This window comes from Sorex fumeus, unplaced genomic scaffold, assembly GCF_029834395.1.
Source record: "Sorex fumeus unplaced genomic scaffold, SorFum_2.1 ptg000007l, whole genome shotgun sequence".
Classification (NCBI taxonomy): Eukaryota; Metazoa; Chordata; class Mammalia; order Eulipotyphla; family Soricidae; genus Sorex; species Sorex fumeus.
Window position 1 is genome coordinate 2001083 of NW_026606064.1, and position 72089 is coordinate 2073171.

Here is a 72089-nt window from a genome sequence, read left to right on the forward strand (position 1 = left end):
GGGTTTTGATTATACAATGATCAAATACCCTTCCCTTCACCAGTGCCCATTTTCCACCACCATGGATAATATCCCTCCCACCCCCATCCCCACCAACCCACCCTGCCTCTGTGGCAGGGCATTCCCTTTTGTTCTCTCTCTCCTTTTGGGTGTTGTGGTCTGCAAAAGAGGCATTGAGTGGCAAACATGTTCAATCCATAGTCTACTTTCAACATGCATCTCCCCTCCTGGGAGGATCCTCCAAACACCCTTTATTTGGTGCTCCCTTCTCTATCTGAACTGCCCTTTCCCCTAGAATACCCAGCTGGCCTCTAAGCTATGGAGTAATACTCCTGGTGTTGATCTCAGCTATTCTTGAGTATTAATCTCATATTTTATTACTTTATATCCCCCAGGTGAATGTAATCTTTCTATGTCTATCCCTCTCTTTCTGACTCATATCGCTTAGCATGATACTTTCCACATTGTACCACTTGTATGTAAATTTCATGACTTCATCTTTTCTAACAGCTACAAAGTACTCCATTGTGTAGATGTACCAAAGTTTCTTTAACCAGTCATCTGTTCTTGGGCACTCAGGTTTCTTCCAGTTTCTGGCTATTGTAAAGAGTGCTGCATCGAACAAACAAGTGCAGATGTCACTTCGACTACACATTTTTGCCTCTCTGGGATATATTCCCAGGAGTGGTATTGCTGGGTCAAATGGGAGCTCAATTTCTAATTTTTTGAGAAATGCCCATACTGTTTTCCAAAAGGGCTGGACCAGTCGGTATTGCCACCAACAGTGAAGGAGTGTCCCTTTCTCGCCACATCTGCGCCAGCAATGGTTGCTTTTGTTCTTTTGAATGTGGGCCAGTCTCTGAGGTATGAGATGGTATCTCATTGTGGTTTTGATCTGCATCTCCCTGATGATTAATAATGTAGAGCATTTTCTCATGTGCTTTTTTGCCATTCGGATTTCTTCTTTGAGAAAGTTTCTGTTCATTTCATTGCCCCATTTTTTGATGGGGTTGAATGTTTTCTTGTGGAGTTCAACCAATACTTTGTATATCCTTGATATCAACCCCTTGTCAGATGTGTATTCGGCGAATATCCTTTCCCATTCTGTAGACTGTCTTTGTATTTTGGTCACTGTTTCTTTGGAGGTGCAGAAGCTTCTTAGTTTAAGATAGTCCCATTTATCTATCTCTGTTTTCACTTGCTCGGCCAGTGGCCGATCTTTGAAGATACCATTAGCTTCAATGTCATGGAGGGTTTTGCCAATTTTGTCTTCAATGTACCTTATGGTTTCTGGTCTGATGTTGAGGTCTTTAATCCATTTTGATCTTACTTTTGTACATGGTGTTAGGCAGAGTTCTGAGCCCATTTTTTTGCATGTAGCCGTCCAGTGATGCCAGCACAATTTGTTAAAGAGGCTTTCCTTACTCCACTTCACATTTCTTGCACCTTTATCAAAGATTAGATGATCATATGATTGAGGGAAGATGTCAGTTCCACACACATTTTTTAGGATTTTTTTTGCTTTATTTACAGAAGAATGCTCATAATTTAGATTTGGATTGCATTGAATATACTATTTTAGTTGTAGCAATCATTTTAACAATGTTAATTATACCAATTTATGAGCATTAAATGTCTTTTATTCCTTTGTGTATTTAATTTCTTTCAGCAGTGCAGGTATTCTACCTCCTCATTAAATTTTTCCCTCAGCCGAAGAGAAGGGCCACATGGAGGGCGGGATCCACAGCTCCCGGAGGAAAAAAAAAAAACAGGTTCCAAAAAGAGCCGAGATCATCGGGAAGTCCCAGATGGGGTAGGTACCGCATCCCGCCTCCCCCAGATGGAACCCCGGTGACCAGAAGCCTCTACAAGCACAGCTCGAGTATGCGGGAACTAGGACTTTTCCTCAAAACCGCGCGGCCACTTATGTGGCAGCGTGACATCTCTCTATATACAAAGTAATCAATGGGAAGTAAACCACCCAACGTTTCTCCCTGAAAATCAGAGTTAAGTTTGGAGCACGGCCACAGCCCCAGAAACACAAGGACTTAATGCAGAACCCAGCAGCTTGGAGCAGAAAAGTGAACAGACTATGCGTTAATCCAGGCCATCATGTCTGCCCGGAGGGGAAAGGGTGTTGCCCCATTTGCCCTCTCTTCTCTGGAAAGAAGGATGGCGGCCGCATGGGAGCCTTGTGGACAGCAGGTATGAGCCGGGGGTGTGGGGGCGACTAAAACCTCATGGGGAGGGGGTGTTCCAGTCCGTCCCTCACGCCCTACCGAGGCCACCAGTTGCCCCCCACGAGCAGCTCTCCAGCACGGCCACAGCCCCAAAAGCACAAGGACTTAATGCAGAACCCAGCAGCTTGGAGCAGAAAAGTGAACGGACTATGCGTTAATCCAGGCCATCATGTCTGTCCGGAGGGGAAAGGGTGTTGCTCCCCTCCGCCCTCCTCCCTCTGGAAAGAAAGATGGCGGCCACAAGGGAGCCTTGTGGACAGCAGGTATGAGCCGGCGGTGTGGGGATGACTAAAACCTCATGGGAAGGGGGGCTTTCCGGTCCGTCCTTCACGCCCTACCGAGGTCACCAGTTGCCCCCCGCGATCGGCTCTCCAGCACAGCCATGGCCCCAGAAGCACAAGGACTTAATGCAGAACCCAGCAGCTTGGAGCAGAAAAGTGAATGGACTATGTGTTAATCCAGGCCATCATGTCTGTCCGGAGGGGAAAGGGTGTTGCCCCATTCGCCCTCTCCTCTCTGGAAAGAAAGATGGCGGCTGCATGGGAGCCTTGTGGACAGCAGGTTTGAGCCGGGGGTGTGGGGGCGACTAAAACCTCACGGGAAGGGGGGCATTTCGGTCCGCCCTTCACACCCTACCGAGGCCACCAGTTGCCCCCCACGAGCGGCTCTCCAGCACGGCCACGACTCCAGGGCACAGAAACCAATTTCTTAACTATCTGACTTTCAGTAGAAATACTTCCAGGGTCAATAAGTAAAATAGCAGAAATCCAAAACCAACATTTAATCCTTGAACCCAGCTGTAGAAAGCAAATCACTTCACAATGCTTTTTCAGCATGTCTGATTTGGGGGGGGGGGGTAAACTCTAAATAATAGTGGTGAATCTTTTATTGAAACAATGAATCTAATCAAAGCAGATAGAGTGTTAACTAGAATTCATCTGCCTCACAGGGACTGGGAGGGGTGGGGGGTGGGGTTTTATTGGGGTTCTTCATGGTAAAAAATAAGTATTGGTAAAGGGAAATGTGTTTGTTATTTGCATGACTGAGACCTAAACCTGAAAGCTTTGTAACCTTTCCCACAGTGATTCAATAAATAAATAAATAAATAAATAAATAAAAATAAATTTGTCCCTACATCATTCTTTTTAATCTCATTATCAATGACATAATTTTCTTACTTTCTTTTGCTCTAATGCAAGAGATTTTGCATAGTAATTTTATCACTTGGTGATCTCTTCATATAGTAAACTCCATTAGCTTTTTATTGTATGTAAAGGACCTTTATTTCTCCATAATATTTGAATGATATTTTGTGAGTGAAATACTCTTCACTACACTGTATGTCTTTTCAGAGAGTTCATATGTTCAATGTACTCTCTTCCAGTCTGTTGAGTTTCTGCCGAGAAATCATAAGAACCCTTACAGAATTTATTTCATGCATTTTCCTAGAAGCCTTCAATTTCCTTTTTTTTGTTTGTTTCTTTTTTTTTCTTTTTTTATTAGTGAAAAACCATGAGGTACAGTTATAGGCTTACAAATTTTGTGCTTGGGTTTCAGTTATACAATGATCAAGTGCCCATCCCTCCACCAGTGCCCGTCATACATCCCCATGGGTCCCAGCATCCCCCCCCCCCACCCTCATCCCCCCCCCCGTCCCATCCTGCCTCTGTGGCAGGGTATTCCCCCTTGTTCTCTCTCTCTTCTTTTGGGTACTGTGTTTTGCAAGAGAGGCTTTGAGTGGCAATCATGTTTGGTCTATCGACTACTTTTAGCATGCTTCTCCCACCCTGGGAGGACCCTCACAACACCCTTCATTTGGTACTCTCTTCTCTATCTGAGCTTCCTTTTCACCTAGAGCCTGTGGCTGGCCTTCCATTCATGGAGCAAAATTCCTGGTACTAATCTCAGCCATTCCTGGGTGTTACTCTCCCTTTTTGTTGCTTTATGTTCCCCAGATGAATGCAATCTTTCTGTGTCTATCCCGCTCTTTCTGACTCATTTTGCTTAACATGATACTTTCCATGTAGTACCACTTGTATGTAAATTTCATAACTTCATCTTTTCTAACAGCTACATAGTACTCCATTGTGTAAATGTACCAAAGTTTCTTTAACCAGTCATCTGTTCTTGGGCACTCAGGTTTTTTCCAGATTCTGGCTATTGTAAAGAGTGCTGCAATGAACAAACAATTACAGATGTCACTTCGACTATACCTTTTTGCCTCTCTGGGATATATTCCCAGGAGTGCTATAGCTGGGTCAAATGGCAGATCAAATTCTAATTTTTTGAGAGTCGTCCATACTGTTTTCCAAAAGGGTTGGACCAGCCGGCATTCCCACCAGCAGTGAAGGAGGGTCCCTTTCTCGCCACATCCGCGCCAGCACCGGTTGCTTTTGTTCTTGTGGATGTGGGCCAGTCTCTGTGGTGTGAAATGATATCTCATTGTGGTTTTGATCTGCACCTCTCTGATGATTAGTGATGTAGAGCATTTTCTCATGTGCCTTTTTGCCATTCGAATTTCTTCTTTGCGAAAGTTTCTGTTCATTTCCTCACCCCATTTTTTGATGGGGTTGGGTGATTTCTTCTTGTGGAGTTTAACCAGTACCTTGTATATCCTTGATATCAACCCCTTGTCAGATGTGTACTTGGTGAATATCCTTTCCCATTCTGTAGGCTGTCTTTGTATTTTGGTCAATGTTTCTTTTGAGGTGCAGAAGCTTCTTAGTTTAAGATAGTCCCATTTGTCTATCTCTGTTTTCACTTGCTCGGCCAGTGGCGTGACATCTTTGAAGATACCATTAGCTTCAATATCATGGAGAGTTTTGCCGACTTTGTCTTCAATAAACATTATGGATTCTGGTCTGATGTTGAGGTCATAAATCCATTTTGATCTTACTTTTGTGCAGGGTGTTAGGCAGAGATCTGAGCCCACTTTTTTGCATGTAGCCGTCCAATTTTGCCAGCACAGTTTGTTGAAGAGGCTTTCCCTGCTCCATTTCACTTTTCTTGCCCCCTTATTAAAAATTAGATGATTATATGTTTGGGAGGAAATGTCAGTATATTCAACTCTGTTCCATTGGTCTGCAGCTCTGCTTTTGTTCCAGTACCATGCTGTTTTAATTATTACTGCCTTGTAGTAGAGTTTGAAGTTAGGGAGGTTGATTCCTCCCATTTTCTTTTTCCCAAGAATTGCTTTAGCTATTCGTGGGGGCTTATTGTTCCATATAAATTTCAGGAGTGTTTGCTCCATTTCTTTGAAGAATGTCATGGGTATCCTTATAGGGATTGCATTGAATTTGTACAGTGCTTTGGGAAGTATTGCCATTTTGATGATGTTGATTCTCCCCATCCATGAACAGGGGATATTTTTCCATTTCCTCATGTCCTCTTTTATTTCCTGAAGTAGCGTTTTGTAGTTTTCTTTGTACAGGTCCTTTACTTCCTTAGTTAAGCTGATTCCTAGATACTTGATTTTCTGGGGCACAATTGTGAATGGGATTGTTTTCTTGATGTCACTTGCTTCTCTTTCACTATTTGCGTATAGGAATGCCATGGATTTTTGGGTATTGATTTTATAGCCTGCCACTTTACTATACAAGCCTATTGTTTCTAGGAGTTTCTTGGTAGAGGTTTTAGGGTTCTCTAAATATAGTATCATGTCATCTGCGAACAGTGAGAGCTTAATTTCTTCTTTCCCTATCTGGATGCCCTTAATATCTTTTTCTTGCCTAATCGCTATTGCAAGTACTTCCAGTACTATATTGAACAGTAGTGGAGAGAGTGGGCATCCTTGTCTCGTCCCTGACCTTAGGGGGAAGGGTCTCAGTTTTTCCCCATTGAGGATGATGTTTGCTGTAGGTTTGTGGTAGATGGCTTTAACTATATTGAGGAAAGTCCCCTCTATCCCCATTTTGGCAAGGGTTTTCATCATGAATGGGTGCTGGATCTTGTCAAAAGCTTTCTCTGCGTCTATTGATATGATCATATGATTTTTATCTTTTCTTTTGTTGATATGATGGATTATGTTGATTGATTTCCGAATGTTGAACCATCCTTGCATCCCTGGAATGAATCCCACTTGGTCATGATGTATGATCTTTTTGATGAGTTGTTGTATTCTATTGGCTAGTATTTTGTTGAGAATCTTCGCATCCGTGTTCATCAGGGATATTGGCCTGTAGTTTTCTTTTCTTGTGGTGTCTTTGTTTCCTTTTGGTATTAGAGAGATATGGGCTTCATAGAAGCTGTTTGGGAGAGTTTCTGTTTTTTCAATTTCCTGGAAAAGCTTGAGAAGAATTGGCAATAGGTCCTCTTTAAATGTTTGGAAAAATTCGCTAGTAAATCCGTCTGGGCCTGGGCTTTTGTTTTTGGGAAGACTTTTGATTACAGTTTCAATTTCCTTGATGTGAATAGGTCTATTCAGGTACTCTATATCTTCTTGATTCAGCTTTGGGAGATGGTAGGAATCCAGGAATTTATCCATTTCTTCCAGGTTCTCGTGTTTCGTGGCATAGAGACTTTCAAAGTAGTCTCTGATGATCTCTTGAATTTCTTTAGTTTCTGTTGTGATATCCCCATTCTTATTTCTGATTCGATTTATTAGGGTTCTCTCTCTCTGTTTCTTTGTGAGTGTTGCTAGTGGTTTATCTATCTTATTTATTTTCTCGAAGAACCAGCTCTTGGTTTCATTGATCTTTCAGATTGTTTCTTTGTTTTCCATGTCGTTGATTTCTGCTCTAAGTTTTATGATCTCTTTCCTTCTGCCTGATTTAGGCTCTTTCTGTTGATCCTTTTCTAAGGTCTTGAGCTGTGAGGTCAAATTGTTTATGTGCATCGTTTCTATCGACTTAAGATAGGCTTGCAGAGCTATAAATTTTCCCCTTAATACAGCTTTCGCTGCATCCCATAAGTTCTGGTAGTTTGTATCTTCATTCTCATTTGTTTCCAGGTATCTTTTGATTTCATCCTTGACTTCGTTCCTGACCCACTCATTGTTCAGCATCGAGTTGTTTAATTTCCAGGTGTTTGATTTGGTTCTCCGTGTCTGTGTGTGATTCACTTCTATCCTCAGTGCATCATGGTCTGAAAAGATGGCTGATACTATTTCTATCTTCTTGATTCTGTTGAGGTATGTTTTGTGTCCTAGCACATGGTCTATTTTGGAAAATGTTCCGTGCGCGCTGGAGAAGAATGTGTATTCTTTCTTTTTGGGGTGTAAAGCCCTGTATAAGTCCATAAGCCCTTTCTCTTCTATTACTTCTTTCAAAGCCAGTAATTCCTTGCTGGGTTTTGTTCTTGTTGATCTATCCAGAAGTGATAAAGCGATGTTGAAGTCTCCAAGTACTATTGTGTTGGTAGTGATGTCCTCCTTAAAATCTGTTAGCAGTTGTTTTAAATATTTAGCTGTTCCCTCATTAGGTGCGTATACATTTAAGAGTGTGATTTCTTCCTGTTGTACGTATCCCTTGACGAAGAGAAAATAGCCTTCACTGTCCCTTCTAATCTTTTTCAAGGTGAAATTAATGTTGTCGGATACTAGTATGGCCACCCCAGCTTTTTTGAAGGGGCTGTTTGCTTGCAGGATTGTTTTCCATCCTTTGACTTTGAGTCTGTGTTTGTTCTGGCTGTTGAGATGAGTTTCTTGTAGGCAGCAGAATGTTGGGTTCTGTCTCTGTATCCATTTTGCCACTCTGTGTCTCTTAACTGGTGAATTTAGACCATTGACATTGAGAGAGAGAATGGTTATGGGGTTTTGTGTCATGTTTCTGTGCGGGTGTGTTGTGGTTGTAGGGTTTGTCTTTTCTTATAGTAGCCCCTTTAGGCCTTGCTTTAGGTTTGGTTTTGAGTCTATGAAGTTCCTGAGCTGCTGTTTATCTATAAAATAGTGTACTGTTCCTTCGATTTTGAGGGAGAGTTTAGCCGGGTAGAGTATTCTTGGGGAAGCATTCATTTCCGTGAGTTTTTTGACTATATCTCGCCACTGCCTTCGGGCTTGTAGGGTTTCCTCTGATAGGTCTGCTGTGAATCTAAGGGATGCTCCTTTGTATGTGATTTCCTTCTTTGCTCTTGCTGCTTGCAGTATTGTGTCTCTATCGGCAGTATCGATCATTCTAAGTATGATATGTCTTGGAGTGTTTTTGTTGGGGTCTCTTTTAGCTGGCACCCTTCGGGCTCCTTGAACCTGAATGGCTGCATTGTGCAGCTCTGGGAAGTTTTCAGCAATGATTTGTTTGACGGTGTTTTTTTCATTGGGATTGTTTCCCTGAGGTTCAGGTAGTCCCATGATTCTAATATTGTTCCTCTTGGAGTCATCTACTAGGACTCTGATTCTCTGTAGAGCCATTTTGAGGTCCCTTGCCACTGTTTGTTGTTGTGTGTTGGCTTGTTGCAGCTGATCTTCCAGGTCACTGATTCTCTCTTCAGCTGTGGTCATTCTATTTTTAAGAGAAGAAACTGAATTTCTCATTTCATCTATGGAATCTTTTAATCGTGACATTTCTGCTCTCATTTCTTCTCGTAATTTGTCGATTTTTTCTGTGGTGTTACTGGCTGTCTGTCTGACTGTTTCATTGAGTTGATTGAACATCTTGATGACTTCGTACCTGAATTCTATGTCAGAGAGCTCCCTTAGGTGAGCTGTATTGACAGAATGGTTTAGATTGTTTTCGTTGTTCTCCTCTTGTGTTGGAGATTTTCTTTGTTTCTTCATATTGCTGAGTAGGTTGGGTTACTAGATTCCCTGGGGACTAGGTTCCTTAGTATCCAATTTCCTTTTTTGAAATCACTTAATAATGACATGTTCTGGCGTACGTGATCTTGGATTCTAAAATATGGGTTTCCAACTCACAAATAACCCCAAAAGAGAGTTAACACATTGCAGAGATGCTTCCTCACCACATGCTAAGTTGACTTCATCAGTGTACCTCAGAGGTGGGTAGCTGCAAACTCCAGAATCCAGTCGCTGTCATGCTCATGACCTATTTTCACAAGCCTCTCAGAGACACATGAGAATTAATCCGCTAAAAAACCCAGGTATGGGGCTGGAGCGATAGCACAGCGGGTAAGGTGTTTGCCTTCCACCCGGCTGACCCAAGTTTGATTCCCAGCATCCGATATGGTCCCCTGAGCATCGCCAGGAGTAATTCCTGAGTGCAGAACCAGGAGTGACCCCTGTGCATTGCCGGGTGTGACCCAAAAAGGAAAAAAAAACCCACGTATGCAGATTTTGTGACTGAAGCCTCCAGGATACAGTGTTGCTTGAGTTAATCCCCACAAGAGAATTGTCTCCACCAAAAGCTTTACCTCTGTAAATGAACCATCACACCTACCTGCTGTCTTATACCTCAACCCCCTTCAGATGTTCTAAAGTATGTCCAATACACATCCGACAAGGGGTTGATATCAAGGATATACAAGGTACTGGTTGAACTCCACAAGAAGAAAACATCCAACCCCATCAAAAAATGGGGCGACAAAATGAACAGAAACTTCTCAAAGAAGAAATCCGAATGGCAAAAAGGCACATGAGAAAATGCTCTGCATCATTAATCATCAGGGAGATGCAGATCAAAAAACAATGAGATTAACATCTCACATCACAGAGACTGGCCCACATCCAAAAGAACAAAAGCAACTGGTGCTGGCGCGGATGTGGCGAGAAAGGAACCCTCTTTCACTGCTGGTGGGAATGCAGACTAGGTCAGCCCTTTTGGAAAACAGGCTGCATTAAACAGGCCGTTTTGACCATCAGTCTGGGGTCCTCAGCTCTTTGTTCCTCTGCTGGGGAGGCCTGGGGAGGTGGCTCTCCGCCCCCAACACATGCATTGCCCCCCCCCACTTTTTAACTCACACATGCCCACTTCTCCTTCTTTGGAGTCTTCTCACTGCTGTATTCCAGGGCCAAGGGTTTTCCATCGTTTGACACTTTCCGTTCGCCTGTCTTGTTAATTTATACACTACAGATACATGAGAACATCTGGAATTTGTCCTTCTTCTTAACAGCAGTTTTAACATTTCCTGTAGGTTTTTTTTTCCATTTTTCCTAAATCCTTTTCCTTCCTCTTTTTTCATTTGAATCACTGCTATGATTTTATCTTCCATTTTTTATAGTCTTTTTCCTGTGAATTTGCATCTTGTTCCACTTTTCATATTAGATTGAATTTCTTTCATGGTGGTTTTCATATGCAGCATTTTCAGTTGGTTTTTCTTAGCATCTCAATCTTTTTTGGTTTTGAGCTCTGGGTGCTCTGTAGCTCCTTTTTTCCTACATTGGACTGAAGTTTCTGTGTTTTTGTTATGATTATTTATTGTCAACCTCCTATAGGTCTATGTATTTAAGTTTGACCTCTGGCTACATCATTTGTGGGGCAGTGGGGCTGGAGGGGAGGAACTTTTAAAAATTTTGCCAACAAAATTTGTTTTACAATCCGGGTTAGCCTCTTCTGTTTTCCTGCAGGTGGCGCTGTGGTGCAGGTGATATCAGTGCTCAGATTCACTACTGTTGCCATGATAGTGGGGCGGGGTGGACCAAGTGGTAGAGGTGATGACAGTGAGATTGAAATTTGGGGTTGATTTCAGTGTTGCTCGAAGGGAAGGTGAGGATGGAGGGGAAGAGCCCAGAGGGAGAGCTCTATGCTGCCTCACTACCTCCACAGTCACTTCCAACGTCTTTCTGCATCCGAAGTGTGTTATATTTTTCTGTTCACCACCGAAACGGAATCTCTGGACTGTTTCCTAACGTGTAGCATAGCACTGCACTGTCCTCCTGTTGTTCATCAATTTGCTCAAGTAACGTCTCCATTATGAGACTTGTTGCCGTTTTTGGCATATTGAATACACCATGGGGAGCTCACCAGGCTCTGCCGTGGGGGTGGGATGCTCTCAGTAGCTTGCTGGGCTCTCTGAGAGGGACGGAGGAATTGAACCCGGATCAGTTGTGTGCAAGGCTACTTTAAAATTCCAAAACTGTGGGTTATTTCTTTATTTAATGTTTTTCTTGGCTCAGAGCTCAGTTTCTATCAACAGCCCAGTCCTCTCTTAAAGGTCATTGGTTTTATGGAATGTTCTTTAACGAGTCCTGGGCCTACCCTAAACTTGCCAAGCTGGCAAACAGCAAAGGAATCTGGCGTGTAACGTGCTGTGCTGTCATTTTCATGGGTCAATCCCTCCTCTGAACCCATGATGTGGTCACTCATCTAGAGATAATATAGCTCTCATGCAAACTAGACTCTTCACTGATAGGGTGCTTTTTCTGTGAAATGAATTGATTTCTTTTTGCAGTTATACATGATCACTACTGGTGTCTATCCTCTATCCTGCCATTTCTCTGGGAGTCAAAAAATTATAATTTGTAAATTATACTTTGTAAATATAATTTGTAAATTATACATGTAAATTATACTTTTAACTCAAATTAAGTTTGCCTATACAAATTCAATTTAAGTATGTAAATAGAAAACATTTATATCAATTATTAAAAGCCTCCCAAAAATTCATCTCTATGATGTATAAAAAAAACTGCTAAGACATAGAACACTCAATATAAATTAGACATTAATACATACCTTCTTTAATTGAATAGAGGCACCCATAAGCACCATGAGTGAGTGTCATACTCATTGCCACATCTGGGAAGTTTGTCCTGTCCTTTAAAAAAGCTCCTTTGAGGGCTGGAGCGATGGAACATCGGTAGATATTTGCCTTGCACATGGCCAACCCGGGTTCAATCCTGGCATCCCATATCGTCCTCCAAGCACTACCAGGAGCAATTCCTGAGTGCAGAGCCAGGAGTAACCCCTGTGCATCTCTGGGTGTGACCTCCCTCCCAAAAAAAAAAAAACTCCTTTGATGCTTTATGTAAAACTGGTTTCAAGGTCATGAATTTCCTGGAATTAAACTTGGGCCTCTTCATGCAAAGCAATTGAACTATCTCAGGCCCAATGCGAGGCAACAGGCCGGCTTATGAGTATAGAGGTGATTCTCCCTTTGCCCAATTTTTCCCTGTATAAGATATGCTTGGATTCATGAATAACATGCAAATTTGCCTGTCTATTGTTACAAGTATAAGTGTTGTCATCTGAACCTAAGTTTCTCTCCTTTCAATGACCAAAACCTCTTTTTATTTCCTGAATTTTGGGAATTGTTTTTTTTTATTGATTCACTGTGAGGTACAGTAACAAAGCTTTCATGTTTGAGTTTCAATCATACAGTCATCAAAAACCCATCCCTTCACCAGTGCACATTTTCCACCACCAAAATCCCCAGAATCCCCCTCCCCCCGTTCCACACCCCCTCCTGCCTGTGTGGCAGACATTTTGCACAATATTCTCTTTCTCTACTTTAGTTACCTTCAATATTTCGCGACCAGACTCACCACCACTCATACCTGATGAAATTGTCTAGGCAATGCTAGACAATTTGTTTTATATTGTTTGTTATTGTAGGATAACACTGTTTTGTCCTTTCTTAGGTAGCTTAGGTTTATCGGGTCACACCCACCCCAGGGCACTGAACTTGTATTTTAAGTTAATATTGCCTTTCTCTTCTACTTATGTCTTTTGAATAGTTTACCTTAAAGCAATGTCCTTTCTGTATGGACACAGGAAGACAGTTAATATTTTTCTGTGTAACTTGGGAGTTGATTGACTCTGAATAATATTTACTCCTGGGCGTCTGCTTTCTTGACTCAGTTTCCCTTAATTCCTAGCACCCCAAAAGCAGGGTCCCAACCAGGGACTGAATGGAGCCAGGGCAAGCTGTGAGCTACCATGGCATTGAAATGGGCCAGGCCAAAGAGCCACAATACTCAACTATAAGTTGAGGGCATGATCATGGACAAATGCTGTCATGATCCAAAAGTAAGTAACGATGAGACGAGGACTTTGCTGGGGCTAGGAAGACTAACCTGGCCTGAGGACTGTAAAATATATTGTGATATGTTCTCAGGAAGAACCAAACTGTAAGTTTATATCTCTTACTGTGCTCATACAGAATGACATTGCTAGAAATATTGGAAGTAGATTTACTACAACTATTTAAATAGATGACTAGCTGAGGGAAGAACACACCCTCATTGGGATCCCACCCTTGTGTGTATCTCCTAGTAATCTGGAACAATCTCTTTAGAAGAGATTTTATCCTTGAGTTAATCTCCTGGAGGAGTGGTCTTACCTCTCTTTGTTGATTTGTCAATGTTCAACCCACCTTTGTGTCACCACCCTATGTGATTGCTCTATAAATTAAGAATGAAAGCTCAAAGAGGGCAGAGTCAGAAGTGAGAGGGCTCGAGCTTCAGAGATCTAGAGTCAGAGCCAGAAGGAGAAAATGGTCCAGATTGGTGCCCATGAGAGAAGGAGGCAGAGGAGAGACAGGAGTGAAGAGGATTGGAATAAACTACAATTGATATCGACCATCCTGGCCCTCGTTTCTTCCTTCATCTACCCTTGGCCAACAGCCATCCTGATCCAGGCCACGCACAGAGGCTCAAGAGCATAGAACGTGAGCAGTGAGATACAGCCGTCCAGAGAGCCTGGGAACACACAACCTTCAGCATGCTAAGATTTTAAAGTTATGGCAGAAACTCCTGCCCTTGCACCAGCTGTCTTCACCAATACCCCCGGGGGGGGGGGGGTCGTGTTGAGTTTCCTTCCCCCTCCATAGCAGAGCTCCAGCAGCCAAAAACCTCCAGAACCCAACCACAACCATGCTCAAGGTCACTCTCCATATGCTCTCACGAGCCTCACATGAGGGAACCGACAGAGGAACCCAGTTATGCGGGACCTGTGGCTGAAATCTCCAAGCCTGCTCAGATTGGGACTGGGTCTCCTCCACCCTGATCCATTTTCCATTAGCTTGGCAGTCACACACACAAACTGCCCCAATGCCATGTAATCTCATCAACGGCCAAGATCCAGAGACTATAAACCAAAGCTCCTAGTAGAGAGCGACACATCCTAGAGCAATTAGAGGTCAGACCAAAAGCCTCTGTCTCTCTTGAAGAGCCCGGCAAGCTACCAAAAGTATCCCGCCCGCACAGCAGAGCCTGGCAAGCTACCCGTGGTGTATTCGATATGCCAAAAACAGTAACAATAACGAGCCTCATTCCCCTGACCCTGAAAAAACCTCCAATACGGCAGCATTGGGAAGGACAAGTAAAGAGAGGCTGCTAAAATCTCAGGACTAGGACAAATGGACACATTACTGGCACCCACTCTAGCAAATCAATGAACAACGGGACAACAGTGACACAGTGATACAGTGATTGTTATGGATGCGATATAATGTTGGGTGGCCGTGAGAGAAGCCACGCAGTCTAGAAATTCTAAAATTTTAATAATACAAGTCTAAAGAAGTCGTTGCAGCAGAAAGTTGCTCGGGTCCGAGATTCGTTTGTGTGTCTCTGGATCCTGGCTGTGTGGGAGCTTAAGTAGCTTAAGTGGCCACTGGGTATCATCTCAGAGTCTCATTGGAGCGAGGGGAAAGGAGGAGTGCCCACTCCTCCCTTGTCCCGTGAGGTCTGGTATTTGGCGCCACCATTCTTAATTCAGGTGATCATCTTATTCTGAAGCTCTCATTGCTATCAAAGTTGTGTGTGTGAAAACTGTGTGTGTGTATATGTGTGTATGTGTGTGTGTTTTGGTAGCTGTCTTCAAGTGCTAATAGATCACTCTCCCGACAAATTTGTTCACATCTGAGGTGTATTCCACCACACCAGCAACTAGATTCTCAATAAGATTTTCTGAATTGCGTAGGATTTCAATTGATTTGCTCAAGTGGGCCCAGTAACATCTCCATCGTGAGACTTCTTGTTACTGTGTTTGGCATATTGAATACGTCACGAGGAGCTTGCCTGGCTTTGCCGTGCAGGCGAGATACTCTCAGCAGCTTGCCAGGCTCTCCGAGAGTGGCGGAAGAATCAAACTCAGGTCAGTCATGTTGGCTGCGTGCAAGGCAAATGCCCTACCCGCTGTGGATTTAGATATCATTTTTTATAATTTTTATTAGTGAAACACCATGAGGTACAGTTGTAGACTTACAAATTTTTGTGCTTGGGTTTCAATTATACAATGATTGAGTACCCATCCCTCCATCAGTGCCGATTTTCCACCATCACTAATACCAGTAGGGATACTCCCCACTCCCCATCACCCCACCCCCACTCCACCTCTTTGGCAGAGCATTCCCTTTTGTTCTCTCTCTCCTTTGGGATGCTGTGATTTGCAAAAGAGGCATTGAGTGGCAATCATGTTCGGTCTATGGTCTACTTTCAGCATGCATCTCCCATCCTGGGAGGATCATCCCAACACCCTTTATTTGGTGCTCCCTTCTCTATCTGAGCTGTCTTTTCCCCTAGCATGTGCAGCTGGCCTCCAAGCCATGGACTGAACCTGGAACTTATCTTGGCTATTCTTGAGTATTAGTCTCCTATTTTGTTGCTTTATGTTCTCCAGAGACTATATTGATGCAATTGAATGCAACGAAAGATTGAATGCAGTCTTTCTATGACTGTCCCTCTCATTCTGACTCAATTCACTTAGCATGATACTTCCCATGTAGTAGCACTTGTATGTAAATTTCATGACTTCATCTTTTCTAACAGCTACATAGTACCCCATTGTATAGATGTACCAAAGTTTCTTTAACCAGTCATGTGTTCTCAGGCACTCAGGTTTTTTCCAGAATATGGCTATTGTACACAGTGCTGCAATGAACAAACAAGTGCAGATGTCACTTCAGCTACACTTTTTTTGCCTCTCTGGGATATATTCCCAGGAGTGGTATTGTTGGGTCAAATGGGAGCTCAATTTCTAATCTTTTGAGAATCGTCCATACTGTTTTCCAAAAGGGCTGAACCAGTCGGCATTCCCACCAGCAGTGAAGAAAGGTCTCTTTTTTGCCACATCTGCATCAACACTGGTTGCTTTTGTTCTTTTAGATGTGGGCCCCATTTTTTGATGGGTTTGGATGTTTTCTTCTCGTGGAGTTCAACCAGTACTTTGTATATCCTTGATATCAACCCCTTGTTGGATGTGTATTAGGCAAATATACTTTCCCATTCTGTAGACTGTCTTTGATTTTGGTCACTGTTTCTTTTGAGGTGCAGAAGCTTCTTAGTTTAAGATAGTCCCATTTGTCTATATCTGTTTTCACTTGTGTGGCCAGTGGTGTGACATCTTTGAAGATACTATTACCTTCAATGTCATGGAGGGTTTTTGCCAATTTTGTCTTTAGTGTACCTTATGGATTCCAGTCTGTTCATGAGGTCTTTAATCCATTTTGATCTTACTTTTGTACATGGTGTTAGGCAGAGATCTGAGCCATTTTTTTGCATGTAACCGTCCAGTTTTGCCAGCACAATTTTTTAAAGAGCCTTTCCTTGCTCAACTTCACATTTCTTACTCCCTTGTCACAGATTACATGAACGTATGTTTGGGGGAAGATGTCAGTATATTCAACCCTGTTCCATTTGGTCTGCAGCTCTGCCTTGTTCCAGTACCATGCTGTTTTAATTATTACTGCTTTGTAGTAGAGTTTGAAGTTAGGGAGGTTGATTCCTCCCATTTTCTTTTTCCCAAGAATTGCTTTAGCTATTCGTGGGGGCTTATTGTTCCATATGAATTTCAGGAGTGTTTACTCCATTTCTTTGAAGAATGTCATGGGCATCGTTATAGGGATTGCATTGAATTTGTACAATTCTTTGGGAAGTATAGCTATTTTGACCATGTTAATTCTCCTGATCCATAAGCAGGAGATATCTTTCCATTTTCTCGTGTCCTCTTTTATTTCCTGAAGTAGTGTTTTGTAGTTTTCTTTGTACAGGTTTTTTACTTCCTTAGTTAAGCTGATTCCTAGGTACTTGATTTTCTGGGGCACAGTTGTGAACGGGATTTTTTTTTCATATCTCACTTTCTTCTCTCTCACTATTTGTGTATAGGAAAACCTTGGACTTTTGAGTATTGGTTTTATAGCCTGAAACTTTACTATACAAGTCTATTGTTTCTAGGAGTTTCTTGGTAGAGGTTTTAGGTTTCTCTAAGTATCATATCATCTGCGAATAGTGAGAGCTTGATTTCTTCCTTTTCTACCTGGATGCACTTAATATTTTTTCTTCCCTAATCACTATTGCAAGTACTTCCAGTACTATCTTGAACAGTAGTGGAGAGAATGGGTATCCTTGTCTCATCCCTAATCTTAGAGGGAAGGCTCTCAGTTTTTCCCCATTGAGGATGATGCTTGCTGTAGGCTTGTGGTAGATGGTTTTAACTATATTGAGGAAAGTCCCCTCTATACCCATTTTGGTGAGGGTTTTCATCATAAAGGGGTAATGAATCTTGTCAAATGCTTTCTCTGCATCTATTGATATGATCATATGTTTTTTATCTTTTCTTTTGTTGATATGATGAATTATATTGATTTATTTCCAAACGTTAAACCATCCTTGCATCCCCAGGATGAATTTCACTTGGTCATTGTGTATAATCTTTTTGATGAGTTGTTGTACTCTATTTGCTAATAGTTTGTTGAGGATCTTTGCGTCTGTGTTTATCAGGGATATCGGCCTATAATCCTCTTTCTTTCTGGTATCTCTGTCTGCTTTTGGTATCAGGGTGATATTTGCTTAATAGAAACTGTTAGGAAGTGTTTTTGATATTTCAAAATCGTGGACAAGCTTAAAGAGGATTGGGAGTAAGTCCTCTTTAAAGATTTGGGGGGTATGGTGCCACCAGCAGGTCAATCTGTACCTGTGAGGCGAGTGCATCAGCAGTCTGATGGCGCCTTCAAAATTGCTGCTGTGCCTTTGGCCAGACCCCAAAAACTTGGGGCAAAGTTTACCAAAAAAGTAAACGTCCAAAAGTTCGGTATGTGGCAAACACACCCACAAACCACCTCTGGCTCAGCTTTATACTTGGAGGCAGGGCCTCTCTGGTTCCTGATTGAACTGCTTACTAGTCATGATCTCAGAGACTCAGAAACAAATCTCAAAACCCAGCGGCTTTTGGCAGAAATGCTTCCGGACCCTGCAGTAGGTTACTGTCTCCAGGCCACCCCAGGGGGGGAAAGAGTGTTGTCCCTCCACCTGCTTCCCCCTGGCGGCTCGGTGGCCATCATCCTCCAGAGGCCATTGGACAGTTAGGTTTGGGCCCCCAGTGATGAGACACACAGGGCCTCATGGGATGGGGGTGGAGCCAGTCCTGTCCTCTCCACCCCAACGAGACCCCAAGTCATCGCCCACAAACGGCCTTTCTGGCTCCTGATCAAACTGCTTAATGGCCATGATCTTAGAGACTCAGGAGCAAATCTTGGATCCCAGCAGGTTTTGGCAGAAATCCCTCCAGATTTAAGTGTATAATCTCGGAATTTCAAAATTGCGTGGTCACTACTGCAGCCATGCAACATCATATGTTATTCATAACCAGCAATAGAACACAAATTGTCTACTGTTGCCTTTTCAGAAGATCTAAGTGTTGGGGTAAAATCTCAAATAATAATGGTGGGTCTGGTGTCAAAATATTGAATGTGATCAAACTAGAGAGAGAGTAATGTGGAAATCATCTGTCCCACAGGTAGGGGGAGGGTGTGGGATGGAGGTATATGGGGTTGTTGGGGGTGGAGAATGGGCACTGGTGAAGGTATGGGTGTTTCATTGTATGACCGAGACTTAGATCTGAAAGCTTTGTAACTGCTCTCACGGTGATTCAATAAATAAAATTATAAAAATAAAATAAATGTAAGGTGGAGTTCATGCACACTTCAATCAGCTAATCAGTGGCTGAATAAATAGCAGTAGTCCTACATGAAAAAAAAAAGATTTGGAAGAATTCACTAGTGAATTCATCTGGGCCAGGACTTTTGTGCTTGGGGAGACTTTTTTTTTTTTTACAGTTGTAGATTTACAATGTTTTGTGCTTGGGTTTCAATTATACAATGATCAGATACCCATCCCTCCACCAGTGCCCGTTTTTCACCACCATGGATAATATCCCTCCCATCCCCATCCCCCCATCCTCCCCTGCCTCTGTGGCAGGGCAATCCCCTGTGTTCTCTCTCTCCGTTTGGGTGTTGTGGTCTGCAAAAGAGGCATAGAGTGGCAAACATGTTCAGTCCATAGTCTACTTTCGACATGCATCTCTTGGGGAAACTTTTTATTACCGTTTCAATTTCCTTGATGGTGATAGGTCTGTTCAGGTATTCCAGGGCTTGTTGGTTCAGCCTTGGGAGGCTATAGGAATCTAGGAATTGATCCATTTCCTGGAGGTTTTTGTGTTCTGTGGCATAAGGCTTCTCAAAGTACTCCCTGAGGATCCTTTGAATTTCTGTAGTGTCTGTTACAATGACCCCGTTTTCATTTCTGATTCGGTTTATTAAGGTTTTCTCTCTCCCTTCTTTGTGACTTTTGCTAGAGGTTTATCGATCTTGTTTATTTCCTCGAAGAACCAGCTCTTGGTTTCATTGATCTTTCGGATTGTTTTTTTTTTTTGGGTTTCCACCTTGTTAATCTCTGCTCTGAGTTTTATTATTTCCTTTTTCCTGTTTGGATTGGGCTCCTTTTGTTGGTCATTCTCCAAGCTATTAAGCAATAAGGTTAGGTTACTTATGTGGGCTGGTTCCTCCTTTCTGAGGAATGCTTGTAGAGCTATAAACTTTCCTCTTAGCACAGCTTTTGCCGTGTCCCGTAAGTTTTGGTAACTCGTGTCCTCATTTTTGTTCGTTTCCAGGAATCTTTTATTTCCTCTTTGATTTCCTTTCTAAGCCACTCGTTGTTCAAAAGTGAACGGTTCAATTTCCAGGTGTTTGATTTAGTTTTCTGTTTTTGTGTGTGATTTACTTCTAATTTCAGTGCATTATGGTCTGAGAAGATTGTTGGTACAATCTCTATCTTCTTAATTTTATGGAGGTATGTTTTGTGACTCAGCATGTGGTCTATCTTGGAGAATGTTTCATACATGCTTGAGAAGAATGTGTATTCAGCTTTTTGAGGATGAAGTGTCCTGTATATATCTACTAAGTCCCTTTCTTCCATTTTTTCCCTCAGATGAAGTATGTCCTTGCTAAGCTTGAGTCTGGTTGATCTATCAAGAGGTGATAAAGTGGTGCTGAAGTCTCCCACTAGTATTGTGTTGCTATCAATGTCTTTCTCCAAGTCTATGAGTAGCTGTTTTAAGTACTTTGCTAGTCCTCATTAGGTGCATATACATTTAGTATTGTAAGTTCTTCCTGTTGTACAGATCCCTTGATCAATAAGAAATGGCCTTCACTGTCTCTTGTGACATTCTTCTGTCTGAAATTAATGTGGTATGATACTAGGATGGCTACCCCAGCATTTTTATGGGAGCTGTTTGCCTGTAGAATTGTTTTCCAACCTTTGACTCTGAGCCTGTGTTTTTGACTATTGAGATGTGTTTCTTGCAGGCAGCAGAGTGTTGGGTTCAATTTTCTAATCCATCCTGCCACTCTATGTCTTTTAATTGGTGTGTTTAGGCCATTGACATTGAGAGAGATTATTGTTATGCGGTTTTGTCCCATTTTTTGTTGAAATTTGGTGTATTTGAGGGGTCTGTCTTGTCTTAAAGTCGCCCAGTTAGTTGTTCTTATAAACATGGTTTTGAGTCTATGAAGTTCCTGAGCTGCTGTTTGTCTGTGAAACTGTGTGTTGTTCCTTCTGTTATGAATGAGAGTCTCACTGGGTAAAGTATTTTTGGTGAGGCATTTATTTCATAGAGTTTTTTCACTGTATCCCACCACTGTTTTCAGGCCATGAGGGTTTCATCAGACAAATCAACTGTGAATCTTAAGGATGCTCCTTTGCAGGAATTTTTTTTCCTTGATCTTGCTGCTTTCAGAATTATGTCTCTATCTAAGGTTTTGGTCATTTTGCTCAGGATGTGTCTTGGGGAATTTTTATTCGGATTTCTTCTAGCTTGTACCCTTTGGGCCTCCTGAATGTGGTCGCATGTTTTCTTCAGCTCTGGAAACGTCATAGCAGTGATGTCTTTGACAGTTTTTTCTTCATCAGGGTTTTCTTCCTATCCCTCTGGGACTCCAGTAATTCTTGTTACCTCTCTTGGCTTCATCACAATCTTCTCTTGCCATCTGTTCCCGAATTGTGAGTCTCCTTTCCACTTTCTGCTCTTTTCTGGAGAGTCTCTGGACTTCATCTTAGAGCTCACTGATTCTGTCCTCAGCAGCTTTTACTCTGCTGCTGAGGCCTTCCACTGAGTTTTCAATTCGCCTACCAGGTTTTTCAAGTCTAACATTTTCATTTGTAATTTTGTTTGCATTTTCCTGATTTCTACCTTCAAATCCTCTTGTCTTTTATTGTCATTGCTTTCCGTTCTCTCTGTTAACTTCCTAAGCATCCTCAGTAGCTCCCTTCTAAATTCCTTGCCAGAGAGGTTGTCTACCACTTCATTACTGTTGGTGTCTTCTGGACTAGCCTCTTCATAAGTAAGCTTGGTGGGCTTCTGCATTGTTTTACCATTGTGACCGGTGTGGTTTTGACCTTCACACTCACTCTTACTATTCTGCTTGAGATGCAGAATGAATTGAGATGGGCTTAATGAATTACTGGCTAATGTGTTTCTGGTGGTTAAGCTAACCTAGTGAAAGTCCCATCTAAGAGGGTAACTTATGGTTCTTATGGGATATGTAGGGGGAGAATAACTCGCAGTCACATTAGCGGCTGCAGCACTGGGAAGGGGCCCTGCCGCCAAGCGGGTACCTGGATGAATGAGGAGATGGTTCCCAGAATGGTTCAGCTTTGGTTTCGTGTGGTGTGCCTCAATTCCCGTCCCCCGCAGATCAAGGGTGAAAACCAGTTGTTCTCAAGGGATCAAGTTAGATGCACAGGCCCAGGAAGGGGACATGCCACCGGGCGGATACCTGATGAATGAGGAGAGGGTGCCCGGAACGGTTCAGCTTTAGTTTCACACTGTGTGCCTCAATTCCCACCCCCTGCAGACCAGGGGTGAAAACCAGCCATTCTCGGGGGATCAGCTTAGACACACAGCCCTCAGAAGGGGCCCTGCTGCTGGGCGGGTACCTGGATGAATCAGATTTAGATATCTTGAAGGAATTAGCCACATGTTCTTCTTGCACTGCTGGGAGAAATCCCCAAGCCCAGGATACAGAGTAGCTCTCATCTTTCCAACTCCACCAGGTAGGGCCAAAAATGAAAAGAGAAAGAATATATATTTAAGACTTTAAAAACAAAAATGCACCACGTTAAGAAGTATCTACAATATAAGAATTGAAAGAAAAATTAAGTGTCATCCTTCAGTTTGGCAAAACATTTTTCTTTTAAAATTTACTAACAAGTCATTCTACTTTGCTTTTTCATTTTATGGTGACTGATTTGCTCATTAAATTTCTCCTTTGTGGAGCTGAAAACTATAATTTATTATTCACTAAGCTGCAAATATACTTCCTGGGAATTGCCTTGTTTAACATTTCTGCAGGGAGTCTTGAGGGAAGTAGACCCTCACAGGAGCTCACAGAAGCTTCTGATGTTCCTATTCACTTGATCACTTGACTTCCCGTTAATCACTGATTTGCTCGAGCGGGCGCCACTAACGTCTCCATTCGTCCCTGTCACCTGCTAGTGTAGCCCAATGATGTCTGTTCATTCTAGGAATGTGAAGAGCCTCAAACCGATTGTTCAGAGTCTTGACAAAGAAGTCTGACCATCTTGTAGGTGGGCAGCCACACAGTCTTTTGACGTCCCTTGGAATCCAGTCGGTAAAGGCTCTAGTCCAGGGGTCGTCTCCAAATCTCATTACATGTCCAGCCCATCTGATTTTCGACACCTTAGCAAACAAGACAGCGTCCCTGATTCTTGACTGTCGACGGAGGTCAGAACTCTGGATTCTTTCTCTCATTTGAGTGAAACGTGATACTCCAAGCACAGCTCTTTCAATTCCTCTTTGGGAGACCCGAATAGCGTTCTCATAGGGCCCAGGTCTCTGAGGCATATGTTAATGCAGGAAGAACAGTGCAATCGAAGAGATGTGCCCGGAGCCAGAGGTTCTTCGTCCTCTTAGTTATTTCTTCCACACTCTTAAAGGCATTCCAAGCCACCTATTATGCTACCACAAACCCTGAAGCTGTTGATTCTATTCAGCAGTTAGGTTTCTTTGAGATCTACATGGATCTTTTATAAATGATATAAAAATAATTACTTCTACTTGGAGCCTATTTGAGAAGGGAAGTTGGAAAATGATAACTTGTATCTCTGCTACCTTGTAGTTGGTAAATTCTCTTATTCTAACAGCAAATCATAAAATTTACATCTCTGATGAGGTAGAAAGAAATTTATCAATATTCTTGTATTCTGTACATATGGGAGAGAATCAATCAAATTGGGTACCTCAACTACATGGTCTTAGCCTCCATCTTTAAATAGCTTGGCTTAATGCAGCTGACATCAGGATGACATAAAAGAGAAGCTTGCTAAGGTTACCAAAAAGGGCACAGTAGAACCATTTAAATTTATTCCATCCTCTTTATTGCTTAGATCTTCATAGATAGATGTTTTTGAGGAAGATGTTTATACATGCCAATATCTCTTCCAAGGTCCCCACCCAACCTTCCTGGTTCTTCCCAGGAAATCAACCTTTTCTTCCAAAGACCTCTTTGGAGTAAATTTTTGCTTCCCTGTAATCTTGCTTCGGGACATCTTGAGAAGTTCCACAACCCATACATTGATTTGTTTAATTATTTCATTTCTCTTTAACCTGATAAAAAAACCTAAACAAGTTGAGTCCAAATCCTTGATGCAATATAGTAGAGGTACCTAAGTTAAGAACTGAAAGAGCTATGCTTAGAATATCACGTTTCACTCAAATGAGAGAAAGAATCCGGAGTTCCGACATCCGTCGACGATCAAGAATCAGGGACGCTGTCTCATTTGCCAAGGTGTCAAAAATCAGATGGGCTGATCACATAATGAGATTTAAAGACGACCGCTGGACTAGAGCTGTTACCGACTGGATTCCACGGGATGTCAAAAGACCGCGTGACCGCCCACCTACCAGATGGTCAAACTTCTTCGTCAAGATCATGAACGATCGGTTTGAGGCTCTTCATGTTCCCAGAGCGAACAGATGCCGTTGGGCTACACTAGCACGTGACAGGGACAAATGGAGATGTTACTGGTGCCCGCTCGAGCAAATCGACAACTAACGGGAAGTTAAGTGATTAAGTGACCTAAGTTAAGTTCATATGATTCAAGTAACACATATCTCATATAGTTCCTTGGAGAAAAAGATAACTTTTTAAAAAAATTAAAATTATAGGGGCTGGAAAGATAGTGCAGTAGGTAAGGTGCTTGTTTGCACATAGTCTATTCAGATTAGGTTCCCAGCACCCTTTGTGGTTTGGTCAATCCCACCAGGAATGATCCCTGAGAATGGAACTAGGAATTCAGCACTGAGCACAACTGGGTGTGGTATCAAACTAAAATGATAATAAATAATAATAATAATAATAAAGGAAACCAAAACTTCAATCAGGATCTCTGAGGATATTCAGTGTGGAAAATTCCTAGATATTATTCAAAACATCTTCAAATGACAGGTTCTTCCAGACTTCATAACTCATATATATTTGAAATAGATACCTTGAGGTTTATTCTGGCTCAAACTGATGATTGGTCTGATTAATATCAAACTCTCTGTATTCGTGCTGTGTGGTTTTATTTATTTATTTATTTAAATGTTTTCTATTTTCATGAATCATTCTGAGATATAGTTACAGACTTACAAATTTTTGTGATGACATTTCAATCAAACAATTTTTGAGTGCCCATCCCTTCACCAATGCCCATTCTCCACCACCAATGTTCCCAGTGTTTCTCCCACCACTCCCCAATCCCTTCCCATCCCCTGCCTCTATGGCAGACACATTCCCTCTTACTCTCTCTCTCCTTTTGGGTATTATGGTTTGCAACATAGGCACTAAGCAGCCATCATGTTTGGTCTATAGCTTACTTTCAGATCCTGTGTAGTTTTAGAAAAAGGACAGTCCAGGTTCTTAAACGATACAAGTCTAAATCTGGAAGCAGTTTGACAAGCTAGCCATATATTAGATCATTCAGACTCCATTCCAGTTCACAGGTAAAAAAGCAAAAGCCTCAAAAGTGATTAAGGGCCAGAGAGATAGAACAGTGGATAAGGCACTTGCCTTGCACATAGCCAACCCAATTTTGGTCCCCTGCACCACATATGGCCCCCTTGAGCACTGCCAGGAATAATCCCTGAGCACAGAGCCAACATGATTCCCTGAGCACAGCCAGGTACGCCCCCAAACAAAAATGATTGCGAGAACTAGATTCTGATGTCCACAGATATGTTACTGAAATACAGCTTTTTTTCTCCACCTTTACCCCCAGATAATCAAAGTTAACTTGCTTCACATTACTGTGTGAAAACTGGGTATCTCAACAGTTTTTAATTAAATAAGTTGACCAATGAATTTACAGAAAAACATGAAGAACAAAGATGACCATAAAAATTCTTTAAATTTTATGTGCCAGAACTTTTCATTTAGGAAATGAAAAATTCCTAAATTTTTTTCCATGGCCTCTTGCGTTCAGGAGTCACACCAGACCTTTCTCAGATGTGACCTGCACATTCCACTTGGAAGACCTGTATGTGAGTGTCAGTTCCTCTTTTCAGACTTCCGAAAATGTCTTGAGAAGTTAGATCTTACCAAGGAGCTACTTTCGTTGCCCTCTTATTTAACTGGAACCCTGTAAAGAAGGTATGGGCTGTTTTCTTTTTGGTTCTACGACTCATCTTAATTTCTAAGGTAGTATTATCCCTGGTTTTCCAGTCAGTGCCTCAATAGTACAACAACCAGTTTCCAAATTATCTACCTGATGGTGTTCAAATCTTTCCATTTTTCTCGCATACAAAAAAGGGACCTATTGGATTGCTGCATGTTACAGATTTTTTGTTTTTGTTTTGTTGTTTGGGGGCCACACCTGATGATTCTCAGGGGATTCTTCTGGCTCTGCACTCAGGAATTACTCCTGGGAGTGCTCAGGGTACCATATGGGATTGAACCCGGGTCAGTGCAAGGCAAGCAAGCTCCTTGCCTGAGGCTCTGGCTCCCAGTTTACAGCCTTTTATAAAAAATATCGTAAATTGAGAAAAAAGATGTTATTTCAAACAAAAGACAATAAAAAAATCTTTTGTTCTCAGGAATTCACACTATCCCATAGACAAAAATCTCTCTTATATTGTATATCAGTTTATTGTTTTCTCTATAGGTTCTGTTTTTATTCTCATTTCCATTATAATTATAATTATAATTCATGAAGTTCTTGTTAAAGCCTGTTCCCATTAAATCCTTGGAAAATTAAGTAATAATTTCTGTAAATATCAAAAGTCTTTGAAATAACAAAGTTCTTATAATAATTAGTCTATAATAAGATTCTTAGATAACATCATTTGATCACTTGACATCCCATTACTCATCGAATTTCTCAAGTGGGCACCAGTGATTTCTCCATTCCTCCCTGTCGGGTGCTAATGTAGCCCAGTGGTGTCTGCTCGCTCCAGGAACACGAAGACCCTCAAACTGATCATTCAGGTTCTTGATGAAGAAGTCTGACCATCTCGTAGGTGGGTGGCCACCCGATCCTTTGACATCTCGTGGAATCCAGTCAGTAATGGCTCAAGTCCAGTGGTCATCTCCAAATGCATTGCGTGTCGAGCCCATCTGATTTTCAACTCCTTGGCAAATAAGACCCTGATTCTCAATCGTTGACAGAGGTCTGAACTTCAGGTTCCTTCTCTCACTTGAGTGAAGCTTGATACTCCAAGAATAGCTCTTTCGATTCCTCTTTGGGAGACCCAAATAGCGTTCTCATCCTGTTTTCGTAGGGCCCAAGTCTCTGAGTCATATGGTAATGCAGGAAGAAGAGTGGAATCAAAGAGATCTGCCTGGAGCTGGAGGTTCTTCATCATCTTAGCTATTACTCCTGAAGGCATTCCATGCCACTCTCTTCCTCCTGCACAACTCAGGTGCCAGGTCATTCATCATGTTGGCTTCTCAACCTAGGTACACATAATTGCTGGATTCAGAGATGTTCATTCCGTTCAGCAAATGGAACGTCAGGAATGAGTCCGTTTCTCGTAAACATTGTCTTCGTGAAATTCAGCTGCAGTCTGACCTTTCCACACTCATGGTTTAAGTTATCATAGACGGTATTTATATAATATATAACATATCACGGTCCTTTTGTTGTTCATCGATTTGCTTGAGCGGGCCCAGTAATGTCTCCATCGTGAGACTTGTTATTACTGTGTTTGGCATATCGAATACATCATGGGTAGCTTGCCAGGCTCTGCCGTGCGGGCGAGATACTCTCGGTAGCTTGCCGGGCTCTTCGAGAGGGTTGGAGGAATTGAACTCGGGTCGGCCATGTTGACCACTTGTAAGGCAAACGCCCTACCGCTGTGCTATCACTCCAGCCCATATAACATATAATATTATAATATAATGTATCATATTTATAATTATTATAAATTATAATATGCACTGTAGCACTGTCCTCCCATTGTTCATCGATTTGCTCGAGCGGGCCCAGTAACATCTCCATTGTGAGACTTGTTGTTACTGTGTTTGGCATATCGAATACCTCACGGGTAGTTTTCCAGGCTTTGCTTGCGGGCGAGTACTCTCACTAGCTTGCCAGGTTTTCTGAGAGGGGCAGAGGAATTGAATGTAGGCCAACAGGATCAGCCATGTGCAAGGCAAACCCCCTACCTGCTGTACTATTGCTCCAGCCCATAAATTATTAAGGTAAAGGTAAAGGTAAAGGCCCTCCCGTTGATCGTCGATTTGCTCGAGCGGGCCCAGTAACGTCTCCATTGGAGACTTTTGTTGTTACTCTCGGTAGCTTGCCGGGCTCTCCAAGAGGGGCGAAGGAATCGAACTCGGGTCGGCCATGTTGGCTGCTTGTAAGGCGAATGCCCTACCCGCTGTGCTATCGCTCCAGCTATAATTATAATAATATATAATAGTATATATTATATAATATATATATATAATTCCACACTCATGGTATTAGATAACATAGAAGGTATTTATATAAAACAATTGCACTGTAGCACTGTCATCCCATTGTTCATCAATTTGCTTGAGAGGGCACCAGTAATGTCTCCATTGTGAGAGTTGTTGTTACTGTTTTTGGCATATCCAATACTACACGGGAGCTTACCAGGTTCTGCCATGCAGGTACCATACTCTTGGTAAGTTGCTAGGCTCTCCGAGAGGGGTGGAGGAATCGAAGCCAGGGTCGGCCATGTGCAAGACAAACACCCTACCTGCTGTGCTATAATTTCCTTTCTTGTTCTTCTCCTTTTGTTGTGATGAGCAAAGGTTGTATATACTTGGCAGCAGTACTTATGCACTATAATTATGCTTTTGGGAGGTGCTGTCTTTGGTCGCACTGCTTTCTAGGTGCCAAGCTCAGTTACAGTGATCACACACTTTAATTGCGATGTGCCAAAGACGGAAAATTTTTGATGTGCCACTAGAGATCAAAAATGGCAGTGCTTTGTTTGTTCATTGCAGCACTGTTTACAATAGCCAGAATCTGGAAAAAACCTGAGTGTCCAAGAACAAATGCCTGGTTAAAGAAACTTTGGTACATCTACACAATGAAGTACTATGTAGCTGTTAGAAAAGATGGTAAAGGTAAAGGTAAAGGCCCTCCCGTTGATCGTCGATTTGCTCGAGCGGGCCCAGTAACGTCTCCATTGGAGACTTTGTTGTTACTGTGTCTGGCATATCAAATACTCTCGGTAGCTTGCCGGGCTCTCCGAGAGGGGCAGAGGAATCGAACTCGGGTCGGCCATGTTGGCCGCTTGTAAGGCGAACACTCTACCCGCTGTGCTATTGCTCCAGAAAAGATGAAGTCATAAGAGAAAGAACACATGGAGGGTGCGGGATCCCGGAGGAAAAAAAAAAAGAAAAAACAGGTTCCAAAAAGAGCCGAGTTCACCCGCAAGTTCCAGATGGAGTAGGTGCCGCATCCCGCCTCCCCCAGATGGAACCCCGGTGACCAGAAGCCTCTACAAACACAGCTCGAGTATGCGGGAACGAGGACTTTTTCTCAAATCTGCCGGACTACACCTCCCAGGTAACCTCTGATTCCGGAAGTCACGCCCACAGCCCGCCCCCCAGCGCCATCTTTGAAGCCTTAAGCATAAGAGAAAGAACACATGGAGGGTGCGGGATCCCGGAGGAAAAAAAAAAGAAAAAACAGGTTCCAAAAAGAGCCGAGTTCACCCGCAAGTTCCAGATGGAGTAGGTTCCGCATCCCGCCTCCCCCAGATGGAACCCCGGTGACTAGAAGCCTCTGCAAACACAGCTCGAGTATGCGGGAACGAGGACTTTTTCTCAAAACCGCGCGGCCGCTTACGCGGCCGCGCGACATCTCTCTATATACAAAGTGATCAATGAGAAGTAAACCACCCAATCTTTCTCCCTGAAAGTCAGAGTTAAGTTTGGAGCACGGCCACAGCCCCAGAAACACAAGGACTTAATGCAGAACCCAGCAGCTTGGAGCAGAAAAGTGAACGGACTATGCGTTGATCCAGCCCATCAAGTCTGCCGGAGGGGAAAGGGTGTTGCCCCATTCGCCCTCTCCTCTCTGGAAAGAAAGATGGCGGCCACATGGGAGCCTTGTGGACAGCAGGTATGAGCCGGGAGTGTGGGGGCGACTAAAACCTCATGGGAAGGGGGGCGTCTCGCTCCGCCCTTCACGCCCTACCGAGGCCACCAGTTGCCCCCCACGAGCGACTCTCCAGCACGGCCACGACTCCAGAACACAGAAACCAATTTCTTAACTATCTGACTTTCAGTAGAAATACTTCCAGGGTCAATAGGTAAAATAGCAGAAATCCAAAACCAACATTTAATTCTTGAACCCAGCTGTAGAAAGCAAATCACTTCACAATGCTTTTTCAGCATGTCTGATTTGGGGGGGGGGGTAAACTCTAAATAATAGTGGTGAATCTTTTATTGAAACAATCTAATCAAAGCGGATAGAGTGTTAACTAGAATTCATCTGCCTCACAGGGACGGGGAAGGGTGGGGGGTGGGGTTTTATTGGGGTTCTTCATGGGAAAAAATAAGTATTGGTAAAGGGAAATGTGTTTGATATTTGCATGACTGAGACATAAACCTGAAAGCTTTGTAACCTTTCCCACAGTGATTCAATAAATAAATAAAAAAAAAATAGAAAAAAAAAAAGATGAAGTCATGAAATTTACATACAAGTGGTACTACATGGAAAGTATCATGCTAAGCGAAATGAGTCAGAAAGAGAAGGATAGACATAAAAAGATTGCATTCATCTGGGGGACATAAAGTAGCAAAATAGGAGATTAATACCCAAGATAGCTGAGATCAGTACCAGAAGGATTATTCCATGGCTTAGAGGCCAGCAGGGCATTCTAGGGGAAAGGGCAGCTCAGATAGAGAAGGGAGCCCAAATAAAGGGTCTTTGGAGGATCCTCCCAGGAGGGGAGATGCATGTTGAAAGTAAACTATGGACCGAACATGATTGCCACTCAATGCCTCTTTTGCAGATCACAACACCCAAACGGAGAGAGAGAACAAAAGGGAATGCCCTGCCACAGAGGCAGGGTGGGATGGGGAGGAATAGGGGTGGGAGGGATACTGGGATCCATGGTGGTGGAAAATGGGCACTGGTGGAGGGATGGGTATTTGATCATTGTATAATCAAAACCCAAGCACAAAAATTTGTAAGTCTACAACTGTACCTCATGGTGTTTCACTAATAAAAATTTTTTTTAAAAAATCTAAAAATGGCAATACTTCAGGAATTTCACTCAGTATACGAAGTGAAACTGGGAACTGAACTCTTGGTTTCATGCCACAAGGTAGGGACCCTATTGCTGAACCACATTCTTTGACCCATGGTGTACGGTATTTTATAACAGCGACCAAAATTAGCTAGATCATCTCAGACTCTTAGGGTATTTCAAGCAATGGAGGTATAAGTAATTTTAGAATGTAACTGACACTGGAGCCAAAACTCACAGAAAGTAAACTTGCCACTCCAACCAAGATCATTCTCAGTAGGGTGCCTGATTTCTTTATCCCTGTGCAAATATGTCTCTTAAATGCCAATTAAGGATAAGGATGATTTGTTTTCTCAGAATCTCAGACCATTTTATGTTTGACCACTATCCTTAGTGAACAAATAGTCCACTAAGGAATTCCACTGAGGAATTTTAAGAGAAGGACAAAAAATACAAAACTCTTCCTGGGGGTTACATTATAAGCAGTGGAATGAATCCAATAGTTGAAAATTTTACCCAGAATGAAGAAGTACATAGGTCATATTTGAATTATCTTTCATTCTAGCTGAAACAATAAAGAATTCAAATGGTAACCTGTGTTGGCACCAAAAGAATCAATTAGAATTACATGGTGCAACTAGTTAGTTATAGTAGAACAGTCTTGAAATGTTTTGCATTCAATTCTCGCCCTTGTATATTTCTAGATTAAAAGTAAGGCCCCAAAATCAGTTTCAGAGGGCAGGGAGCTTGCTTTGCACACAGCCAACCCAGGTTTGATTTATGGCATCACATATAGTCCCTTGAGTACTGCCAGGAGTGATCCCTGAGCACAGAGCCAGAAATAAGTCCTGAGCACCACTGGGTGTGCTTCACCTCAAAAAAAAAAAAGTAAGTGAAATGATACATATCTACATTATGGAAGAATAATCTTAGCTCTGCTTCTATCTGGGAGTTAAAAAATCTTAAAAGAGAAACTTTGGTACATCTACACAATGGAGTACTATGTAGCTGTTAGAAAAGATGAAGTGATGAAATTTACATACAAGTGGTACTACATGGAAAGTATCATGCTAAGCAAAATGAGTCAGAAAGAGAGGGATAGACATAGAAAGATTGGATTCACCTGGGGGATATAAAGTAACAAAATATGAGATTAATACCCAAGAATAGCTGAGATCAGCACCAGGAGGCCTACTCCATGGCTTAGAGGCCAGCCAGGTATTCTAGGGGAAAGGGCAGTTCAGATAGAGAAGGGAGCACCAAATAAAGAGCATTTGGAGGATCCTCCCAGGAGGGGAGATGCATGTTGAAAGTAGACTATCGACTGAACATGTTTGCCACTCAATGCCTCTTTTGCAGACCACAACACCGAAAAAGAGAGAGAGAGAACAAAAGGGAATGCTCTGCCACAGAGGCAGGGTGGGATGGGGGGGATGGTGGGGGGGGGATATTATCCATGGTTGTGGAAAGTGGGCACTGGTGGAGGGATGTGTATTTGATCATTGTATAATCGAAACCCAAGCACAAAAATTTGTAAATCTACAACTGTACCTCATGGTGTTTCACTAATAAAAATTTTTTAAAAAAATCTTAAAAGAGCATTGATCCCACATCAATATTGAAAGCAGAATCTGTATAAAGCTACAAAATCATAAAGGATTTCCAAGAAAGAACACATCTAAGACAAAAATGACAAAGCAAAGCAAAAGTAATACATGGACTGTTTCACCTGTTTACACAGGGGAACCAAGTGGATTCTATATTGTCTGGCAAGAGGAAAACTTTTTCATCTGTTATCAAGTGCCCCATCCAGAAGTTCCAGTTACCTGGTGTGAGGAGCCAATTCTGATGCAATCTGACTGATAATCAATACACGTGGACTAAAGTCTGATGACCAATGAACAAGTTTATTCAAGGTAAGTAGCAATTATATAGAGGAAGGCAGAAGGGAAAATTAAGGGGACACAAACTCAGTCTTGAAGTTACTCTAAATGAAGCAAAACTTATTCTCCTTAAAGAGTTTAAAGGCAACCCACATTCTCAAATCATAGACTGTGTCAGCTGCATCCCAAGCCCAGCCACTGACAATTTGGGAGGGGGGGTTGGGGGCATATTTGGATTTTGTTGAATCACTGTGAGATATACGGTCCAAAGATTGTTTAGTCATACAAAGTCCAATATCTATCCCTTCACCAGTGTACATTTCCCATAATCAATGGCCCCAGTTTCCCTCCCACTATCCTCCATACCTGCCTCCCATCCCACCCCAGCCTGCCTCTATGGCAGACACTTTTCTTCTCTCTCTCTCTCTCTCTCTCTCTCTCTCTCTCTCTCTCTCTCTCTCTCTCTCTCTCTCTCTCTCTCCCCCTCTCCTCTCTTTCCTTCTAGGCATTATGGTTTGCAATGTAGGTACTGAGAGGTTATCATGCATATCCCTTTACCAACTATCAGCATTCAGTTCTTGTCCAGCATGATCATTTCCAATCCAATTATCATTGTAATGGCCAATTATTAATCTATCATCTATCTATATTGTTTCTGGAGCGATAGCATAGTGGGTAGGGCATTTGCCTTGCATACGGCCAACCCGGGTTTGATTCCTCCGCCCCTCTCGAAGAGCCCGGCAAGCTACTGAAAGTATCTCACCCGCACGGCAAAGCCTGGCAAGCTCCCCATGATGTATTCGATATGCCAAACACAGTAACAACAAGTCTCACAATGAAGACATTACTGGGCCCACTCAAACAAATCAATAAACAACGGGAGGACAGTGACAGTGTTTTTTGAAAAATATTAGGTCCCCTGGCAATAGTCCTTTGCCTTTGTCTGAACTCAGTATCCTAAGCTATTGCCTCTAGAAACCAACCCTGGAGTGTTCTCACAGGTTATTCAGTCCAGTTGCCTCCGGAACTGCATCAGCAGGAATTTCAACAATCTAGGTATATCTGATGTCAAGTTTTATTTTGATATACTTTTGCCTTGCTATAGCAAGTATATTGAAAGTAGAATCTGTATAAAACTACAAAATCATAAAGGATTTCCAAGAAAGAACACATCTAAGACAAAAATGACAAAACAAAGACAAAACGAAACATGGACTGTCTCACCTGTTTACACAGGGGAACCAAGTGGATTCTATATTGTCTGGCAAGAGGAAAACCTTTTCATCTGTTATCAAGTGACCCATCCAGAAGTGCTCACATTGCAATATAAATATGTAAGCAAGGTATGTATGATAAGTTAACCCTAAATGTCCAAAATAAATTATTTTAATATAATAAATAAAAGGATTCAATGAATTTGGGTAGTGAAGTAGTAATTTACACAGGTTTTCTCAGGAAAACAACTTGGAACCATTTAAGGGAATTATTTTTTCTATGCTCCCAAGTCATAGTATTATGGAAAGGAGCTAGACCCAGAACCCTAAAGAAATAATTAGTTCCACTAAATGTTATATGAACACTTTTACATGGATAATAGTACTTAATAATCTTTATTTTATAAGTTTTTTCTTTGTTTACTGTATGTTGGAATTTGTCACTTAAATCACTTAAATCACTTAACTTCCCATTAGTCGTCGATTTGCTCGAGCGGGCGCCAGTAACGTCTCCATTTGTCCCTGTCGCGTGCTAGTGTAGCCCAATGGCATCTGTTCGCTCCGGGAACATGAAGGGCCTCAAACCGATCGTTCATGATCTTGACGAAGAAGTCTGATCATCTGGTAGGTGGGCGGCCACGCGGTCTTTTGACATCCCGTGGAATCCAATCAGTAACAGCTCTAGTCCAAAGGTCGTCTTTAAATCTCATTACGTGACCAGCCCATCTGATTTTCGACACCTTGGCAAATGAGACAGCGTCCCTGATCCTTGATCGTCAACGGATGTCAGAACTCCGGATTCGTTCTCTCATTTGAGTGAAACGTGATATTCCAAGCATAGCTCTTTCTATTCTTCTTTGGGAGACCTGAATAGCGTTCTCATCTTGTTTGCGTAGGGCCCAGGTCTCTGAGGCATATGTTAATGCAGGAAGAACAGTGGAATCAAAGAGATGTGCCCGGAGCCGGAGGTTCTTCGTCTTCTTAGCTATTTCTTCGACGTTCTTGAAGGCGTTCCAAGCCGCTCTCTTCCTCCTGCGCAGCTCGGGTGCCAGGTCATTTGTCATGTTGACCTCTCGACCTAGGTAGACATAGCTGTTGCATTCGGAGATGGTCATTCCATTGAGAGCGAATGGGGCGTCAGGAACAAGGCTGTTTCTCATAAACATTGTCTTCGTAAGATTCAGCTGTAGTCCTACCTTTCCACACTCACGGTCAAAGTCGGCCAGCATTTGTGCCGCTTGGCTGATAGTTTGGTGTTATTAAAACAATGTCATCAGCAAAGCGGAGGTGGTGTAATTGCCGACCATCTATCTTCAGTCCCATTCCTTCCCATTCCAGTCGTCGCATGATGTTCTCGAGGGTGGCACTGAAGAGTTTCGGTGAAATGGTATCACCCTGCCGCACCCCTCTCTTGACATCAACGAATTTGTAGAAGAAATTATTGTTTGCATTGTACTGTTAAGAAAATTTATTTTCTTATTCTGTTTATAAATAGGAATGATAAAGATAAAGCATTTACCACCACTAATGATGCGGAAAGGCTAGGTAAACTATAGAAAATCATAACTTTCTGCAGAGATGGAGCAATCCACTCTGCTGAAATCCAATTTAGGGTAAGCTAACAAAGAAAAGATAACTTTTTTAACAAAGAAAAGATAACTTTTCACCCACAGCAGAGCACAGAAAAGTTATTTTTTTCTTAAAACCCCACAGAAATGTAATCATTTACTCCTTTTTCTAGATATATAAGGAGATGTGGAATTATAAAATAAGTTGTGCAAGTTCATTAAGTGATGAGTGAAATAAGTTGTCTAAGGTCACACAGTAGCTAAGTGGTGCAGGGTCGGGCTCACACTTCTTCCTTTACCACCCAGATCCAGAACCTACCAGAAAACACTTTATGAAAACTGATACCAATCTTTGAACCCTTCCCTTTAGATCTGACCCCCAAAGTCTAAGAAGATTTACATCCATTATCTCATATCACACAGCACAAATATTTGCGAAAGTCAAAAAAAGTTCACCAAAGTTCTTGATTATTAAATATAACAGCACTCTTTGATAGTTGGAGAAATTTCCCAGGGAAATTAAGACACAAACTAAAGCCATTATAGAAGCAGAAATATTGAATCTTCTGAGGGAGTGATTGAGGGCTGAAAAACAGAGGACTAAGGGTCTGGTTCCTGGTTTTAGGTCCCTGGAGAACCCTGTTTTTTTTGTGAGTCTGCCTTCATGAGATATGAATCCCATGAGATATATCCTATTATGGACAAAGAACCCATTATGATGATAATGAGAAACAATTTTAGTGACCTTTGGACTTGGAGAAAGTGTAATGAAGTATAATAGTGATTCCATCCCCAGGAAATGAGATTAAGTATTAATGTGCTAAGGATAAGAGCACTAGAGAAGACCAACTATGTGCAGACTGACTCTGATTATGAACTAAAAGAATGCACAATCTTATTTTTACTTTCTTTATAGACTAGGCACCCTTATATTGAATAATATACTCTATATACACTATGACTTAGTGACTCTTCATCCTTCCCAATGAAACTATCAACTAATAAGGTAAATAAGAATAAAGTAATGTGGACGTGCACTTGTGATGGGTGTGGTGCTAGAATTGTGTCCTTGCGAAACCATTAATAGTATTGTAAACAAAAATTAAATTAAAAAATTTTAAAGGCGATGAGGACAAGGATTCAGTAGGCCATCAACATTTGTTCTTCAATTGTTTCAGACTGTAGAATGTGTACTCAAAGTATATTTTTTATGAAACTTCCTTTCTTTTCTGAGATAAATAGAGCAATTAGCAATAGAAAGGTTCAGGGTATAGATTTCAACTAATTCACCACTCTGGGCTTTGGTTTCCTTCCACCTTTGTTGGGATGTTTCAGAGTAGCCTCCAAAGGAATCAGGAAGAGAACACAGCTTATCCTAACAGCTTTTACCATTCCATGCAAATTTTTCTCTGATATGCACTTGTGTAGGAAAAGAGATCAGATTCTGCAAATCACACCTCCTCTTCTCTGATTGCAAGAATTCAAGAATGGAAAGTGAAAGATGAGAGTGTTGCTTCACACTTATTTGAGGTTTGCAGAGGAAAGGTAGGACTTCAAAGGACAAATAGCATCCTGGTGCTTTGAAAAGAACTCAGATGGCATACTGCCAGCCTCTCAACCTTGCAGAGTGAGATTCCTCAACTGGACACCCAAAAAGGGAAAGGGCTGGATTTCACCAGAGCTGACACCAGGATCTACAGTTAAGGACAAGGTCCAAATTATGAGCCTTAGCTCAGTAATTTCTGGGAGAAAAAGAAAAATACAGTCAGTCTACACGAGTTTACTGAACTGACTAGAAATACTTGCAAATATTGGTGTGGAGACAACTTTTCAGGTGAGAACTTTGGATCAAAAACAAGATAAGTTATTGGGTAAGCAGAGTTTCCTTCCAAAGAAAAGGTCATTGCTATGCGGCATTTTATCTACTTAAGTGAGACAAATCAACGTGTCTATATTTTGTTATGCACAGAATATTATGGTAATTGTACTTGATAAGAAATAACTTCAATTTAAGAAACATACGTGGAATCTACTCTGTAGAGAACAATTTGTTATGTAATATAAAAATTCTCGGTGGTTTCTTCTCTGAACTCTTGCATAAATGAGAAAAGAATTGGTCACTCTCTGGCACAAGTTGATACGGAAACACTTCAACAGTGCCATGCATAATTTTCTCATTTCAAGGTATATATTTTTCTTTCACTGAAAATATGTATGTTATAGCTAAAATAAAAGAGGACTGGAATATTTGAAGGATAAATATAGATCTGTTTTTATTTTTAATTTATCTTCTAATTTAAATTATGTAATGTAGCACTGCATTGTAGCACTGTCCTCCCATTGTTCATCAACTTGCTCAAGCGGGCCCAGTAACATTTACATTATGAGACATGTTGTTACTGTGTTTGGCATATCGAATACATCACGGGTAGCTTTCCAGGCTTTGCCGTTCTGGAAAAATACTCTCGGTAGCTTGCCGGGCTTTTCGAGAGGGGCGGAGGAATCAAACCCAGCTCGGCTGGGTGGGTAGCTTGCAAGGCAAAGGCCCTACCCCTGTGCTATGTATTTAAAACATGTTACTTTTTTGCTACTACTAATCTACTTTTTAACTTGGGTTGTTTTTTTCTAGTTTATGTTTTACTAAGTGGGATATGAACTGTTTCTACCCTACACTTTTTCATTTTAGCAGTCTCCTCTGTGTCCATATTTATGGGACTTATCTTAGAATTATACCATTCAATAAACCATGTTTCACCTTACCTTTCCCTTATTGGAATTTGCAATTTTAATACTGTCCTTGTATATAGTTAGGTGACTTCGATTCTTTCTGAAACTTTTTTTCCTTGACACATTTTCGTTGGCTTGATTTCTATTTCACAACTGACTGGTTCAGAGGTTTTAAAGTCCACTCACAGGAATGTTACCAAATGCCCAGTCCTGCCAGGTCACAGTGACTGTCAGATTTTCTGAAGAATCGTCTAACCAGCTTTCAATCTACCCTGCATATGAGGTGTCAGGCTGCTTGTTAGTATATGCGTGTCCATTCTTCATGTGTAGTTCCAAATTCTACAGATTTCAGGAAACAGAATAACGTTACAGCCCGCAGACTTGACATCAACAAATATTGCATAATCAAACATTGTGTCTTATACTCAAGTTGCATTCTTATGAGCTTCCTCTCCATAACAGATGCTTATAGTTTTCTAAGAACAATCAAGAAAAGATTGTCTCTATCCTGCCTTGGACTTTCCTTGAAGATATACCTCAATATAAGGTAGGTGAAAACATTTCTGATATTCAACATGTGGTGAACTCAAAATTCAATATTTTCACTTTGATTGAATAACTAAACCAGTCTATAGCATTGCTAGGTAGCGAAATTAGATAAATTAATTCAAATAAGCATTGTGTACATTCAAAGATTGACTGTACCTTAATTGAAAACATTCTCTTAGCCAGATACTGTGTGGATATAAACATAAATGGACAAGACAAAAAGAAGAGTGTCTTGCCCAGAAAAGTTTACTCTCTAGAAAAGAACATTTCTCTCTAAAGTTACAAGTTGTGAAGGTGAGATATGTGAGCACACTTATAACAGCACAGGAAAGGGGGTGGTTTGTTCTACTGCAAGTAAGACAATAGGGGCTCACAGGCCTATATTCTTGGAATTCCAAGCAGGCAATAAAATGGTGAAAGAATAGAGTGACTAGCTTTTGCAGCCATGCGACATCTTATAATTTATGCCATTGATATGCCAACAGTAGCACACCACATTTAGTGGGGTGTAAAGTAGAAGGCAACAGATCTTGATAATACACACACACACACACACACACACACACACACACACACACACATATAGCACACAAGGCTCAACCTATACCAATATGCTAGTGATCTCTTATACAGGGCCTTAATGACTCCAAGGCTAGATACAACAATCTTCACATACTTTCCTCCAAGGAAATCTTTTTGGATCACTTTTAGTCTATTATTCATAAGAAATAATATAAAATAAATTATTTAGCATCTGCCTTTGGGGCAGGCTTGAGTGGTGGTGGGAAAATTTGAAATAATGGTGGTGGGAAGGTGTAATGGTGTTGAAATATTGAATGCAATAAATTATTGTGAACAACTTTATAATAATACAACTTTTTGAAAGACTAATGTAGCTAAAGCCAATTCTGGCTGAAACAATGTTCTGTGGTACTATGTAGTAGAGAAAATTCAGAGAAAGTCTAGGAGGTTATAATAGAGCCAAATGGCAAAATGTTCATTTGGTACACCATAACCGTCTCCTCTAGCCAGATCTCTTCTCACACAATAAGAAGATGAAGGGGAAATTATACCTTTTGTGTTTTCTTTAAATTATTGACAGGGGTATAGACATGGGGACATAGAACAAACACTATGAAATCATCATTCTGGACAAGAACTGAGTGCTGAAAGTAGGGAAAGAAACAAGTGGAAAAGTCAGTAACAGATTCAATAGTCCATACACTACACTACAGATTAAAACTCCACAATCCAAAAATATAGTCAAATCTCTGTAATCTGGATGTTTTTTCCATAGAAACAGATTTATCCTTGTTCAGCTGAAACTTTTCATGGGCATTCAGAAGTGCCGACTTTCTAAGAAGATGCACTAGAAAGAGAAGGCCTGGAAGTGTAGGGAAAAGTCAATAATAACTGATGCCTGGAAGATTAAAACAAGTATAAATTGTACAAATGAACACAAACTATGATCAAAAAACAAACATTTCATTAACTTCTAGTCAATAACCACCCATAAGGGAGTACATCTGGGTGCGCCAACAAAGTTTTGCCTGATGCAAAGAGAAAGAACACAAGCAGTGAAAATGCAATGCAGTTCAATAATAGTGCATCAAAAAGAATTTAGTTGATTGAAGGGAGGTTGCAAGAAATCATAGTTTTGCTCTGACTTGAACACTGTCAGAAAGTTTTGCAACTACTTGAAAGGAGGAGAGGATGTGGGAGGCTGGGTAGCAACCCATTCTTCAGTGGGGAGATAAATATTTGATCATTTGTAGATACAACTGACTTTCTCTTTGTTCATGCCTGGTCTTGATTTTAGCACAAGCTTGCTTTTGTCTCGTTTTATTATTCCCACACAAAGACCTTACCTGATAGTACTATGCTATAAAAATACAGTACAAGGCCAGGAGGAATGGTTGATTGTTAGAAGCTTGCCACAAGTGGTGGCAGGGGGAGGTCAGTTATTATAGAGAAGGGACAACTATGCCAAAGATAACTGGAAATGATCATTCTGGACAAGAACTGAGTGCTGAAAGTAGGGAAATGGACAAACATGATAACTTTTCAGTTACCTGTACTGCAAACCATAATACCCAAAAGAAGAAGGAGAGAGAGACAGACGGACAGACAGACAGAGACAGAGAAAAAAAGCACCTACCACAGAGGCAAGCTGGGGGGTGGAGGGGGAGGGAAACTGGGGACATTGGTGGTAGGAAATGTACACTGGTGAAGCGACAGGTGATGGACCATTGTATGACTGAAATCCACTCATGAGTTTTGTAACTATATTTCACAGTGATTCAATCTGTAGCACTGTAGCACTGTCCTCCCGTTGTTTATCGATTTGCTGGAGCAGGCCCAGTAACGACTCCATTGTGAGACTTGTTGTTAATGTGTTTGGCATATTGAATACGTCACGGGTAGCCTGCCAGGCTTTGCTGTGCGGCAAGATATACTCTTGATAGCTTGCCAGGCTCTCCGAGAGGGATGGAGGAATTGAACCCGGCTCGGCAGGGCCGGCTGCACGTAAGGCAAACGCCCTACCACTGTGCTATCGCTCCAGACCAGTGATTCAACAGTATATATAATACGGTACTTTAGAAACTTCTTTTTCTTCTGAAATTAATAAAATTCCCCATGTGAAATAAGAAATTGTTTCAGAAAAATAATGCTGGGGCAGAAATATCAGAGGAGTACCTAAATACATGAGCATTCAGAAATTGACTCTTTAAAAACTTTAACATTTAAAAATGTAAGTTAGAACCATTTGCTGAAAAGACTATCTTAGCTCCATTCAGTTGTTCAGATATCTATGTAGAAAGTCAATGACCAATGGTATCCATTTATTTCTGCTCTCTCTTTCATTGATCTATTTGTCTCTCATGATGGCAAGACTACACTCTCATGATTTCTGTAGGTTTCTCGTAATCCTTTAAAACATGTAAATTTTGAATTCAGTTTGTCACTTCATAATAATAAAATGGCATATTTTATGATGAATTTTAATCTATAAATCAATTTGGGGAGAAATGATGATGTAGTCACAGAATGAATCACTTACATCCTTTTCCTCCTCTGTGTATTATTATGAACAATTATAATTGCTATGTCTTCAAATTCACTAAGCTTATCTTCCATAATCTACTAATGTCTAATCTACTAATAGTGACATCTAATGCATATTTTTATTTTGGAAGTTGTATCTTTCATGCTGTAAACTCCATTAATATTTTTATAGCTTGCTTTTATCCTCCTTAATCCTGTCTTTCTCTACTTAAACATGAAGAACAATATTATTATGAAAATGTAATGTCCTAATTTGCTAAATTCTGTGATTCTGTGTTTTCTTTCTTTGTATAAAGAAAAACCTTATTTTCAATAATTTTTAAAAAATGTTGGTATAAAGAAACTTTATAATAGGAGAATCCCTATTGCTGTAGGATAAAAATTTTGACCATAGGGTTTGAAAGTGTCTCCAATGTTTTAATTTTTATTCATTTTTGGTTTCCCCCCCATTATAGTTTTCTTTTCTTTGCTTTTCTGAATGTAGATCTATTTTATATTCACATATTGTGTGAATTATACAGTTAATGATGAACTTTTGTTATATCCACTTATAGAATTAAACCTTTTTCAATTGCATGGTTAAATTTTAGAATCATTTCACTTTTTTTTTTCTTTTGGGTCACACCCAGCAATGCACAGGGGTTACTCCTGGCTCATGCACTCAGGAATTACTTCTGTCGGTGCTTGGGGGACCATATGGGATGCCGGGAATCAGACCCAGGTCAGCTGCATGCAAGGCAAATGCCTTACCCACTATGCTATCACTCCAGCCCCGAATCATTTCACTCTTGCTTCTCACTAATATTGAAAGAATATCGAAGAGACAAAGCTAAATTTAACTCTCCTACTGAAATCTCATAACATAATGCCCTTATGATATGAGATATTTTTACTCCATCCTGGATAACACACACTATCTTGGGCTTATTGTGAATCCTAAGGAATTTTTCTACCTTCTTTTTCCAGTAATTTCTTCCCATGATAAAGCCCTAAGCTGATTTCTTCTTTTCATACCCAAATAAATAATAAACCAAATATGAAGCATTGTTTTTCCCCTGGAGATCTTCAGCTCTCTCACTTTCTGAGCTTCATGTAGGCCTCTGCCAAACTCCATCTCCATATGCCCAAATCAGTGAGACATCTATAATCTGGACAGATTCCATTTCTAAACCTGAAAACTCTTCAAATAGTAAAATGGGTCTGTCACAAGGTTCACCTTTAGGGTACCTTTTCCCAAGGATCAGACTCCAGAGTTGCCTGTGTGTAAACTCAAAAAGGACACAGCAGCGGTGACTCTGTCTCTCCCGCTGCCCGCGTTCGGTAGTCTCCTGCCACTTCTCCAACCCCGGGGAGGTCGATGGCGATGGGCAGGTAAAGGAAGGAAGAGGGCCTGGCTGGTTGATGTCAGTTGCAGTTTATTCCAATCCTCTTTCCGTCCACTCCTATCTCTGTCCTCTGCCTCCTCCTGCCCATTCTTAACAGTCTCATTATATCCCCCAGCATGAGGGATTGAGGTAACAATTACACATAGGTGCGATCACAATCAATAGGGGTTGAATTCTCTGCCCCCCCCCCACATATGCTCCTAGGACAGATCCTCATTATCAGATCAATCTAGAGCAGGTTCCCCTGGGTGTGTTTCTCCTCTCCTTGTCTAACAAACATATAAGCATATATAATATAAATCATTTTGTATGGATACAGTAAGAAATACCTTAAACTTATAGAATTGCCCTCCGAGGGCCATCTTGATCTCAGACTAGAGTGCTCAGGTCAGATAGTCTTTCCTATCCCTAGCAGGGTCCTAGTCTTGTCGTTACTTTTGGATCATGACAGCATTTGTCTGTGATCAAACTCTTAACTTATATAGTTAAAAATCATGGCACTTTGGCCTGGCCCATTTCGATGCCAGGGTAGCTCATCGCTTGCCCTGGGTCCATTCAGTCCCTTATTGGGACCCTGCTTTGGGGGTATTAGGAACCAAGGGCAACTGAGGCTTAAGTCGAGAAAGCAGATGCCCGGGAGTGAATAATATTCAAAGCCAATTAAATCCTAAGTTACAAAAGCATAATATTAACTGTCTTTCTGTATCTATACAAAAAGGATATTACATTAAAGTAAGGTAAGGTAAGGTAAGGTAAAGGCCCTCCCGTTGTTCATCGATTTGCTCAAGCGGGCCCAGTAACGTCTCCATTGGAGACTTTGTTGTAACTGTGTCTGGCATATCGAATACGTCACGGGGAGCTTGCCAGGCTCTGCCGTGCGGGCAAGATACTCTCGGTAGCTTGCCAGGCTCTCCGAGAGGGGCGGAGGAATCGAACTCGGGTCGGCTATGTTGGCTGCATGCAAGGCAAATGCCCTACCGCTGTGCTATCACTCCATTAAAGTGAACTATTCAAAAGACATAAGGCGAGGAGAAAGGCAATATTTCACTCATACATATAAAATCATAGATTTCTGAGGAATCTAACCTTACAAGTTCACTTAATCACTTAATCATTTAACTTCCCGTTAGTCATTGATTTGCTCGAGTGGGTGCCAGTAACGTCTCCATTTATCCCTGTCACGTGCTAGTGTAGCCCAGTGTCATCTGTTCGCTCTGGGAACATGAAGAGCCTCAAACCGATCGTTCATGATCTTGACGAAGAAGTCTGACCATCTGGTAGGTGGGCGGCCACGAGGTCTTTTGACATCCCGTGGAATCCAGTCGGTAACAGCTCTAGTCCAGCGGTCTTCTTTAAATCTCATTACGTGACCAGCCCATCTGATTTTTGACACCTTGGCAAATGATACGGCGTCCCTGATTCTTGATCGTCGACGGATGTCAGAACTCCGGATTCTTTCTCTCATTTGAGTGAAACGTGTTATTCCAAGCATAGCTCTTTCAATTCCTCTTTGGGAGACCCGAATAGCGTTCTCATCCTGCTTGCATAGGGCCCAGGTTTCTGAGGCGTATGTTAATGCAGGAAGAACAGTGGAATCAAAGAGATGTGCCCGGAGCCAGAGGTTCTTCATCCTCTTAGCTATTTCTTCGACGTTCTTGAAGGCGTTCCAAGCCGCTCTCTTCCTCCTGCGCAGCTCGGGTGCCAGGTCATTTGTCATGTTGACTTCTCGACCTAGGTACACATATGTGTACCTAGGTCGAGAACCTTACAAGTTAACAGAGTCTAATTAGGGGAAAAGCTGATTTAACTGGTTGAGGAGGAGAGCATAGGGAAGACTTTACAGATAAACACAATGGAATGGAAGTGCCTCAGGAGCACTGTAATAAACCTGAGTTCCTCGTGGCAAGGGGGGAAGGGCAAATCAATGTTAAGCCTAAAATATTTGAAGCTACATTCCAACAGCCTGACCTCAGAACAACTGATGAAAACTGTTGTTTCATCTAATAGTTCAGAGTTGTTGTTTTTCAGGTAGGGAGATAATCTTGTTCCCCAATCTTGGCAAGAAGCACAAATCTCCTGTTTTTCTATAATTGATTACCAAGTTCTGGCTTAGAGCATGATGTCTCATGCATTGACAGCTTTATTGCAACATTTTTTCAAAACATTTCAGTACCCTCATTAAAAGAAGCATTACAGGGCCAGAGTGGTAGTACAGTTGACCTTGGCATCCCTTATGATCCCCTGAGCACTGCCAGGAGTAATTTCTGAGGGCGCAGCTAGTAGTATCCTGAGTATTGCCAGGTGTGATCCCTCCCCCCCAAAAAAGCAAAAGCAAAAGAAAGAAACTTTTTCCCTCCTCCAAAGATCACACTGTTACATATCTCTTTTCTTCATTTTTTAAATGTATATGTTATGTTCAGAAAAGTTTCATTAATCCAAATTTTGTGTAATAAACTGAGGATTAGGAGAACGATTGGATTTTGGAGTTGTGTTGTGTTTGGGCATTTTTTGAATGGGGATTTGTGGGTTGTACCCAGTGGTATTTAGGGAGGGACCATATGGGGACCTGGAGATAGACCCCTGAACTTCTACATACAAAACTTGTGTCCAGCCCATTGAGCTGGCTTTCTGATTGTATACGTGATGCTTCTACTGCCTAGAAATTTGTAAAGTGTTTCATCATTGTATGATTGAAACCCAAGCACAAAAATGTGTAAGTCTGCAACCTGTACCTCATGATGTTTCACTATTAAAAAATGTTTTTAATTAAAAAAAAGAAGAAATTTGTAAAGTATGTGTCATAATGCAATAAAGATTCAGGAATGGAGTAAAATTCAAAAGTTGGCTGAGGCTCAGTGATGCAGTGAGAGAAACAACTTTGAATATGGCTTGGTAATTTGAGAATGTAAAAGATGGCTAGTTTAGACCATGCCAAAAGCACTGCATTAAAAGGCAGAGAAGTGCAGAAAAAGCAGATGGATGAAATTGGAGGATATCGTGCTAAATAAAGTGAATCAGAAAGCAAAAAGTAAGTATGAGATGATAATGCTCATAAGAGAAGTAAAAAGATACAAAGAGAGGGGTTAGACAATCCCCAGCAGAAACAAATTCTGAGACATGATCAATAAAACCTTGAGCTGAGGTGAAGGGAGTAGAAGGGATGATGGGATAATGATGGAAGGATCTGGAATCACTGATGGTGCGATTGGTATAGTGCTCTGCAATTATAAATAACATCTTTTATAAACCATAAGCTATAATACCATAATACAAAGATAAAAAATAACATGTGCAATGCTATTGTATGAAATACATGCCTATATATACCCAAATTTGCTCATTCAATTTTAACCTGTTTTATCTTCACACAAATTCTATTATATATGCTGTTATCCTATGTACCTTTGAGGAGAATAAGGCACTAAATTATTTTTTCAGTGTTACACCACATATTACTGAGAGAGTTACGAGAACCACTAATAGCAAATAATTCCCAAAATATGTTATACAGACTGGGGCGATGGCTCAAAGAGTTGGAGCACATGCTTTGCATATGGAAAACCCAGGTTTGAGCCCCAACACCACACGTACCCCAGAACTCCAGGAGGGGAAGTGATGCCATGCTGTTACTGCACCAGGAGTGGCCTCGAAGTGGGCCATCTTCGAGCGTGACCCAATAATAAACAAAATACTTGATATGTTGGGGAGGGAGGCACACCTGACTTACAGCCCTTTGAGTTCTTTTTCAGGTCACATTTTACATATATGTCATCGTGCGGGTTCATCTAGTGCTTTAAGAAAATGTTTCAATATTTTAAGAAAAGATGAAAAATTTGGAAAGAACCTCCTGAACTTTCTACCATCTTGGCTCCTTCTTTGGCTAGAGCTTTCCTGAAAGTGAACAAAGAGGGTTCGGAACTACAGTGTCGCCAGGAGGGTGTTTGCCTTGCAGGCGGCCGACCAGGGTTCCATCCCCAAGAAGAGACACTGAAGAGGTCCTACCATCAGCACAGAACTTTTGCACATTTCTGTGTTTGCTTTTCAAGCCCGTGTTCTCCCTTGACCATGGAGCCCCCTTGTTGATCAATACGTTTCTTTGCTGTCCATGTTCTCTCTTGAAGACATTTCCCCTTTTCTCCTTCTCTCATATTTTTATAAAAACATTTCAGTAAAAACATCTGCACATTTCTGCATCTCCTCCCTGACTGGTTTTTTTTTTTTTGGTTCTCTCTTTTAGCTAAAGAAATCCTCACAATGTTCCAGTTGCAAGGCGCTCAGATGCTACAGACCCTGCAGAAATCCTTGAGGAAGAGCCTTCCTGAATCTGTAAAGGTGAGCATGGGAAACTCTTGTGGAAAAAGAGACAAATACTTGTTGTACACCTCTGCTGTGCCAGGCACTATTATTTTGTTTTCTCACATTTAATTTGCTTTACTGCTCTGTCGGATATATGCTAGTGTTTCTTTGTCATTGTTAGAAATACAAATTCAATTATGTGATTTATGTGATCTTGCATAAATAGTGAATTACACTGTAACTTACTAAATGAAACACATTTATTTTTAATATGTTTAAATATTCATGCCTGGGTGAATAAATTCATGCCTGAGATCTAACACTGACATTTACTACCCTTGTAATTCAAAATGTATTCCACTGGTCCTTCCAAAAAAATGACGATAAAACTGTCCACCAGAAATTTGCCCCAAGTTTTCCTGCAAAGTTGCTGAAGACTACTTGTGTTAATATTCCATTTGTTCTCCCTAAATGAACACTTGTCAGGTGAATGGTTATTCATTATAAGTTGCCTTTGAAAATAATGAGATCAAAAGTACATCAATTGCTATTTTGCATAGAAAAAGATCAAAAGTACATCAACTACTATTTTGCTTACAAAATCCCAGTTAGTGTGACTTGCAATTCAGATTATTTTGAGGCTGACTCTTCATAACCTCATTAACCTGAGTGGTTATTTTTTCTAGGTCAACCTAGAAAAAGTAGTGAAAATTGCAGCATTAAATAACACAATTAATTAATTACACAACCAGGGCTGGAAAAATGACTGGGACACATGTCTAGCTGTATGAGGACCTCAGTGCTGAATGTCAATAAGCCCTTGCGACCCCCATCCCAGCACCTCCAGAGTTGTCCTGGTGGTCTCTACATCCAGAGGCTAGAGCAGCACCGTACTGCAGGCCTGAACATAGAACCATCCAGCCTGGTATTACTGGGAGGGGGCCCTCGGATCCCCTGAGCACCACTTTGAAGAACCACTACAAAAAGAAAAAAGAAAAAAGAAATTACACATCAGGGTCCATAAAGAACTGAACAAGAGCAATCCTAAATCTATGCTTGGTCCTTACTTGCTATTTTTTTAATAATTAAAGAAATAAGTTCCTGGGGCTGGAGCAATAGCTCAGTGGGTAGGGCATTTGCCTTGCATGCAGCTGACCAAGGTTAGATTCCCAGCATTCCATATGGTTCCCCGAGCACCTTCAGGAGTAATTTCTGAGTGCATGAGTCAGGAGTAACCCCTGTGCATTGCCAGGTGTGACCCCCCCCAAAAGAAAAGAAGAAAAGAAAAGAAACACGCTTCTTTCCCATGAGACCAAAGTACATTTGCTTGCCTGTGCACATATGTGTACATAAATTGCATATATATTATATAGACTTTTGCTGCAGATTGAAGTGATGCATTTTTCTTTATCTAAAATAGTCTGTGCCTTATATATATTAGCAGGAAAGTGAGTCTTGGTTCTGCTCTGGAGCCTGGGGCCATTCCAGCAATGTTGGGTCTTACAAGTACCATAGGGCTCCTGAGACCCACACATGGTGCTAGGGGTGGGAAGGTGGAGGTAGGTGACCATGCAGTTCTTCTAAGTGATAGATATGAATAGTTTATCATATGTCTCAACACCAGTTGATTCTTAAACTAGCTGCCTGGCCCACAGCATTATGACCTCAGCAGGTGAAAAGTTCTTTAAGCATGATATTTGCCCATTTTATATCATGAAAGTATTTGATTTTATAGACATACTCCTTGAGGCCAGAGTTACAGTACAGGGGTAGGGTGTTTGCTTTGAAAGCATTCAGCCTGGATTCTAGGTTTGCACCCATATGGTCTCCTGAGCACCACCACAAATAATCCCTGAGTGCAGAGTCGGGAGTAAGCCCCGAACACAAAAACCAAAGGGAAAAAAGCAATATTCCTTGTCCTGATCCAGCACAAAGGACTTGGCCAATCCTTCCTTATAAGTTCACCTTTTTGCTTCCTCCAAATGCTACAGGTTTATGGAACTGTCTTCCACATGATCCAGGGAAATCCATTCAACCTAAAGGCCCTAGTGGACACCTGGCCTGATTTTAAGACAGTGGTTATCCGCCCTCAGGAGCAGGTAAGGTGCTGGATGCAGAATCAAACTACTTCAGCGTCACTATCTGCTTCCCAGGCAATATGGCTTTGTGGGGATGTAGAAATAAATCACAGTGATGGCAATGGCAAAGGCGAACAAGTCTCTGTCTTCAAGAATCTCCCAGCCTGCAGGGAAAGACAGATAAGCAACTCAATCAGTCTGGAGTGTGCAAGAGAACATAAAAAATACAGAACTCAGGGAAAGAGACTGATTAAACTATCGAGGATAGAGATGGGGATCTCATCTGAACAGGTTTGATGAAGGTTTCATCTGAACAAGATTTTATAAATATATTTGTGATAAGGTGACAGGGAAGTGAACACATAAATAACAAATATCTATCTGTTACAGAACAGTGAGAAAATTACAAAGGAAAAAATATGAGGCTGGGAGATAGCAGTGAGAGTGATCATAAATCACCAATTGTTTTCATAATTTCTTTTTCTGATGATTCATTGTGTATAGAAAAACAAGAGATTTTTACATAGTAATTGTGTAGCTCAGTGATATCTTTGGGGATTCAACTCCAATAGCTAGGGAAACAAAAGCCAAAATACATCAAGCTAAAAAGCTCCACAAAGTGCAAGACATTATTGTAAAATGAAAATACACTCCTGAGTGGGAGATTATGTTTGAAAATACATGTAATCAAAGGTTAAAATCCTATAAATAGATAGATATTCTTACAATATAGTGACAATAAATATGAACAACCCAACTGTATTTTTTTTTGAAATTTTTATTAGTGAAACACCATGAGGTACAGTTGTAGACATACAAGTTTTTGTACTTGGGTTTCAGTTATACAATGATTGAGTACGCATCCCTCCACCAGTGCCCATTCTCCACCTCCAATGCTCCCAGTATCCCCCCCACCCCCCCTCCCCCCCCATCTCACCCCATCCCTATGGCAGGGCATTCCCTTTTGTTTTCTCTCTCCTTTTGTGTGTTGTGGTTTGCAAAAGAGGCATTGAGTGGCAATCGTGATCAGTCTATAGTCCACTTTCAGCATGCATCTCTCATCCTGGGAGGATCCTCCCAACACCCTTTATTTGGTGCTCCCTTCTCTATCTGAGCTGCCTTTTCCCCCAGCATGTGCAGCTGACCTCCAAGACATGGAGTGAACCTCCTGGTACTTATCTCGGCTATTCTTGGGTGTTAGTCTCCTATTTTGTTACTTTATATACCCCAGATGAATGCAATCTTTCTATGTCTGTCCTTCTCTTTTTGACTCATTTCATTTAGCATGATACTTTCCATGTAATACCACTTGTATGTAAATTTCATGACTTCATCTTTTCTAACAACTGCATAGTACTCCATTGTGTAGGTGTACCAAGGTTTCTTTAACCAGTTTCTTTAATCTGTTCTCAGGCATTCCAGTTTTTTCCAGATTTTGGCTACTTTGAACAGTGCAGCAATGAACATAGAAGTGCAGATGTCATTTTGACTATACTTTTTTGCCTCTCTGGGATGTATTCCCAGGAGTGGTATTGCTGGGTCAAGTGGGAGCTAATTTCTAATGTTTTGAGAATCGTCCATACTGTTTTCCAAAAGGACTGAAGCAGTCAGCATTCCCACCAGCAGTGAAGGAGGGTCTCTTTCTCACCACATCCATGCCAACACCCGTTGCTTTTGTTCTTTTGGATGTGGGCCATTCTCTGTGGTGTGAGATGTTATCTCATTGTTGTTTTGATCTGCATCTCCCTGATGATTAGTAATGTAGAGCATTTTCTCATGTGCCTTTTAGCCATTTGGATTTCTTCTTTGGGAAAGTTTCTGTTCATTTCATCACCCCATGTTTTGATGGGGTTAGATGTTTTCTTGTTGTAGAATTCAACCAGTGCTTTGTATGTCCTAGAGATCAACCCTTTATCAGAAGGGTATTGGGTAAATATCCTTTCCCATTCAGTAGATTGTCTTTGTATTCTGGTCACTATATCTTTTGAGGTGCAGAAGCTTCTTAATTTAAGATATTCCCATTTGTTTATCTCTGTTTCCATTTGGTTGGTCAGTAGAGTGTTGTCTTTGAAAATACCATTTTAGCCTCAATATCGTGGAGGGTTTTGCTGACCTTGTCTTTAATGTACCTTATGGATTTTGGCCTGATGTTGAGATCTTTAATCCATTTTGATCTGACTTTTGTGCATGGTGTTAGGTGGAGGTCTAAGCCCATTTTTTTTGCATGCGGTTGTCCAGTTATGCCAGCACCGTTTTGAACAACCCAACTTTAAAATGGGCATAGAACTAAATAGACATTCATCTAAATATATGCAGATAGCCAACAGCCACAGAAAAAAAAATATTTTCATCACCAGTAATTTTTGGGGAAATGAAAGTGAGAAAGTAGCACAATGAGCTATTAGTTATTAGCTATTACAAGTGTGATAATGGCTATTACTAAAAAGAACCAAGTGTTGGCATGAATGTGGTGAAAATGCTGAATCCTAACCTTTAGATCACCAAGCAGGATTAATGGATTAAAGGAAATTCTTGTACATTGTTGATGGGAATGTAAATTAGTGCAATCACTATAAAAACGGAATACATATTTCCCAAAAAATAAGACCAGAATTAACATAGCATTCAGTAATTTCTATTCTGGGTATTCATATAAAGATTATAAATAGATTAATTCAAAAACTACAAATACTTCTACGTTTATTACAAGATTAAATATAATCATGAAGATATGGAAATAACCTAAGTATTCTTTGATGGAGGAATCAATAAAAAGAATACACAAGTAAATATCAGTTATTAAAAATGCCATTTACAATAAAATTGATGTAACTTTAGGATATTTTGCTAAGGGAAAGAAGTCAGGAATGGAGAAATAGCATAGGATTCTCTTATGTGTAGAAGATAAAGAAGCCAAGCTAATGAATGCAAAAGATAAAAATAAAATAAACCCAAATTATGACTATAAAATAATAGTTACCTGAGGTAGAGGATAGAAACTGAACTTTAGGGGCTAATCAAATCATTAGCTATAGAGATGTCAGGCCAGAGAGATAATTCAATGAGTTGAGGAAGCCTGGGTTTGATTCCCAACACTGCATAGTCCCCTGAGTACCTCAAGGAACAACCCTCATACAAAAAGCTCAGAGTAGTTCCTTAGCTGCAGATGTAGTCTCAAAACAAAACTATATATGTGTGTATATCCCTGTACATATAAATGTTATACAATATGTAAACTACTATAACTTTAATTTCTAATTATGATGAACTTTTTAAATAGTTAATACATTTAAATGTCCAAATCCCTAAATTTATTCTATAACACCCAGTAAAATTATAATATATATTATACATGTAATAATCATTACTGGTTTTAGTTTGGGACAATGCCCAGGATTAACTCCTGGCTCTGCACTCAAGAATTACTCCTGACAGTGCGTAAGGGATTATGTGGGATTCCGGGAATTGAACCCAGGTCAGCCATGTGCAAAGCAAGCACTCTACCCACTGTACTATCTCTCCAGTCCCAGTAATAGTTATTTTCAAGGAACACTAAGTTAAATATTACTTTAGATGAAATTCACATTAATAATAAAAACTGAAATAAAAGTTTTACAACTCCTATTTTTAAAGGAATTATAAGAGAGAAAAAAAAGTATTAGTGATACCATTGCTGATTTACCAGCTGGTATTATTGTCCAACTACTGAAAAAAAGGTTGTAATACCCAAACTGTTGTGAAAAATATTTGTACGCCTCTATCCTACTAATGATTACATTTATATTTAATAATTTGAGAGAATCAATCTAAATAAGTGGTGTCTCAATTTGTTACTTGCTTTCTCTTCTTCCTCGTAAGTATTATGAAGGTATTGAAGTTACTTTCTAAATAATAGTGATTCACTTTTATTGCAAATTTTAACATAAGTCTATTAAATTTCTCTAACTCTGCAATATATGATTAAATAATAGCTCTGGTCCCAGAGAGTTAATTCAATGGGCTGAGCACATGCTTTGCCTGAGAATGGACTAAATTCCATCCCCCATGCCACATGGGCCCCTGAAAATCACCAGAAATAGACACTCTTGAATACTGAACCAAGATATCATATGGAGACATCTCTGGGTGTGACCAAAAATAATAATAATAAATCATTTATTTTTTAAAAAGTATCATTCTGCAGTTTTCTATCATAAATTCAGATCTTTCATTCTGACTTCATTACATAAGTGATTAAAATAAAAGATAATTGATCAATAAGCTACCATTATCATAAAGTAGTTGATATTATAATAGCATAAAGAAAAATCTCGAGTATTATTATAATGAAATATGAATAATTTGTCATGTTATTTTTCTGTAAATGATAACAGGAAATGATGGATGACCTTGATCACTACACCAATACCTATCAAATATTCTCCAAGGACCTCAAGAATTGCCAGGAATTCCTTGGTTCACCAGAAGTCATCAATTGGAAACAACATTTGCAGATCCAAAGTAAGACAGAGATGTATGTCTGTTGGTTCTCTTCTGTGCTTCTCTGCCCTGAACAATTTCCTCTCCATTCCTAGTTTTCTGTCAGGTATTTGATTAAGACACAAGAACACTTATGATAAGGGGGAATGCCCTCAAAACTTGCCAAGAATGGTTGTCACAGAGGGAAATATAATTCCTTGAGAACCAAGGATTTCTTTTGTAGATATTCAGGATCCCTTAGGATGATTAGGTGTCAATTCCCTTGGGGACTTCCACTCCAGGAATAAGAATGACATCAAATGAGATCAAAAAGAGCAATTGCAGTTACCAGGTACTTTCCAGAATAAGACCCCCTATAATGGCTGGCATCTGTCTGAAGTTTGCTATGGAATCCTAGATGAGACTTTTCCTTGCTGAGTCTGTGATTCCTACATCTAAAAATTAATATAATAATGACATTTAAACAGAGGCACTGAGAACACTAATACTGAATGTAGTTAGTTGCTTAGCATTATACCTGGTGAATTATTTGACAACAGGGAATTGCCTCACACAGCAAAGCCCAGTTTAATCTCCACACATAGTACTCAGAGCACCACCTGGAGTAACCCCTAAGCACAGAGCCAGAGTAACCCTAAACAGGGCTGGTTGTGATCAAAATTCTCTCTGCAAAAATAAACAACAACAAAAAACAATTTTATAGCATAGAAAACCTATATTCTTTGATTCAATAATCTGAGCTGAGCTTCTTAGATAGCTCTGGTCTGTTCTAACCTGGGTTTACTATGCTTATTCTGTCATTTATGATTCACCTGAATAACAGAATGATGGGCGTCCTTTCAACTTTGGCTGTTCCTTGAGGTGATGGCATGACAGGAGCACGTGACCCCACAGGCTTGTATACACCATATGCCTACATGATATGTCAATTGCAATAGAGCGCGGGTGTGTAGAACGAGACACCCTAGTCAGAAAGCACCCTGGGTGGGTGGCTTTTCCTGTATCAAATTTACCCTTTGCCATTGATGAAAGTAGCATATGGCCAAGATGAGATGCAGGGCAGGAAAGGACAGTTCTAGGAGATGATTACAAGCATGTATGAACAAATTGTGGCTTATTATCCATAGGATAAATGATTTTCATTCTGATAACATTGTATGTGTTCAGTTGGTGTTGGTTATCTTTTGATTTATTCATTTTGATTATCATACTCCCCTAATTATGCAGCTTAGAAAGCTTGGTTCCAATGTTCTGATGGCCACTAATGGCATGACTACGACTCAAAAAATTTTTGAACATGATGTCACTTATGAGAAACATGGATATTTGTACAAATCCCAGTGATGCTGGCCTGATCACATTGAGAACATCAATTCAGAAGCAAGATTTTCTGACTACAGATTCCAGATAACCTTATTTGACTGGTGACCTCCCTAGAGTATGAAATTCATTACTGAGTTCATTACTTCCCTCCTTATAATCCCATTTCAGGTGCACAGCCCACTCTGAATGAGGTGATACAAAACCTTGCAGCTGCTAATTCCTTCAAGGCCGAACATATGCAGAATCTTCTCTTTATGAAGGCAGATACGATTAAGGAACTGGCTCCTTCCTTGCTGGATGTCAAGAAATTATCCCCTGGTGATGGCAAACCTAATGCCATGTGAGTTGAATCCGAGTCTCTCTGAACTGAAATCTTATCACTTTGAGAAGATAAGAAGCCTTCTCTCTTTATTTTAGTTCTGGCCTCCATGCAGTCCTTACTCCTAAAGCAGGCAGAATAGTCACACTAACCATGCAATGTAGCACTGTAGCACTGTAGTCCCGTGTTCATCAATTTGCTTCAGCGGGCACCAGTAATGTCTCCATTGTGAGACTTGTAGTTACTGTTTTTGGGCACATCGAATATGCCACAGGAAGCTTGCCAGGCTCTGCCGTGCGGGCGGGATATTCTCAGTAGCTTGCCGGCTCTCCAAGAGGGATGGAGGAATAGAACTTGGGTCAGCCACATGCAAGGCAAATGCCCTACCTGTTGTGCTATTGCTCCAGCCCTAACCACACTAACCATAGCACCGTGGCACATTAACCATATTTTGTGTAAATTCTGATCGTGATTCTGGCCTGCTTAAATGACTCTACATTTCCCTTCTAACTTGAAATCTCTCAGGTACTGTGCACCTCTGGGACTGTTCTTGTCCCTCCTCATTTTCTACGACACTCTGTGTTTGCCAGCTTGCCCATGCTCAACTTTGCATTCACTATTTCCTCTCTCCATTCTCCCCCCCCCCAAAAAAAGGAGGTAAAAACAAGTAACTCTCCATACTCACAAACTCTGTTTTTATCTTTGAACCCTTCACAGCAATGAAGAGAAATTCAAAGTCTCATCTTTGGATGTTACCCATGCGGCCTTGGTGAATAAATTCTGGCTTTTTGGAGGCAATGAAAGGAGTGAGAGGTTCATCGAGCACTGTATCCGAAAATTCCCCACATTCTGTCTTCTGGGACCTGAGGGGACCCCTGTGTCCTGGGACTTGATGGACCAAACAGGCGAGCTGCGGATGGCAGGCACTTTGCCTGAATACCGGTCTCTGGGTCTGATTTCATATATCATCCATCACCAAGCCCAGACTCTGCACAAACTCGGTTTCCCTATCTATTGTCATACAGATAAGAAAAACAAAATCATGCAGAAAATGTGTAATAGAATGCATTATGTCTTAATGCCCTGCAGCTGGAACCAGTGGCACTGTGTGCCACTGTGAAGCAGTACTGAATAGCCACCACTATTTTCGTTGAATAACTCAGGGTCTGTGAATGGAAGAGTAAATGGGTGGATGAAGAAAAAGAATAAATTTTAGTCATCAGTCAAGGAGTTGGTGCTATCTCACTCTGGGGAAAGAGTATGAATGGTGAGCACACACACTGGACCCTGCTATTCATATTGTTGTTGGCCTCCTGGAAACATTTTAGTAAGAAGAAGCTTCATTTATCAGTGGCCCTATATAGTTTATCTCCCCCTCACTTCCGGCGATGGACTGGAAATCCATTGGGGTCTCCCCGCGCAGGTTCAAATCCTGCCGACTACGGGAAGGCAATCTTTTTGAGCTGGAGCGATAGCACAGCGGGTAGGGCGTTCGCCTTACAAGCGGCCAACATGGCCGACCCGAGTTCGATTCCTCCGCCCCTCTCGGAGAGCCCGGCAAGCTACCGAGAGTATTCGATATGCCAGACACAGTAACAACAAAGTCTCCAATGGAGACGTTACTGGGCCCGTTCGAGCAAATCGACGATCAACGGGAGGGCCCCCTCACTTCCAGAATCTCTGAGATACTCTTCACTAGCAACCTGTTGTCCCAAAAGTCTTTAGAAAACCCCTAGTATAGGGGTCAAAGGAGCTTTGCCAAACTTTCCAGAAAAGGAAATATTTACTGGCATGGTGATTTATCCCTCTCTTTATCTATCAACTTTTTAGTAGTTATAAGCAATAGGGGCTGGAGCAATAGCACAGCAGTAGGGCGTTTGCCTTGCACGTGGTCAACCCGGCCAACCCAGGTTTGATTCCCCCGCCCCTCTCGGAGAGTCCGGCAAGCTACCAAGAGTATCTCGCTCACACAGCAAAGTCTGGCAAGCTCCCCGTGATGTATTCCATGTGCCAAACATAGTAACAAGTGTCACAATGGAGATGTTACTGGGCCCATTCGAGCAAATCGATGAACAATGGGAGGACAGTGCAATTCAGAAGCAATAGGGTTTTTGATTAATTGACAGAGGCTGGAGTGATAGCACAGCGGTAGGGTGTTCGCCTTACAAGCGGCCAACATGGCCGACCCGAGTTCGATTCCTCCGCCCCTCTCGGAGAGCCCGGCAAGCTACCGAGAGTATTCGATATGCCAGACACAGTAACAACAAAGTCTCCAATGGAGACGTTACTGGGCCCGCTCGAGCAAATCGATGATCAACGGGAGGGCCTATGTGGAGTGGATCTTTCTCTCTGATAACCGCCTAATACAGCACATAAGTAACTCACAAATAAATCTGAGATTAAGTATAAAATTAGTGATATAGCAAGGAGAGTGTTAAAGAAAAACTAATTCATGTCAGTTGGTTATTTCATTCCAATACTAGGGAAAATTATCAGTATTTATATTTTTAATTGAACTTCTGAAATCTCACAAACAAGGAAGAGATTTTGTTTCTGATTGTACATGTTGAAGCAAGTTCTCTGTGATTCAGAGGACTTGGACTTAGTTTCACACAGAAGAAAGTAGACCCAGAAAAACAAGAATGAATGGAGAGAGTGTCAAGTTGAATGGGAGTGTGATACACCCTTACTCTCATTGGCACATATAACTTTGACAAATTCTTCAGGAGTCCTAAATCTATAAAGTTCAAATAATCACCTCGTTGGAGGGTTTTCTTGTTGCTATTTAGGAATACTCTTGCTGGTGGGGAGGGGTTAACAGGGAAAATTCCCTGTGTCAAAAGAACCAGCATTAAATAAAAGAATTAAGTATCAATGAAGGAGACCATTGGGATACAGGTGGATTAAGACTCTGTTCCAGAGCTGGAGTGATAGCACAGTGGGTAGGACGTTTGCCTTGCAAACGTTTGCCTTGCAAACGTTTGCCTTGCGGCTGACCTGGATTCGATTCCCAACATCCCATATGGTCCTCTGAGTGCCTCCAGGAGTAATTCCTGCATGAGCCAGGAGTAACCCCTGTGCATTTCTGGGTGTGACCCAAAAAGGAAAAAAAAACAAAAGACTCTGCTCCTCCCCTTCTTATTCATCAAGTCTAGAATTAGGCATTGGGATAATGTGCCTCTTCTTCATACGTGTACACATAAATGACCAATATTTAGCTCTTGGACAGTCAATAGAGTGGAGGTTCAATATAGAGCAGACTTTCTTGACATTGGAACAATCAACATTTCTAATAAATCAGGTCTTTGTCAGAGAAATATTCTATGTTTTAGAATATTTAGCCAGATCCTGACCTTTACTGCTATATATATAAATAGTATCCTGCATCCCTGTTATGACAACTAAAAATGTCTCCCTGGTATTGATAAATTTCCAGCAGAGGCAAAATCTCTTCAGGTGAGAATCACTAATTTTGAAAAGTGGTTCTCAAAATTTAGCATGAAAATAGAATCACTTAGCAAATTTGTTAAAAATTAGGACTGAAAAAATAAGTAAGTAAATATTGTATCAAGAGGAATCTCAAAGAACTAGCAAACATACTTTTCATGCTGAAGGGCCAGGTTCAATCCCTGGCAACATTTGTTCCCTTTATACCACTTGGATCCATCCCTGAACCTCACTACTGAGGATTCACCAGTGGTTTGGACCACTGATAAGGATCAATTATAAGAAAAATAATTTTGATTTTGATCAATTATCAGAAAAATAATTTTGATTTCAGGGCTTCAATCTTAGATTTTCTGATTCAGTAGACCTGATGTAAAAACCTCAGAATACACATTTTCTTTTCTTTTGATGTAAAACAGTTTAAGTCAAATCCCCTTATAATATTTTTGCATATTGTTCTTTTATTATGATGATTTTTCATGATTTTTATTAAAGTAGGCTGGTTGATACCATTATCTAAGACTCTGGTGAACAACATTATCTTTGAAATTTATATATATATACATATATGCATATATATGTATTATATTGTAACTACCAACAGGCAAACAACAGTTACAGGAAGTCAATGTCACTAGACTGGTTCTCCAATTAATACTTCAGATAGCTCTATAAAAGAATAACCTATCCTAGGGCCAAAGCTATAATACAGTGGGAAAGGAACTTGTCTTGCACATAGAAGACCCAGGTTTGATACCTATATAGTCCCCCCAAGCCTATCAGGAGTGAGCCTTGAAAGCAGAGCCAGAAATGAACCCTGAGCACCCCTGGGTATGGTCCAAAAACAAACAAACAAAGAAGGGTAATATATCCCCACTTGTAAATGGTTTTGTGTGTGTGTGTGTGTGTGTGTGTGTGTGTGTGTGAGTGTGCACGCCCACTCAGGTGTGTGTGTGGAGAGAGAAAGAGAGAGAAATAATAATAATAAAAATAATAATAATAATAATAGGGTCTTTTTATTTTTAAGTTTCCTGATTTTTTCTTGGGCTGGAGCGATAGCACAGCAGGTAGGGCATTTGCCTTGCACGTGGCCGACCTGGGCAACCCAGGTTCAATTCCTTCGCCCCTCTCGGAGAGCCTGGCAAGCTACCTAGAGTATCCCACCTGCACAGCCGAGCCTGGCAAACTACCCATGGTGTATTCGATATGCCAAAAACAGTAACAACAAGTCTCACAATGGAGACATTACTGGGCCCACTCAAGCAAATCGATGAACAACGGGAGGACAGTGCTACAGTGCAGTGATTTTTTTCTTGGATCATATGATGGAAAAGGAAAGGGAATTACATGAATCTACTTTATATCAGATACTTTCAATATTTTATTTCATTTAAGTAGATACTTTCAATATTTTATTTCATTTAAGTAGATACTTTCAATATTTCATTTCATTTAAGTCCTATAATAAATCTCTTAGAAATGTGTTATAGACGCCTTGAGTCAAAGAGCAGTAACTCATAAGCCTAGTTACACTCTTAGGTTTATTGGTTTGTTACAAGTTCAACTACTCAGGATACAGAGCAGTAGGATACCTTAGTCGTAAGCCAAAAATTGTAAGTATGGGGTTAGCATTAACGCTTTAGAGGAGGGTTCATAAAAGTCGGGCTTTGTTCAGAATTAGACACTATCAAGACAAGGCCCTTTCTATAGTTATCATCCATTCTTACCTCGGAGGTAGAAAGAAAAATGTTAAAGTCACTGAAAAAGAAGGCTTGCTCTTCAAGTCTATGCTCTCCCTTGAACATGTTTCTTGCTCTTTGCCTCTCTATTCCAATGCTTACAGAGAAAGGTATAGAGAAGGCACATGGCTTGTTCTCTCAGTCGCAGATGGATAGTGGCCAAGTCAGAATCAAGACAGTCTCCCCTGATTCTTTTGAATATGATTTAAATATTACATGAGGAAACTGACAATCAGAATAGTTAACTGCATGCACCATAGCCTTGCTTTATGGAAGTCTATAGCCACACTTCAGGTGATTTGATTCAAAGTCCACATTCTCTCAACTACAGTTTATATTATGGAATGACAATTAAAAAAACAATATGCTAATATTTTGATAACAAATCAATGTTTCTAGTGAGTGAGATGGTGAGGGACAAATACCTGCTTAGATCAAAGAAATTAAACAAGGAACTAGATAGCATCAAATGATGACGAACCTAGTCTTTGGATTATGCAAATCATGCAATTTGCTGCTATGTGAATGGATGTGGTGATAATTATGTTGAGTGAAGTTATCCAGAAGAGAGACAGATACTGAATGAGAATGATCTCTCTCTAAATCGAATATAAGGGAACAAAGTAAGGATACAACAAATACCCCAAGGCAACAGAAATTGAAACCTGGTCATTAATTTGACACTTGCCATGGAGAGGGAAGGGAGGGAAATTGGGTTGGAAGGGACTGGGACAATGGTGGTGGTGGAGAGAAGTAGGCACTCTAGTGGAGGGTGTGGTGTGGAAATGTGTTATGCATGAACCCCTATCATCAGCAGTGTTGTAAACCGCAAGGCCCAAAATAAAACTTAAAAAAAAAACAAATACAAAACTTAAAAACAAAACAAAAACAAAACACCTAACTAGATGATCAGGTAGTCAGAGTTTCGGAGGAAAGAAGAAGGGAACTAGAAGTGACATGAGGACAGTTAGTGGAGGGTCATAAGCACTTTTGCAGTAATTTTGTTCCTCAATAACATAAATGTTAACACAATTGTAACCATATTAACTGAAATAAATAAATAAAAAGACTAAAGCTTGGGAACATAAGACAAAGCATATGTAAGAAGATGCTCTTGTTCTTTTGAATGTAGGCCAGTCTCTGTGGTGTGAGATGATATCTCATTGTTGTTTTGATTTGCATCTCCCAGACGGCTAACGATGTGGAGCATTTTTTCATGTGCCTTTTGGCCATTTGTATTTCTTTTTTGAGGAAACTTCTGTTCATTTCTTCTCCCCATTTTTTGATGGGGTTGTAGGTTTTTTCTTGTACAATTCTACTAGTGCCTTGTATATCCTGGATATTAATCCCTTATCAGATGGGTAAAAGGGTAAAGGCCCTCCCGTTGATCGTCAATTTGCTCGAGCGTGCCCAGTAACGTCTCCATTGGAGACTTTGTTGTTACTGTGTCTGGCATATTGAATACTCTCGGTAGCTTGCCGGGCTCTCTGAGAGGGGCGGAGGAATCGAACTCGGGTCGGCCATGTTGGCCGCTTGTAAGGCCAACGCCCTACCGCTGTGCTATCGCTGGGTATTGGATAAATATTCTTTCCCATTCTGTAGGCTCTTCCTGAATTTTGGTCACTGTTTCTTTTGAAGTGCAGAAGCTTCTTAGTTTGATGAGATATCATGTCACACCACAGAGATTGGCACACATTCAAAAGAACAAAAGCAATCAGTGCTGACCTGGATGTGGGGAAAAAAGGACACTCTTTCACTGTTGGTGGGAATGCCCATTAGTCTAGCCTTTCTGGAAAACAATATGGACAGTCCTTCAAATACTAGAAATTGAGCTTCCATATGACCCCGCAATACCACTTCTGGGAATATATCCCGAGGATGCAAAAAAGCACAGTAGAAATGACATCTGTACCTATATGTTCACTGCAGCTCTGCTCACAATAGCCAAAATCTGGAAACAACCCAGGTGCCTTAGAACAGATGACTGTTTAAAGAAACTTTGGTACACCTACACAATGGAATACTATGCAGCTGTCAGGAGAGATAAAGTCATGATCTTTGCTTATAAATGGATAGACATGGAGAGTATCATGCTAAGTGAAATGAGTCAGAAAGAGAGGGACAGACATAGAAGGACTGCACTTATTTGTGGAGTATAAAACAACATAACATGAGGCTGACACCTAAGAACAGTAGATACACAGGACAGATAGATTGCTCCACAGCTGGAAGCATGCCTCATGAGAAAAGGGGGAAAGGCAGCTGGAATAGAGAAGGGATCACTAAGAAAAAGATGGCTGGAGGAATCAGTCGGGATGAAAGATGTGTGCAGAAAGTAGATAAAGGACCAAACATGATAACCTCTCAGGGTCTATATTGCAAACCATAAAGCCCAAAAATAGAGAGAGATTATGGGGAATCGTGTCTGCCATGGAGGCAGAGGGAGGGTGGGAAAGGGGGGTGGTTATAATGGGGATATTGGCGGTGGGGAACGTGCACTGGTGGAGGGATGGGTGTTTAATCATTGTGTGACTGTAACCCAAACATGAAAGCTCATAACTATCTCACGGTGATTCAATAAAATTTAAAAAAAAAAAAGAAGATGTTAAGGGAAGAGACACTAACATTAATTACATACACATTTGGGAGCGTTTTATTTCTCTAGTCTTTGGCATCTTTCTTGATCCTCACAAGAAACTATTTTCTGCATCCTTTGGATTCTGACATAACAATATACGCTTCAACCATTTGTGGTCACTGACTAGACACTGAATGTTAACCTATCTATTGACTCTCACCTTAAAATTTGACAGAAAATAAAACATTCTAAAAAAATAAAAATCTAAATTAGTATTTCTGACAAAGACGTGATGTTTAGAGATGTCTTAGTAACTTTCTTGGTAACAGTGCTTAATTCATGTTGACTTGTTTTCTGACGTTAATCACTGCCAAATATTTATCTGAGAAGTGGCTGACCCTAAAATCCATAACTCCAACATATTTAACCGATAGGCTTCAGGAATGCAGATGCAAGAGCTAACAAACAGGAAGGGGGAATACTGGTTTTATTTAATATGCAAAAATGTAGAAGACTTTCTCAAATAACTAAAGGAAGTATTCATAACTTTCCTAGACCAAAATCTCTCAAATATTCTTGGTATCATACCTTCTACATTGGTAGGCTTGAGAAGACTGTATTTGATTTGAAAGTCCCCCAAACTCTTCCCAGAATCGTATGTAAGAGTCAGAAAGGAAAATTTAGGATTGAACTATAATTCTTCTTTAGCATGACTAACAGAGAAGCTAACAAAGAGAGAGAAGATACACTTCTAATGAAACATGGGAGAAAATTAATTAATTAAATTAATCTTTCTCCCCAAACAACCCTTTGGACAGGGCAGTTCTAAGCTAGAACACGATGTCCTTTGTATGGTTTTAGTTCTTAAAGGAAAGTTTACTTAAATGTCAAGCTTAAGGTTAATAAGGCAAATCCATCCAAATGACATTCCAAGTATTCTTTATGCTAAGTTGGTTGTTTAAAATGTAATTATAGGGGTATGGTATTTCCAGCAGGTCAACCTGTACCTGCTGGGCAAGAGCATCAGCAGAATAATGGGCGCCTTCAGGCTTCCTCATTCATCATCCTGTTTTTCGTTGATTGCCTCGAGCAGGCCCCAGTAACGTCTCTTTCATCCTAGCCCTGAGATTATATTCAAGGCTCTTTTAGGAGAATGAGACCCATCATTGTTACTGGTATTTGTCATATTTGGTATGCCACGGGGAGTTTGCCAGACTCTGCCTAGTGGGCAGGCTACATTCTATAGCCTGCAAGTTTGTCCAAAGTAGGAATGAGATAATAAGATGTCATAAAAAGATGTCCTGATAAGATGTTCTGATGTCCTGATAAGTGGTTCCGGGAGCTGGATTTTATAGTCTCTGAGTCTTGGCCGCTGATGGGATTACACGGCACCAGGGGGCCAGGTGGTGGGTGTGACCCCCGCCTACTGGAATTTGGAGGATCTGGGTGGAGGATGCTCAACTCCAATCCGAGTAGGCTTGGAGATCTGGGCCCCGGAACCCGCGTGGCTTTGTCCCTTTGCCAGGCTTCTCTATCAGGCTTCCTGATACCTCAAAATTGCCGCTGTGCCTTTGGCCAGACCCCAACAACTTGGAACCAAGTTTACCAAGAAATTAAATGGCAAAAACTTAGGTATGTGGGAGCCAAACCCACAAACCACCTTTGGCTCAGCTATACAAGCTCATTTATTGACCTTATTTTAGAGACCCATAGATAAATCTCGAAAGAGATCAAATGCCATAGTTAATCTCAGACTCTCACATGGTTGAAGAGACTGCGGTAAATTGGAGGGGGGCAGGTTGACCTGGTGGCTCACCCAAGCAGAGCCCCCAGCAGCCGCTTGCTTCCACAATCCAAAATCGCCACCAAACCCCCAGTCTTACTCCACTGTCTCAGGATATAATCTGCTGAAAATTTTGTGATATGGATATTAGTGTACCAACAGCCCAGACCCAGAGACTCAGCAGCAAGTCCCAGAAGAGATCACAGCACTGGAGATCTCTCTCCATACAGGGCCAATTTCACCGGGGCAGGTACAGTCTCCCCGCCTACTCCAGATGCAATCCTGGTGACCAAGAGGTTCCACTAGCAAGGCCCAGGTATGCGGGTTCCAAGACTGAATCTCCAGGCCACATGGTGGCAGAGAACCCAGGCTGTCCCTCCTGGGGTCCCCGCCTGCCCAGCAGACTGGCTGTCATACCCACAATTTGCCTCTGGGTGCCATCTTAGCACACCAACAGCCCTGGACCAGAGACTCCAATTGAATCCCAAAATGGATTAGGGCCATAAAGAGATTTCTCTGGAACCCAATAATTTATAATCTAGAAACTTACATTTACAATTGCGGCCGTGCAAACTCTCATGATATTCAAAATGAGCAATGGAAAATAAATTACCTAGTTTTGCCCCTGGCAGGTAGGCTTGAATGGTGGTGGGAAATTTCAAGCAAAAACATAAAGCTCCATAGACCGAACATGATTGCCACTCAATGCCTTTTTTGCAAACCACAGACCCAAAAGGAGAGAGAGAATCAAAGGAAATTCCCTGCCACAGAGGCAGGGTGGGATGGGGGGATGGGAGGTGGGAGGGATACTGGGATCCGTGGTGGTAGAAAATGGGCACTGGTGGAGGGATGGGTACTTGATCATTGTATAATTGAAACCCAAGCAAAAAATTTGTAAGTCTACAACTGTACCTCAGGGTGTTTCACTAATAAAAATTTAAAAATATATATATCCAAAAATATATATATTTGCAGCCGTGCAACATCTTATTATCTCATTCCTACTTTGGACAAACTGGCAGTTTTTACCGAATGTAACCTGCCCACACGGCAGAGTCTGGCAAACTCCCCGGGGCGTACCCAATATGCCAAATACCAGTAACAATGATGGGTCTCATTCTCCTAACCCTGAAAGAGTCTTGAATATGGCACTTTTTAAAAAATCTCAGGGCTAGGACGAAGGAGACGTTACTGGAGCCTGCTCGAGGCAATCGACGAATAACAGGATGGTCGTGACTTGTGATCCCAAAAAAATAATGCTCCAAATTAGAGTGAGAGTATTGGGGAAATTTTCTGTCATAGAGGTAAGATGAGGACTGTGATGTGGATGGTAGAAAATGTGCACTGGTGGAGGAGTGAGTGTTCTATCATTGTAGAACTGAATCTCAAACATGAAACCTTTGTAACTCTATCTCATGGTCATACAATTAAAAAAAAAGTAATGTGGAGTTCATGCCCAATTCAATCATCTTAATCAATGGCTGAACAAATAGCTGTTCTCCTACATTATTCAAATAAGTAACTCAAAAATGTAATTGTATTGCTAATTCTAAGTCTTCACATTCTGAGAGTTTGATTTTTAGGAGTTGTCAATTTCCTCCTGAAATCACCTGTGGCAACCTAAACCCTTCATCTAGTATCCATGCAACTTTCATGAGAAGTCTGGAAGTACTTAGTACTCGGGAATTCCATCAAGATCCTATATTTTGGCTTGAATGAAGTATGCCAGATAAAAAAAAGAAAGAACACTCATGGTTACCTATTTAACCTGTGCCTATTCTAAATATATCTGTTTTTTGCTGTTCTAAACCCCACAAGGCACCATACCCTATTGTTATCCCCATTTCATAGATAGGCAAACCAAGACACAAAAGAAGGGAAATGAATTGTCCATAATCCATAGTTTGTAAGAGGTCAATCATGAATATCAAAAAAAGGCAGTCTGCCTACAGAGCCTGATCATCTAATCCTTGTACCAGTGCCCCAGGTTCAGAACATGAGAACACATGGGTATTTGCATTTGAACTAAACTGGTAGTTAGTTCAGTGATAGTTCAATCTTTTAGGTCTTATTGATTCCCAAGTATGGAGCTCCTTAGAATTGGTTAATTTTTTTTTATTTAATGAATCACCATGAAATACAGTTACAGACTTACAAACTTTCGAGATTACGTTTCAGTTATACAATGATCGAGTACCGATCCCTCCACCAGTGCCCATTCTCCCCCACCAATGTTCCCAGTATCTCTCCTGCCACGCCCACCCCATACCCCCCACCCCCCGCCTCTGTGACAGGCACATTCCCTTTTACTCTCTCTCTCCTTTGGGGTGTTATGGTTTGCAATACAGGTAATAAGTAGCCATCTGTGTGGTCTATACTCTACTTTCAGCACACATCTCCTATCCTGAGTGAGCCCTCCAAGCATCATTCACTTAGTGGTCCTTTCTATCCCAACGGATTGAAAAGACAGGATGTGAGGCTTCTTCCAAGCCATGGATCAATCCTTCTGGCCCTTATTTCTATTATCCTTGGGTGTTAGTCTCCAATTCTGTTACTTTATATTCCACAAATGAGTGCAGTCCTTCTATGTCTGTCCCTCTCTCTCTGACTCATTTCACTTAGCATGATACTCCCCATGTTGATCCACTTATATGCAAATTTCATGAGTTCAATCTTCTAGGCCTTATTGATTCCCAAGTAAGGAGCTCCTTATAGTTGGTTCATTTTTGTATTAGGACTGCTATGGCAAAGTGCCACAAACTGGGAAGCTTAAAACAGCAGAAATCTATTGTCTCACAGTTTTAAAAGCTAAAAGTTCAAAATCCAGGTGAGGGCAAGGCCAGGTTTCCTTCACTTCTTTTCATATAAAGACATTAGTCATAATACATAAAGGGATCACCTAATTTTCATACTTCATCTTAGCTAATAATACCTTCGACAACATTTATTTCCAAATAAGGTGATATTCTGATATGTTCAGGATCAGAACTTTTATATATCTTTCGGGAGAACACAATTCAACCAGTAAACCCGAAATGGCAGATTTAAGCACAGTTCTCACTTGTATTAAACCCTGTGACATGTGACCTTCCTTGGAAGGCCAATCTCCACACCAAGTCCTAGACTAGCAGTGAGTATAGGGAGTCAACAAGCCACTAGGAATATATTTCTTTTTGCAATCCATCACTTTTTTTTTATTAGTGAAGCACCAATAGGTAGAGTTGTTGACCTTACAAGTTTTTGTGCTTGTGTTTCAGTTATACAATGATCGAGTACCCATCCCTCCATCAGTGCCCATTCTCCACCTCCAATGATCCCAGTAACACTCCCACCCCTCTCATCACCCCCCATCCCATCCCACCTCTGTGGCAGGGTATTACCTTTTGTTCTCTCTCTCCTTTTGGTTGCTGTGGTTTGCAAAAGAGGCATTGAGTGGCAATCATGTTCGGTCTATAGTCTACTTTCAGCACACATCTCCTATCCTGGGAGGATCCTCCCAACACCCTTTACTTGGTGTTCCCTTCTCTGTCTGAACTGCCCTTTCCCATAGCATGTGCAGCTGGCCTCCAAGCCATGGAGTGAAACTCCTGGTACTTATCTCGACTATTCTTGGGTGTTAGTCTCCTATTTTGTTACTTTATGTTCCCCAGATGAATGCAATCTTTCTATGTTTGTCCCTCTCTTTCTGACTCATTTCACTTAGCATGATTCTTTCCATGTAGTACCACTTGTATGTAAATTTTATGACTTCATCTTTTCTAATAGCTGCATAATACTCCATTGTATAGATGTACCAAAGTTTCTTTAACCAATCATCTGTTCTCTGGCACTGGGGTTTTATTTTCCAGATTTTGGCTATTGTGCAGCAATGACCATAGAAGTGCAGATGTCATTTCAGCCATACTTTTTTGCCTCTCCAGAATACATTCCCAGGAGTAACATTGCTGGATCAAATGGGAGCTCAATTTCTAAGTTTTTGAGAATCATCCATACTCTTTTCCAAAGGGGCTGGACCAGTTGGCATTCCCACCAGCAGTGAAGGAGAGTCCCTTTTTCACCACATCCACGTCAACACCGGTTGCCCCTGTTCTTTCTCTCCATCACTTTTTTTTCCCAGTTGCTAGATTGCCTTTATTTTTTTTTATTAATGAAGCACCATGAGATACAGTTGTAGACTTACAAATTTTTGTGCTTGGGTTTCAGTTATGCAATGATTGAGTACCCATCCCTCCACCAGTGCCCATTCTCCACCTCCAATGTTTCCAGCATCCGTCCCACCCCCCCACCTTCCCATCCCACCACACGCCTGTGGCAGGGCATTCCCTTTTGTTCTCTCTCTCCTTTGGCATGTTGTGATTTGCAAGAGAGGCATTGAGTGGCTATCATTTTCTGTCTATAGTCTATTTTCAGCATGCATCTCTCATCCTGGGAGGGTCCTCCCAACGCCCTTTACTTGGTGCTCCCCTCTTTATCTGAGCTGCATCTCACCAGTAATATTTTTTTATACAACAAACACGATAGGATCTTCGTTCCTTCTTAACCATTTAAAATCTTTTATTTCTTTGCTTTGGGCTAGAGTGATAGCACAGCAGGTAGGGCGTTTGCCTTGCATGCAGCCAACCCAGGTTCGATTCCTCTGCCCCTCTTGCAGAGCCCGGCAAGCATCTCGCCCGCACAGCAAAGCCTGACAAGCTACCCGTAACGTATTCTATATGCCAAAAACAGTAATAATACATCTCACAAGGGAGACGTTACTGATGCCCACTAGAGCAAATTGATGAACAACAGGAGGAGAGTGCTACAGTGCAGTGCTATTTCTTTGCTTTGGGCCTACTAATACTAAACTGTGAGGTTCAGGGATGTGGAAACCTTTGTTTCACATTAACTCTATATGTTATATTCTGGCATCTAATATAATGAAGAAACAACATTCAAAGTCAAATAAAAATGAATTCATAGTCTATAACAATGAACTATATCCCAAAATCTCTTAATTCCAAGAACTTAATAAGGTAGGCGGATTGGAGCGATAACACAGCAGGTAGGGTGTTTGCCTTGCACACGGTCAACCTGGGCTCGATTCCTCCACACCTCTCAGAGAGCCTGCCAAGCTACCCATGATGTATTCGATATGCCAAAAGCAGAAATAACAAGTCTCACAATTTGTTGTGAGACGTTACTGGTGCCTGCTCAAGCAAAATCGATGAACAATGGGAGGACAGTGCTACAGTGCTACTAATAAGGTACGTAAAGGTCAGATAAGTAATGAATGAGGCCATAGGAATCGGCGACATGACCATACTTAAAATAAATGCTTAACTGTAAGGGCAAAAGTGGAATCAGCAAAATCATCCTCAGGTTCAGTTCCTAGAACTGAAACAGTCTCGGTTTCCCAGTAATGAAACAATGTGTAACTAGCCAACCAGAACCCACATGGGAAAGTTCATGGACCCAGCAAGCTCAATCAATCACTACGGACCCCAGTCAAATGCCCCAGAAATTGTCTTTTGTTAACCTTAAAAGAATGAGTAGCTTATGTAACCATGAACTTTTACTGGAAACTATTGTTAAAACTATTGCCTGACCACTGTTACCCTAGACACTTGCCAAAACAACTATGTTTGGTAACTAGGTAAGGTGTCTTCGGAAACAATAAGGCATGTACCGCTTATGTAATCAAACCCTATATTGTAGGATAACACTGTTTCGTCCTTCCTCATAGTCTCAGGTAGTTTAGGTAAATTGTGTTGTTCCCAACATAGTACTCCCATTCCTCTGTGTTTATTTGTAACTTCTTTCTTTGTGCTCTATTGACTTGTAAGTATTGTTTTTCTCTTCTCCCTAAGTCCTTTGTATAGTTTATTCAGAGCAATGTCCTTTTTGTATGGACACAAGAAGACATGCTTTTGTAATGTGACTCTCAGTGATATTTCCCTCCTGGGCATCTGTTCTTTCACCTAAGCCTCAGCTGCCTTTACTTCCTAGTGCCCCCAAAAGCAGGGTCCCAATCGAGGGACTGGATGGACCCAGGGCAAGCAGTAAACTATGTCTACCCTGGCATTGAGATGGGTCTGGCCAAAGAGCCATAATGCTTAACTATAAGTTAACAGCTTGGTCATGGAAAAATGCTGTCTTGATCCAAAAGTAGTAGCTAGATTTGGACCCTGCTAGGGCTAGGAATGATTAATCTGGCTTGAGCGCTGTAGTCTGAGTCTGTGGCACTGTGGCAAGATGTTCCCAGGAGAGTTGCCCTTCAAGTCTCAATGTTACTGTGTCTATACAAAAACAGCTAGTATTGATATGTTGATAGTTATTGGACTGAGGAAAGGAGAAAAACACCTTAGGAGGTATTTTGCCTGGGGCAGTCAGAAAGGGCTTTTTTTTTTAATTTTTTTGCTTTTTTGGGTCACACTCAGCTACGCACAGGAGTTACGAGTTACTCCTGGTTCATGCACTCAGAAATTCTCCTGGCAGTGCTTGGGGGACCTTATGGGATGCTGGGAATCAAACCTGGGTCTGCAGTGCAAGGCAAATGCCCTACCCGCTGTGCTATTGCTCCAGCCCCAGGAAGGGCTTTCTT

General features: G+C 41.2%; 1 protein-coding gene across 2 annotated transcripts; it reads left to right on the plus strand.

Moving 5' to 3' along the window:
• The first annotated feature begins 37434 nt into the window (after positions 1–37434).
• Positions 37435–57222, plus strand: LOC130045938 (glycine N-acyltransferase-like). Of its 2 annotated transcripts, none has more exons than XM_056138831.1 (6): positions 37435–37574; positions 47705–47799; positions 49755–49862; positions 54215–54341; positions 55812–55983; positions 56680–57222. In XM_056138831.1, the coding sequence occupies exons 2-6, from the start codon at positions 47722–47724 to the stop codon at positions 57080–57082; spliced, it is 888 nt and encodes a 295-aa protein (XP_055994806.1). In that variant the 5' UTR covers positions 37435–37574; positions 47705–47721; the 3' UTR covers positions 57083–57222. The 2 variants fall into 2 exon arrangements, with proteins under 2 accessions (XP_055994806.1, XP_055994796.1); XM_056138821.1 differs by lacking the exon at positions 37435–37574 and adding an exon at positions 38691–39014 and having other exon boundaries at positions 56680–57221.
• The last annotated feature ends 14867 nt before the right edge of the window (positions 57223–72089 follow it).

Coding starts and splice junctions, on each gene's coding strand:
- LOC130045938 (XM_056138831.1), top strand. CDS start 47,722: ATGTTCCAGTTGCAAGGCGCTCAGATGCTACAGACCCTGCAGAAATCC. Junction 49,863..54,214: donor TTATCCGCCCTCAGGAGCAG/GTAAGGTGCTGG, acceptor AAATGATAACAG/GAAATGATGGATGACCTTGA. Junction 54,342..55,811: donor ACAACATTTGCAGATCCAAA/GTAAGACAGAGA, acceptor ATCCCATTTCAG/GTGCACAGCCCACTCTGAAT.